This window comes from Narcine bancroftii, chromosome 2 (genome assembly GCF_036971445.1).
Source record: "Narcine bancroftii isolate sNarBan1 chromosome 2, sNarBan1.hap1, whole genome shotgun sequence".
Classification (NCBI taxonomy): Eukaryota; Metazoa; Chordata; class Chondrichthyes; order Torpediniformes; family Narcinidae; genus Narcine; species Narcine bancroftii.
Window position 1 is genome coordinate 70,571,582 of NC_091470.1, and position 70,306 is coordinate 70,641,887.

Here is a 70,306-nt window from a genome sequence, read left to right on the forward strand (position 1 = left end):
TTTCATGCTTGAGTCATGAACCTGGTCATCTTAGAAACATCCCTTCCTTTCTCGTGGGAATTTCTATTCCCCAATGTGATTTTAAACACTCTTGAAATGCTTGTACAGGAAGCATGTTTGGAGAATGCAAGTCGCTGAGTCCTAGCCATCTTATTAGTATTTGTTCAGGTGAACAGACTTCAAATAGACCTATTATGGTGGTAATGGTGTCAATCAACAGGTAAGGGGCCTTTCTCCTCCCCCATAGATAATCCATTATTTGTAAAGATGCAATCAAACATTAGATTCATCCTTTTATTTCTGTCTGTGATTACACCTGTCACCACAAAACATACAACAGCAGGCTTTTCACAACCAAAGTCCCAAAGGAAAAGACAAACTGGTTTTCAAAGTAGTTTTGTAGCATTCATTTGGGATGCATTTCATTCAGTGAGCAGTAAGAAAAGGGTTAGTTTTAAATAACAAAGCAATGAAGTTTCAGTAAACTTTAGTTAAATTTAATGACATTACAGAAAGGGACAAAGATATAAATAAATCACAAAAATTCTCAAGACAAGTCCCTTTTCCCCCACCCAATCTTAATCTCCATTGCTGTGGCTTGCCACATTTTCATGATCACTCTTAATCTTCCCCTCTCTATCTCCAAATTAGCAATCCTCAGCACACGCCTGGGCCTGCCTTACATGAGGCAAAATCACCTTGCCTTGCATCCAGGTATAGAGTTTCACTGGGAACCTAAACTGAATTTTAAAAAATTCCACTGATTGGTCCTTTTTCTTTTCTCTCTCTCTGCAGACGAGGCTGGACCTCACTGTTTCAACATGTTTATTTTATTTCCAAATTTTGGTTTTATAGCATGACAACTTTGGATCTGCCCCGTTGCAGACATTTCCTCTCCACTCTTTGCAACAGTCACATTTGCTTTCGAACTTTTCTGGATCTGATGAAGGGACCTCCACCCAAATGCCTGCCTCCCCCAATTTTCCCTGCTCCCCCCATTTAAACCAGATGAATTCTTCCAGCATTTTGCATTTCAAACATCTGCAGGGTTTTGCTCTAGCTTTATTAAGATGAAAATAATTATTTGGAAGATAAACCATCAAAGTATTGGTAAAATTCAAGGAAAAATTGGTGTGTGATCAGCACATATAAGATCAGGCAAAGAAAAAGATGTCAATCCCAAAATTGGAGCCCCTTGGATAGCTTGGAACACACAGGATAAGCAAAAGAAACTCTTGTCAGATACTGAGAACCCAATGTGAATTTCAATACTTTGCTCAGCCTTGATGTCAGGCTGACTGGACTAAAATTATTCAGACAGTCCCTTTCCCCTTTGTAAACAATGGAATAACCTCAGCAGTCCTTCAGTCTGTAGCCAGAGGACAGGAAAATGAAGGTTTCAGACTGATTTATCCCTGGCTTCTCTTAACCACCAGAGAGTTCATTCAAGCCTAGAAATTTAGCCGATAAAGGATTTAACATCCTTCACTGATTTATCTGATCTCATCTGATTTAATATTTCACAATCCTCCTTCACTACAGTCTCCACGCTCCCCCTTATGTAAAGGCTGATGTCAACCAAACGCACAGCCTCTTCCACACATAGAACATTGCTTTGACCTCAAATTGGCCACATTCTGTCCCTACTGGTTATTTAAGGTCAAGTTTATTTGTCATCCAATTGTACCAGTATATAAAACAGCTTTGAGCTTTTCATATCTTTATTTCTCACTTTATTGTTTCTCCCTTGCTATGTTCTTTCTATTCCCAAATTATTTTAAATGCCACCTTCCAAGGTCTCCAAGGCTTTCCAAAACTGCTTGACCCTTGGCTTTTGATTCAAGATGCCCTTTTTTGCCTTTTAACAGCCACATGTTTCTCAATATCCACAGAGGACCAGATCTGACAGTTCATCACAATTTGCCTGAAACCAAGTTCAACCCATCCATTTCAAACTATTTCAAATAACTGTTGAATTGACACTGATTTATCATCGACATTAGAACAATTTTGCCAAATTATTTCTGTCAAGTAAATTCCAGTTGAGAAATTTTAATCCTGGACTTTTGCTTCCAAAACTAAGCCAAACCTCATTAAATGATGATCACTGTCTAAGTATTCTCCCACTAAAACATAGAGTCCTACAGCACATTCCACAAGTCCAGCTTGTCCATGCCAAATAATGTGCCCTCCTATTCCTAATCCCATTTACCCACAGTAGGCCAGTACCTTTCCAAGACCTTCCCATCCATGTAGTTATCCAAGTGTTTCTTAAAGGAAGCTAACTTACCTGCCTCCACCATTTTGGAAGCTCATGCTATATGCCCACCATCCTCTGAGTGAAGATCCATTCCATCATGTTCCTTCTAACCCACCCCCTCACCTCAGAGTTGTGCCCGCTCATCTTAGATTCTTCTACTCTAGATAACAGACAGTCACTATTGACAATGACTTTTCCACTCATGATTTTATGGACCTTAGTAAGATCCTTGCTCAACCTCCTAGGCTCTGAGGGAAACAGGCCCAGTTTTTCCAGTCTCTCACGATAACCTAATTTCGTAAACCTCTTCTTTATCCTTTCCAATCATATAATGTCCTTCCTATAGCTCAGTGACCAAAACTACATAATGTCCCAATCGTGGCCTTACCAATTTCTTGCACAACTTAACTATGACATCCCAACACTTGTGTCAAAGGTCCTCACCGATGAAGATATGTCTCAAATCATCTCTTCACTACTTTGCCAACCTGCGCTGTCATCTTTAAAGAGTTATGTATTTCTATCTCTAGGACTTCATAACAATCTTTAGAGTCCTGATGTTAACAGTGCAAGTCTTGACCTGGTTCAAAATGCTGCAATTCTCAAATTTGAACTGCATTTGCCGTACATTATCCCAGTTCCCCATCCGATCTAGATGATGCTGTAAACCCAGGTAACTTTCTTCACTGTAGCACACACTTTCTTGTTGTCCGAAAACATATCCAATTGGCCACAAATGTCAGTGTCTAAATTATTTATGTAGATCACAAAAAGCAAGGGACCTTTGACCAAAACCTGAGGCCCTCCACTGATCATGGTCCTCCAGCATGAAAAACTGACCACTCTCTGACACTGATCATTTATCCATTTTGCTAGTTGGCCTCCTATCCTATATGCTTTCCCCTTCCATCCCAACCTACTACGTGGGACCTTATAAAACACTTTACTAAAATGCAATACAAAGAACATCAACTGACTTGCACTCATCTACCTCTTTGTTACCTCTTCAAAAAATTCTAAGTTCATGAGAAATGATTTCCCATGCATAAATCTATGCTGGCTCTCCTTAATTTTCCCTTGACTATCCAAATGTTGACAGATTCTCTCTGTTAGAATCCTCTCCAGCAGTTTCAGGCAAATAAGTCTATCATGACCCAGATGATCTTTCTTTCCCTTTTCAAGTAACAGCACCACATTTGCCATCCCCTCAGTCCTGCAGAACTTCATTGGTCTTCAAAAATGTGTTTAAAATGTCTGTCAAGGCCCCAACAAATTCCTTCCTGCCTTCGAAATGTGGAGATTTACCCACCTTGATGTGATCTGCTAACACCTTTTCACCATTGATGCAAACATGCCATAGTCTATCTTCAGTTACCTCCCTCAGTTCCTAGCCTTGCTCATCCTGCTGCAGAATAAACACATTCACAAAGTATTCATTTAAGGTTTTCTCACCTCTCTGGCTCTACACCGTATATTTTAAGTTTAGACATACAGCACGGTAACAGGCCTTTTCAGCCAACGAGGCTGTGCCACCCCTGGTATGTTTTGAACAATGGGAGGAAACTGGAGCCCTCACAGATATGGGGAGAATGTACAAACTCCTTACAGACAGCGAAGGATTAGAACCTTGGTCGCGGGTGCTATAACAGATTTTTGCGCTGAACATTCTTTCCCTCGTGACCCTTTTATTCTGAATATACTTAAAATCTTTTTCAATTCCCCTTACACTCTCTGCCAAAGCCATCACAAAACTGCTTTTAGCCCTCCTTATTTCCCCCTTCACTCTGCTCCGACATTTCCTTGTATTCTTCAAGGGACTCCCTCGAACCTATTTGCCTCATTTTTCTTTCACCTCTATTTCTCTATATCTTTGCATCAGGCTTCCTTTACCTTTCAACACACAGGGCCCTTGTTTTAACCTCCCAGCAAACATTTGTTGTTTGTGAAAAATAATATACAAATATGTAGATGGATGGATTAGTAAATTTGTAGACAACACAAAAATTTAGACTAGTGGATAGACTAGTGGTCACAAGATATTAGAGAAACACAGGAGACTCGGGGAGGGGGGGTTATTTTGTGTAGTTTTCTGATGTAATATTGTAATCATACCATTTTAATTTTTTATTTATTTTTCTTTAAATGTAATTCTCTATTGTATTCCTGTTATAAAATTTTAAATAAAGTCTTTAAAAAAAAAAAGAAACACAGGAGACTGCAGATGCTGGAATCTGAAGCCTGGAGTAAAACAACAGGTCAAGAAGCACCAGAGGGAGAAAAAGAATGGTCAACTTTCAAGCCAACTCTCTTCAAGGTTTATCAAGATAAATCTGCCATTCACTTCTCAGAATCAAAATTTATTGTCATGAACAGGTCATGACGTTTGTTGTTTTCTTTTCTTTGGCTTGGCTTCGCGGACGAAGATTTATGGAGGGGGTAAAAAGTCCACGTCAGCTGCAGGCTCGTTTGTGGCTGACCAGTCCGATGCGGGACAGGCAGACACGATTGCAGCGGTTGCAAGGGAAAATTGGTTGGTTGGGGTTGGGTGTTGGGTTTTTCCTCCTTTGCCTTTTGTCAGTGAGGTGGGCTCTGCGGTCTTCTTCAAAGGAGGCTGCTGCCCGCCAAACTGTGAGGCGCCAAGATGCACGGTTTGAGGCGTTATCAGCCCACTGGCGGTGGTCAATGTGGCAGGCACCAAGAGATTTCTTTAGGCAGTCCTTGTACCTTTTCTTTGGTGCACCTCTGTCACGGTGGCCAGTGGAGAGCTCGCCATATAATACGATCTTGGGAAGGCGATGGTCCTCCATTCTGGAGACGTGACCCATCCAGCGCAGCTGGATCTTCAGCAGCGTGGACTTGATGCTGTCGACCTCTCCCATCTCGAGTACCTCGACGTTAGGGGTGTGAGCGCTCCAATGGATGTTGAGGATGGAGCGGAGACAACGCTGGTGGAAGCGTTCTAGGAGCCGTAGGTGGTGTCGGTAAAGGACCCATGATTCGGAGCCGAACAGGAGTGTGGGTATGACAACGGCTCTGTATACGCTTATCTTTGTGAGGTTTTTCAGTTGGTTGTTTTTCCAGACTCTTTTGTGTAGTCTTCCAAAGGCGCTATTTGCCTTGGCGAGTCTGTTGTCTATCTCATTGTCGATCCTTGCATCTGATGAAATGGTGCAGCCGAGATAGGTAAACTGGTTGACCGTTTTGAGTTTTGTGTGCCCGATGGAGATGTGGGGGGGCTGGTAGTCATGGTGGGGAGCTGGCTGATGGAGGACCTCAGTTTTCTTCAGGCTGACTTCCAGGCCAAACATTTTGGCAGTTTCCGCAAAGCAGGACGTCAAGCGCTGAAGAGCTGGCTCTGAATGGGCAACTAAAGCGGCATCATCTGCAAAGAGTAGTTCACGGACAAGTTTCTCTTGTGTCTTGGTGTGAGCTTGCAGGCGCCTCAGATTGAAGAGACTGCCATCCGTGCGGTACCGGATGTAAACAGCGTCTTCATTGTTGGGGTCTTTCATGGCTTGGTTCAGCATCATGCTGAAGAAGATTGAAAAGAGGGTTGGTGCGAGAACACAGCCTTGCTTCACGCCATTGTTAATGGAGAAGGGTTCAGAGAGCTCATTGCTGTATCTGACCCGACCTTGTTGGTTTTCGTGCAGTTGGATAATCATGTTGAGGAACTTTGGGGGACATCCGATGCGCTCTAGTATTTGCCAAAGCCCTTTCCTGCTCACGGTGTCGAAGGCTTTGGTGAGGTCAACAAAGGTGATGTAGAGTCCTTTGTTTTGTTCTCTGCACTTTTCTTGGAGCTGTCTGAGGGCAAAGACCATGTCAGTGGTTCCTCTGTTTGCGCGAAAGCCGCACTGTGATTCTGGGAGAATATTCTCGGCGACACTAGGTATTATTCTATTTAGTAGAATCCTAGCGAAGATTTTGCCTGCAATGGAGAGCAACGTGATTCCCCTGTAGTTTGAGCAGTCTGATTTCTCGCCTTTGTTTTTGTACAGGGTGATGATGGTGGCATCACGAAGATCCTGAGGCAGTTTACCTTGGTCCCAACAAAGCTTGAAAAACTCATGCAGTTTGGCATGCAGAGTTTTGCCGCCAGCCTTCCAGACTTCTGGGGGGATTCCATCCATACCTGCTGCTTTGCCACTTTTCAGTTGTTCGATTGCCTTATATGTCTCATCCAGGGTGGGAACCTCATCCAGCTCTAGCCTTAGGGGCTGTTAAGGGAGCTGGAGCAGGGCGGAATCTTGGACTGAGCGGTTGGTACTGAAAAGAGATTGGAAGTGTTCTGACCATCGGTTGAGGATGGAGATCTTGTCGCTGAGGAGGACTTTGCCGTCTGAGCTGCGCAGCGGGCTTTGGACTTGGGGTGAGGGGCCGTACACAGCCTTTAGAGCCTCGTAGAAACCCCTGAAGTCGCCAATGTCCGCGCTGAGCTGTGTTCGTTTGGCGAGGCTAGTCCACCACTCATTTTGGATCTCCCGGAGTTTGCGCTGAAGATGGCTGCATGCGCGACGGAAGGCTTGTTTTTTCTCTGGACAGGACGGCTTTGTAAGGTGAGCCTGGTGGGCAGCTCGCTTCTTTGCCAGCAGCTCCTGGATTTCCTGGCTGTTTTCGTCAAACCAGTCCTTGTTTTTCCTGGAGGAGAAGCCCAGTACCTCTTCAGTGGATTGCAGTATGGTAGTCTTCAACTGATCCCAGAGGGTTTCAGGGGACGGGTCCGTGAGGCGGGTTGCAACGTCGAGCTTTGCTTTGAGGTTTGCCTGGAAGTTTCCTCTCGCTTCGTCTGACTGCAGTTTTCCAACATTGAACCTCTTTCTGGGGGCTTTATTGTTCCTGGGCTTTGGCTTGAAGTGAAGGTTGAGCTTGCAGCGAACCAGCCGGTGGTCAGTGTGGCATTCCGCGCTAGGCATGACCCTGGTGTGGAGCACATCTTGTTTGTCACTTTCTCGCACCAGGATGTAGTCCAGGAGGTGCCAGTGTTTGGATCGGGGATGCATCCAGGTGGTCTTAAGGCTGTCCCTCTGCTGAAAAAGGGTGTTTGTAATGACAAGCCGCTGTTCTGCGCAGAGCTCCAACAGGAGGCGCCCATTGTCGTTGCACTTGCCGACGCCATGCTTGCCCAGGATTCCTGGCCAGGTTTCTGAGTTTTGCAGCAGCTATAAATTACATTTTTTATAAATAAATAAATTAGTCCAAAAAGGAGAGACAGTGAGGTAGTGCCTTTTTCTTGTGCATTCATAAATCTGTTAGTGGAGGGGAAGAAGCTGTTTTTCTACCATTGGGTACTCATCTTCACGCTCCTGTACCTCCTTCCTGACGGTAGCAGTGTGAAGAGGGCATGGCCTGGGTGGTGAGGGTCCTTGAGGATAGAGGCTGCTTTCTTGTGGCACTTTTATTTCTACCACCTCCATAGCTCCCTGACAAAGTAAGCATACAGCATACTTGCTTTGAATCCGTCAAGGTATTGAATTTAAATAGAATCATTACGGCACAGTTAGTGGAGCGGTTGGCGCAGCACTATTACACAGCCAGCAACCCAGGTTTGAATCACTATCATCTGACAGTGTGTTTTCTTTCAGGTTCTCTAGTTTCTTCCCACATTCCAAAGTCATTTGGGGTTAGAAGTTTAATTGATAACATGGGTGTATTTGGGCAGCACCAGGGCTCATGGGCCAGAAGGCCTGTTCGCGTGGTATTTCTCTGAATTAAATTTTAAAAATTAAAAACAACAGAGCCATGCTCTTGCTATAGAATTCTTGGACTCGACAACATTTGAGATATTGTGAGTATCTCTGGTTATAGCATGACGGGAACGATGTGAAGACATTGGAAAGAGTGCATTGGATTGGAGAGTATTAGCTTTCAGGAGTGGCTGGACAAATGTGTTGTTTTCTCTCAAGCATTCTGGCCTGAAAGACGACCTGATTGAAGTTTATAGAGGACAAAGGTGGAAGGTGAAAGGGAGCAAATTTAAAGATATGCAAGGCAAGTTGTTTTTTTAAAAATATAGAAAAAGACAGGGTAGATTCCTGGAATGCACTAACAGAGAAGGTGGTGGAAACAGACACCACAGCAACATTTAATTTCAAAAGGCACTTGAACAGGCAAAGGATGAAAGAATATGGATATGTTTAAATTGCCGTGATCAGCACAGAAGTAATTGGATTAAGGACCCATTCCTGTTCTCTATTGTTCCATATCCAACTTTCTAAACAGACAATAAACTATGGCCATTAGATTTTTTAAAAAATCACACAGAAATGGTACAAGTGAATTTTAACGTGGAATGGAGGCTAGACACAAAGTTAATAAAATTGGCAAGGCTTCCCCAGCAGCAGAAAGTAACGTCGTCATCAATGAAATGCAGGAAAAGTTGGGAGATGGCGCTAGAGTAGGTACAGAACAAAGTATTTCCCAATTAGCCAACAAAAAACAGATATAGCAGGAACCCATGAGCTATAAGGACCAAGGTCTTGTACTTGCGAGAAGAACATGCATCATTTACCATTATTTAATGCTAAATAGCAAGAGTAAGAGAGAATCAGGGGACTCTTGCACCATCTATTCACTATCTACTTGGACACATTTAAATTGTGTGCTGGCCATCTCCTGAGGTTTGCTCCCCTCACTGTCCCCAGCTTCTTGATGTACAACCTCAAAATGCACACCTTGAGGGCTTCAGCTTAAGACATTTTCAGCCAATGTAGTTACACAGGACCAAGGAAAGGCACAAGATGCTTATTCATTGGAGCCGAAGTATCTTGTTATGCCCCAGTTTAAGATACTGAAAGATACTAATTCTCCCAAGTCTGTTCTCTTTACGAAGTGATTGAATTAAGGAGAAATTGTGGACACGTATTTCTACTGAGAAAATGTTGGAGGCAGAATTCCTGAAGGATTTGAAATGCTTTTGAAAAAGCACAGGACATCCAAGAGCCAAACAGAAATGAGCATGAGGTTGGATAATTCTTTAACAGACAGCGTGACAATGATGGGACAAATGACCGCCAGTATTGCCAATTCTTATAACCTTATGAGTCTCTCAAATATTGTTCTAGATTTATGAAGGTAAAAGTACATTAGCTTCCTGAAACAGCGATTCTTTTCATTTAAGATTGGTATCTAAATCTGTTCTCTATTCTCAACTCATTTTAACAGCTGTTCTTTGCAAGCAAAAACAACCAACAAAGGGCCTTTGTAAAACTGGAAGGTTTTTGGAAGAACATGTTTTCTATTAGTATAGCTCTCATTTTACTGGTAGGTCATTATTATTGATGCTGTATCAGCAAATGGCACTCCCCCCTCCTCCCACCATCATTAGTGGAGACCAACACATTTTTTAAAACCTTTAATTGAGAAAGGGTGGTATTATGACCCTCAATTAAAAATATTTCAACAGTGAAAGAACAAAGTATTGGGATGATCAAAAGTGTCTCTGTGAGTACATTTTAAGTGCTGCACAGTGTCAAGTCCTGCTCAGACATTACTGGTAACTACGTTTCACATTATACCTCAAATGGTGAGGGAAACTATTTTAACTTTTTTAAGTCAATACCACAGAGCAGAAGAGAAAGGACATTACTTCAGAATTAATTTCACAAGGCAAAATCAGAAAAACAAAATTGACTTTCTGCTTCATTTAAATCACTTCTGTGATATATATTTGGCTTGGCTTCGCGGACGAAGATTTATGGAGGGGTAATGTCCACGTCAGCTGCAGGCTCGTTCGTGGCTGACAAGTCCGATGCGGGACAGGCAGACACGGTTGCAGCGGTTGCAAAGGAAAATTGGTGGGTTGGGGTTGGGTGTTGGGTTTTTCCTCCTTTGTCTTTTGTCAGTGAGGTGGGCTCTGCGGTCTTCTTCAAAGGAGGTTGCTGCCCGCCGAACTGTGAGGCGCCAAGATGCACGGCTTGAGGCGAGATCAGCCCACTGGCGGTGGTCAATGTGGCAAGCACCAAGAGATTTCTTTAGGCAGTCCTTGTACCTCTTCTTTAGTGCACCTCTGTCACGGTGGCCAGTGGAGAGCTCGCCATATAATACGAGCTTGGGAAGGCGATGGTCCTCCATTCTGGAGACGTGACCTACCCAGCACAGTTTGATCTTCAGCAGCGTGGATTCGATGCTCTCGGCCTCTGCCATCTCGAGTACTTCGATGTTAGGGATGAAGTCGCTCCAGTGAATGTTGAGGATGGAGCGGAGACAACGCTGGTGGAAGCGTTCTAGGAGCCGTAGGTGATCCCATGATTTGGAGCCGAACAGGAGTGTGGGTATGACAACGGCTCTGTATACGCTAATCTTTGTGAAGTTTTTCAGTTGGTTGTTTTTCCAGACTCTTTTGTGTAGTCTTTCAAAAGCGCTATTTGCCATGGCGAGTCTGTTGTCTATCTCGTTGTCGATCCTTGCATCCGATGAAATGGTGCAGCCGAGATAGGTAAACTGGTTGACCGTTTTGAGTTTTGTGTGCCCGATGGAGATGTGGGGGGGCTGGTAGTCATGGTGGGGAGCTGGCTGATGGAGGACGTCAGTTTTCTTCAGGCTGACTTCCAGGCCAAACATTTTGGCAGTTTCTGCAAAACAGGACGTCAAGCGCTGAAGAGCTGGCTCTGAATGGACAACTAAAGCAGCATCGTCTGCAAAGAGTAGTTCGCGGACAAGTTGCTCTTGTGTCTTGGTGTGAGCTTGCAGGCGCCTCAGATTGAAGAGACTGCCATCCGTGTGGTACCGGATGTAAACAACGTCTTCATTGTTGAGGTCTTTCATGGCTTCGTTCAGCATCATGCTGAAGAAGATTGAAAAGAGGGTTGGTGCGAGAACGCAGCCTTGCTTCACGCCATTGTTAATGGAGAAGGGTTCAGAGAGCTCATTGCTGTATCTGACCTGACCTTGTTGGTTTTCATGCAGTTGGATAACCATGTTGAGGAACTTTGGCGGGCATCCGAGGCGCTCTAGTATTTGCCAAAGCCCTTTCCTGCTCACGGTGTCGAAGGCTTTGGTGAGGTCAACAAAGGTGATGTTGAGTCCTTTGTTTTGTTCTCTGCACTTTTCTTGGAGCTGTCTGAGGGCAAAGACCATGTCAGTAGTTCCTCTGTTTGCGCGAAAGCCGCACTGTGATTCTGGGAGAACATTCTCGGCGACACTAGGTATTATTCTATTTAGGAGAATCCTAGCGAAGATTTTGCCTGCAATGGAGAGCAGCGTGATTCCCCTGTAGTTTGAGTAGTCTGATTTCTGGCCTTTGTTTTTGTAAAGGGTGATGATGATGGCATCACGAAGGTCCCAGCAGAGCTTGAAAAACTCATGCAGTTTGGCATGCAGAGTTTTGCCGCCAGCCTTCCAGACCTCTGCGGGGATTCCATCCATACCTGCAGCTTTGCCACTTTTCAGTTGTTCAATTGCCTTATATGTCTCTTCCCAGGTGAGGACCTCATCCAGCTCTAGCCTTAGGGGCTGTTGAAGGAGCTGGAGCAGGGCAGATTCTTGGACTGAGAGGTTGACACTGAAAAGAGATTGGAAGTGTTCTGACCATCGGTTGAGGATGGAGATCTTGTCGCTGAGGAGGACTTTGCCGTCTGAGCTGTGCAGCGGGCTTTGGACTTGGGGTGAGGGGCCATACACAGCCTTTAGAGCCTTGTAAAAACCCCTGAAGTCGCCAATGTCTGCGCTGAGCTGGGTTCGTTTGACGAGGCTAGTCCACCACTCATTTTGGATCTCCCGGAGTTTGCTCTGAACATGGCTGCATGCGTGACGGAAGGCTCGTTTCTTCTCTGGCCAGGATGGCTTTGTAAGGTGAGCTTAGTGGGCAGTTCGCTTCTTTGTCAGCAGCTCCTGGATTTCCTGGTTGTTTTCGTCGAACCAGTCCTTGTTTTTCCTGGAGGAGAAGCCCAGTACCTCTTCAGTGGATTGCAGTATGGTAGTCTTCAGCTGATCCCAGAGGGTTTCAGGGGATGAGTCCGTGAGGCGGATTGCATCCGCGAGCTTTGCTTTGAGGTTTGCCTGGAAGTTTCCTCTCACTTCATCTGACTGCAAGTTTCCAACATTGAATCTCTTTCTGGGGCTTTCTGTTCCTGGACTTTGGCTTGAAGTGAAGGTTGAGCTTGCAGCGAACAAGCCGGTGGTCAGTGTGGCATTCCGCACTGGGCATGACCCTGGTGTGGAGCACATCTCGTTTGTCTCTTTCTCGCACCAGGACGTAGTCCAGGAGGTGCCAATGTTTGGATCGGGGATGCATCCAGGTAGTCTTCAGGCTGTCCCTCTGCTGAAAAAGGGTGTTTGTAATGACAAGCCGCTGTTCTGCATAGAGCTCCAACAGGAGGCGCCCGTTGTCGATGCACTTGCCGACACCATGCTTGCCCAGGATTCCTGGCCAGGTTTCTGAGTCTTTGCCAACGCGAGCGTTGAAGTCGCCAAGGATGACAACCTTGTCGGCCTAGGGGTGCGTTGAATAAGGTTGCGCAGATCAGTGTAGAACTTGTCCTTTTCTGCGGTTCCGCCTGAAGGGTTGGAGCATAGACATTGATGAGGGTGATCTAATGCTTGTTTTGAGGGGGGAGTTGCATGGACATGATCCGGTCCGAGTGGCCTGTCGGGAGGTTTTCGAGTTTGGAGGCAATGGAGTTCTTGACCATGAAGCCTACACCAGATAGGCTTCGTTCGTCCAAAGGCTTGCCAGACCAGTAGAGTGTGTAGACTGCGCCACGTTCTTGGAGGCTGCCTATATCTGCAAGGCGGACTTCACTGAGACCGGCTATGTCGATGTCAAGTCTGAGGAGTTCATGTGCGATGAGGGCAGACCGACGTTCAGGTCGGTGGCTGTCAGCCTTGTCTAGCATGGTTCTGATGTTCCAGCATGCTAGCTTGAGTTTGTGAGCATGCTATGATCATTGTAATGGCCTGACATTGCATCAGTATTCTCTGTCACAGTGCACTGTGGCAGTGTAGATTTTTGCAGACCAACCTCCCCATTTAGAACAATCCCCAGCCATATTTTCTCATCTACTTGCACGCGTGTATCAGAAGTTAAGCTGAAATAAAGAGGCAGACAAAGAAATATCTGGGCTCGATAGGGATGAAGTGTGAAGTGGACCACACACTGGCCAAGTTATGATCAAGCTGCACCTGGGATAATTTACTTTACACCTCTTAGCAGCAAGCTCCATGCAGCAGACTTGCATCCCTGGAGCCACATCAGACAATGTCCATTTTAACAATATATTTCAGCTGTCTTAGCCATGATTTCATACAAAGAAACTGGCTGAGAGTATAACCTACTTGTGAGAGTTGAGCAGAATATCTGGGTGAAAATTCCAGAACAGAAGGAGAAAGTAGAAAGATAAAGTCTTTCAGGTGAGATTCAAAGCCATGACCCCTATATCCTCTTAGGTGGATGTAAAAGATACCATGACACAAAGTAAAAATAAAGTAGGAGATTTTCCCAGCGTCCAAATGGTAATTTCTCAACCAATATCATTCTAAAAGATGATCTGGCCATTATCACATCACTGTCTATGGCAGGGGTGTCAAACTCAAATTCACAGAGGGCCAAAATTAAAAACTTGGACTAAGTCGTAGGCCAAACTAAATATTTATTGAAAATTTTCAACAATATCTGCATGTTTTCTCTTCTTTCAACATATGTAATGTTAAACTTTTTCTTATTAAAATAAATATTTAATAATCGTTTGGGTTAAACTCTTTCCAGAAGAAACATTAATAAATGAGAAATAAAATATTCAATAACTAATATTTCTCTATAGCCTTTAAGCTCCTTTTAAATGTATTTTTTTCACAAGCCAACAAGTCAAAAAAATAACAACTTGCTTCAATGACAAACAGGTTTGTCTTTTAAAATGATGAACATATAGTTTGCCTCCCACCTGTGTTGAAAGGTCCTGTTTTCTGTCTTTGGTTTGGCCATTTTTCGTAAGGGGTTTATTACATGTGAGTTAGGCGACAGGTCTCAGATGTTAATGAAAGTAAAGAGAGGAGGTGGGGGCGATTAGCGGGCTGACGGGCCGGCGCCAACGCATTTGCAAAGCATTCTGGGATTTGTATTATTAGCTGTGCATGCACTATACTGGCACGGCAGCCTGCGGGCCAGCTCTAATACATATTTGATATGATCTTGTGGGCCAAATATAATTATATCACAGGCCAAATTTGGTCCGCGGGCCTGAGTTTGACATGTGTGGTCTATGGGACCATGCTGTGCAAAACTGGTCACTGCATTTCCTGAACAAGTGGCTCCATTTAGACAGTCTTCATCATTAACAAATAGCATGCCTTACAATAACTATACACCTGAGCACACCGGTAAATGCGAGGCATTTCTAGCTCCCACTCTGAAGAAGATGCTGTGTATGAGTGGCAGGGGTGGGGGTGGGGGGGTGAAATCCTGTCAGCCCCATTTTCTCATCGACTTAAAGTTCAACTAAAAGGCCTAAAACCGGGGTTAAAATTATCAGAACATTTCCAACATTTTCTGTGGCCAAACTGAAAAAGAGTTATTTTAAACAAATGTGCAGTTCTGATCACCAAGCTATGGGAAGAAAGCAACATATCAGGAGGGGATGCATAGGAGGTTCTCAAGAACGCTGGATACGAGGAACCAAAGAAATACAATTGTCATACTTCTTATTTCCTTCAAACTTGCTCCACCATTCACTAAGATCATGGGTGATGTTGTACGTCAGTGCCATCATCCTGCACGAACCCTTAGCATCTAAAAAATCTATCATTCTCTATCCTGAATAAACTCAGCAACCTCTACATCCCTTGGGTAAAGGGATTTTTTCCATCTTTGCCCTGAATGGCAAACCCTCATTTTGAGCCTGCTATGTCCATTGCTTCAAAAATAAAAGGTATAGTATTTTTAGATAAATCAAAGCACCATTCAATCCAATTTATACAGACTGAAAAGAACATTAACTAGCATCTTGAATTAAAACACAAATGTCTAAAGATACACCGGTTGAAGTAAAAATACAATGCTGGGGGCAAAATGTAGGCAGGTCCCTGAACAAAATGTTGTGGGGGGAGGGACAGGGAGCAGCACAGTCCCAAAGGCAGGAGGTAAAGGGAGGGAAGGCACAACAGCAAACAGGGGGAGGGCAGCTGGCTCTGTGAATGAAGTTGATGAATTCATCACGGGTGCATGAGGCAGCACCAATGTAGTCATCAATATAGTGGAGGAAGAACTGAGGGGTTTTGCCCTTGTAGGCTTGCAGCATGGATTGCCCCACAAAGCCCACAAACAGGCAGGCATAACTGGGGCCCATGCGGGTGTCCATGGCGACTCCTTTGATTTGGAGAAAGTGGGAAGAGTCAAAGGAGAAGTTGTTAAGAGTGAGAACAAGTTCTGCGAGGCGGAGGAGTGTGACTGGTTAGGTCTCTTGTCAAGAAAGTAAGCAAGCTAGGATTCAGCTAAGCACACATTTCTGCTCTCAATTACTAGCATAATATAGTTCTTGGATTGTAATTCATCGACTCTTAAATTAGAATGCAGTAAAATGTGGATCACTGCAAGGCTTCATTATTCTCACCTGCTCGGAATTTCTCATTAGTGAATATCAAGTACAGCCTCTCCCCTACTTACAACCTATGTAACTTAAAACCATCATACATATGACCAATAAAATACTGTACAAATTTTTAAAAATAAAGAAAATATATGTAAGTATAAAAATTGTGCTTGGTCGTACATCCACCAGTGCTAATGTCTGTGTGCGTACAATAGTGACCACTGAATAAACATTGAACCAAGATCTGCTTAGAGACAGCAGTGGGTTCTTTCAGTAAAATTTCTAACTCAACAAAATCATTGATTTAGTGCCGACTGATCAAGAGTTTAAAAATGTCAATGACAAAACAAAGGGCAATATATCAAGAGATTGAAGTATTAGTCCTCAATGACTATTAAGCTTTTCTAAAAATCGTAATTTTCCTCACTAACACAATATTGAGAGACCAACATGGGGATCCTACACAAAGAAAGGCATAATAATGACATAGTAATTTTCATAAACTCATTGCATCATTGCCTGAGTATTAAATATCTGCTTACATGCTCAGACTCTGAGTGGGGCAGAATAAGCATTCATAAAAAACTAGAAAACCTGCCACTCTTCTCTTTATTTATTTAACAAAGGTTCTCTGTCACACCCTTACTAAACTAAACTCAGCAAAAGGACAGCTGTTTGCAGGGAGGTGACAGAAGTAATCAACATAAAGCAAAATGCTGTCATTTGATGAAGAATGGAACTCACTTATGCAAAAGGAAACCTTCCCCAACCTTCATTGCTCCAAACCATTCTAGCAGTTCACAATGCCCCCCTGAGTAATTGCCACAGCTACAATTATTATGGCACGTGACTTAAAGAATAAAACTTACACATCTCATTATTGAATGAAAAAGAGTCTGCAGTGTTCACATGTTCATAGCGTTGCCTAATCTCCCCTAAAAGCTGTGCAATGCAAACATTTCAGTGAGACACAGCACTGAAAACTGAGCTCGTGATCATGACTTGTCAAGCTGCACATGACGCAATTCCAGAACAGAGACATATGGCACATGCTGAGAGCATGGATCCTCACACCTTCTTCACAGTGTCAATTAAATTATAGCCTCAGCAGACACCCAACTGAAACATGCAGAATGCAGCCAGTCAGACAAGACATTCCAGTCAGTATTGAAGTAGAGTATCTAAGTACAAGTCTGCCTCAATGTAACATTTCCTTGGAATTAAATGTCACCTTAACTTGTGGGCTCAGGCTCTGAGCAGAATTGGACACCAAACATTCATAAAACTGGAAAATGAGTGAAACATGAAAATCTGCAGACGCTGTGATTGTAGTGAAAACACAAATGCTGGAGGAACTCAGCAGTTTTCATAGCACCCAGAGGAGGTAAAGATGTATTACCGACATTTTGGGCCTGAGCCCTTCCACCTTCAAGAAGTGCTCTGGTCTGAAACATCGGTAATACATCTTTACCTCCTATGGAGGCTGCAAGACCGCTATGTTCCTCCAGCATTTTTGTTTTTCCATTTTTAATAAAACTGGAAATGTTTCTGGAGTATGAGAGCACAAGAGAATTAGTGGAGCATGTAGGTTATGAAGCGAACTTTCTACAAGCCATGGGAATACAATTCCCAGCTTCAGAAACACCCAAATGAGCAGGATGAGCATGCATGTACCTTGAGAATCATCAGTCTGTCAAGTGCAATGTTGTGAAATGGAGCAATCATGTCAAGCATAGCCTCAATTTTCTTTTGGTTGAATGTACCTACCAAGCACCTTATGATCAATGGTAATCTAATCCTACTTTCTTCACTCTAACCCAATTTCCCTTCTTTAGAAATAATCTGTTCTCCAGCCAAAATCTATGTACAGTGGTTGTCAATAATTCCCAGAGAATCAAATTGCTGCTTTGACCAAGATAAAATCATTAAAATGTTTTCACAACTGCACTGAGGATTGAATGGATTCCCATTCAAGGGATTAATTGTCTACAATTAGTGAGATCACCATTCACACGCCCAACGCTAGATTCACGTAACAGACACTCTATTCGGAACTCCATCGTAAGAGATTACCAGATGGACAGAGGGATTTATTCAAGGAGGTGACCTGCTAATTCTCCATACCCGTGGTCCATGTCTGGGCAAAGTGAAGGAGGTCACATTGAGATCCTCGAGTCAATGCATGGGAAGCATATAGAAGCCCTGTGTAAAGGGAGAAGTAGTAGAACACCTCACAAATGCACCATCTATGCCCCCAATCAGGCACCCTCCAATTCCTTTGTAGAAGCTTAGAGTTTCCACCTGGGCTTCAGCAGCCACACCAGGAATCACAAACCCAGAATGGAAGCAAACACCTTCCTCAAACTCAAGCAGCTGCCAAAAAAAAATAAAGACCAGCCTATAATCATCTACATGCTAAAAAAATCTAATATTGAGGAACAATTCCCATAAACAGAATGATGTCTTTTTTTTTGAAGACTTTATTTAAAATTTTATAACAAGAATACAATAGAGAATTACATTTAAAGAAAAATTTAAAATTAAAATGGTATGATTACAATATTATATCAGAAAACTACACAAAATAACCTCCCCCCCCCGTTAATCGTAACACAATATTAGTAATCTAACTTAAAATTAGTCCAACCCTCCCCCCAAAATAAAGAATGAAGAATTAATAAAATTAACATTATATATGGAAAATAAATACCCACTTACAAAAAACGAGATAAAACTTAACCTAAAAAAAATTCTAACAACAAAATTTTTTCTTATCAATACTAAAATATCACTTAAACATATATTTAAATCAAACTTAAATGCATATAATTAGCAAACGGAGTCCACTTTAACTTATAAAAAGACATCTTCTCCTGAATTGAAAAAGATATCCTTTCCATAGTCAAACAAAACTTCATTTCCAAATACCACTTATCTAAAGTTAGTATATTTTTATCTTTCCAAGTAAGTGCTATACATTTCTTAGCCACGACTAAAGCTAAATAGATAAAGGAAATCTGATAATCCTCTAAACCTAAATTAATTAATGATTGCATGTTCCCTAATAAAAATATATCGGGATCTAATACAAGATGGATATTATATAAACTGTTAAAAATAGATTGAATACCTTTCCAAAACTGTTGCAATCGATCACAAAGCCAAACAGTATGCAAAAAAGTATTGGCCATCTGATCACATCGAAAACAAGAATCCAACTTACTAAGACCAAATTTTTTAAAATTTCTCCGGCGTTAAATATAGCTGATGAATAAAATTATAATTAATCATCTCTAGTCTAGCGTTAATTAATTTCCAAATACTATTCTGACAAATTTCCATCCAAGCTTCTTCAGCTATTTTATGTCCTAAATCTTTTTCCCATTTCAACTTATTTTTATTCCAGTCTTTTTTACTATCAATTTCTTGTAAAATACAATACAAAAGAATGATGTCTGTGGTGATATGTAATTACACCACTAGGTCACCAGGGGTCATCCCAGTAACCTTGTCTAGAAAGCAGTCCAGAGCTACAATCTAGCCTTCCAGGTTCGTCTTGCAGAGAGACAAGACCTCTTAGTGTACATATTAGTTTATTAAACCTGTCTTATACTTGCACTGCTTTTGTGGTTATTGTCATTATAATGTCAAGAGAAATCTCCTTACTCAGACGCAATGACATAAATACATGGGGCTACCATATCGATCTGTTGTACTGATTGGAGCATCACCTCTGCAAACAGCTTTATCTCTGGTGTCAAACTACTGCTGCTTATTTTATCTCCCCCAAATAATTCATTCCTTAAATACCCTAGTAACCTGCCACCCCAACTTTTCCAGGTGATCACATTCCTTTCATCCAGACACTACCCTCATTTTTAACCAAATGAGTCACATAGCTTGAGTTTGAGGAAGGCGTTTGCTTCCATTCTGGGTTTGTGATTCCTGGTGTGGCTGCTGAAGCCCAGGTGGAAACTCTAAGCTTCTACAAAGGAAATGGAGGGTGCCTGATTGGGGGCATAGATGGTGCATTTGTGAGGTGTTCTTTACGAATCCACATTATCCATGATTACATGCATTTTTATCAATGTTTGATAATTTCATCCTGAAATGTCATCCTCAAACTTTTATTGGTTAAAATGCTCCAGATATCCAAATCTTTTGTGAATTTGATATTACACCCACTGTATTGAACAGGAAGGGAAAGCCAGAGGTGTACAATCCAGTCTTCATTGGGGGAGCAGAGATGAAGAGGGTGAGCAAATTTAAGTTCTTGGGAGTCACTGCCTCGGAGGATCTTTCCTGGACCCAACACACCAATAGTGTCATTCGGTAATGACACCAGAAACCCTGCCAAATTTCTACAGATGTGTGGTGGAAAATGTGCTGACCGGCTGCATCATGGTCTAGTATGGAAACACCAATACCCCTGAGTGTAAAGTCCCCCGCAAAAGGTAGTGGACACAGCCCTGGACAAAACCCTCCCCCCTATTGTGCACATCTACAGGGAGCGCTGCCGTTGGAGGACAGCAGCAATCATCAAATCCCTTCACCATCCAGCATGCACTGTGCTCTTGCTGCTGCCATTAGGAAAGAGGTATAGGAGCCACAAGACCCACACTACCAGGGTCAGGAACAGCTGCTACCCCTCCAACATTGGACTCTTCAACAACAACTCAATCAGAGAGTCATTTAAGGACTCTGACTTGTGCACTTTATTGATTTTCTTTCTGTTCTCTCTATATTGCACAGTTTGTTTACAGTTCTTTGTTTGTTTACATGTTTTATGCTGTGTAGAGTTTATTTTTTGCACTACCAATTTGTGGTAATTCTGTGCGCTCACAGGAAAAAGGAATCTGAGGGTTGTACGTGATGTCATGTATGTACTCTGACAATTAATCTAAAATCTGTCACCTCGCTCATCTGATTGAGAATTTGTAAAGTCAGCCATGGCTCTTGCTGAGCTGCATTAGAGTAAATGCACTTAATATTCTAATCACTTGGGCACTAGATGAATTAAATATGACTTGGAATGGATAATCGCACCACAGGAGCTATTTTTCAACATAATACATTTATGATCAAGAAAATGCAGAAGTACAAGTGAAAACCATTTTATTTTGTAAAAAAAGAAACTGGAGGGGTTCAGCAGGTCAGACAGTGTCTATGGAGCACGATGATCGATCGTTTTTGGGCAGGATCCTTTATTGAGGCTAAAGTGGTAGGGGAGCTATCATCCACAAATGGTGGATGATAGGGTCTTGAACAGAAGGTAGGTGAGGTGGATGGACAGCTAGGGGAATCCATGGGATGGGGCTGGAGGTGCTAGTGAGAACGGGGAGCAGGTAAAGGAGAGATGGAAATAGTGGAACTGGAAAGGGTGAGGGGTTACCAAAAATTTGAAAACTATATTTTCTTGCCATTGGGTTTAAGGGTGGAAAATAATCCATTGTCCCTCACTCAGAGCCCATTTTCTTTACTTCTATCATTTTTTTTCCCCCAGCCTTTTAACATGCAATTCTATGTTTAATAAAGTGCAAGGAATCTCAGCTTCCTCTAAACTCACTTCAAGAAGACAGACTGACAATAGAACTTTGGATGAAGGAAAAAATTGGGATGAGTAAGTGGGTATTTGTTTTCCATATATAATGTTAATTTTATTATTCCTTTGCAAAGGAATAAAATACAACATTCTGGAGAAGGAGCAGTTGGTGCAAGGTTATGTATAATCTCAAGGGGAACCTGGACATGAATAAAGGAACAAGACCAGTGAGTTGGTTAAACTGCCAGTTTTTAAACTTTGTGAAAAGCTACATATTACTGAGTCCAGAACACGTATTAAAAGAATAAAGAAAATAGTTACTTATCTATAGTTCCATGATGATTTATGCATTTCGTTCAAAAATAGTTTATCAAAGGAACGCTCCTGTCATATAGCCAAGATCTTGTATTGACTGAAACAGAGGCATGATTTTTATATTCCTCACCCAAAAGGCAACTATAAATGAATGAATCATTGATCAACCTTAAGTTCCACAGACATCTTGTCTGGCACTGTCAATGTATAAAGTGAAAAGATTTTCAAAAATAGGCAAAAATCATTCTTTTAATGGGACAGAAACAGGAGAGCTCCAATCAGGCTTATGAGGGTAGCCATGACCTTTGTACCTGCCTCCCCCTTTCCTGCCTTCTGAAGAACCCCTCCCTACAAATTAACTGCTTATGTATGTGCCTTCCTCTTGGTGTCAGAAACTGCCCATCCAAACTTCTCCACGGTTGACCAGCGACTGCCTTCAGCCTGATGCGAGTGGGCAGCGTCCAGCCTGAAACCAATCATTGCGTTCTGCACCAACTTCATCTTCTGTTCATTCAAAATCCGGTCAAGTCAATATTTTACAGTCAGGAATGACCTTAGAGGGCTTTATTTCTACCTTGCATTCTGGTCCACAAGCACCAACTGTGCAAAGGGTAAATAGAACTAACACAAAGGAAAATTTTGCACTTATTTTTTGTCATGGAACATAACTTCAAATCCATGGCTTGTAGAATGACATAATCAGCAGTTGGAATCAATTCAGGCAGTTTACACTTTGAAATAAGAGTTTCATAAATGGACTAATTTGAAGCAGTTTTTAAAATAACATTATTACAAACCTAATTTCTGTTGCTTAAATCATACCACCATCTTTGAAAGTACCTCAGATCAGGAACAGTAGAGTTGGAAAAAACATCTAAATTTTGGAATAAAACAGGGAAAATGAAGTATTTTAAGACCCTTCATTATCTTTCATTTTAATACTTCAATTACAAATTATTGTGTATTTTGGCCCAGAAAAAAATTGGACCTAAACTGGATGATTAAAAAAAAAAGACATCTAATTTCTACATCTGCCAAAGATGACTGACATCAGAATGGAAAGCATTACATGAAATGTCAGAGGCTATTTTCCCCCAAATGTTTAATTGCTAATTTCACAAATATTATTTTGCCCTGATGAATTACTTAGATTAAAAAAAACTAGTTTGTCTTTGCCATTGGTAATAGTAACACTTAACAGGATTTATTGGTCTATATACACACTACTCGAAGTGACATGGACAAATAGGCAAAAGCAGACCATTTATCTAAAAGTAGCTGCTCGTACCCAGCTCATTCAAATAGATCGCAGTGGGAAAGTTTTCATTCCAGCACTTTACCTTTTGATTTGTGAAGATATTACAAGGACATCAAGAATTTCTCACAGTTCCTCTGTTGGTAATGGGAAAGCACCAGTTTCCCTGGGCCAAATTGATTAGATTTTCAAGATTGTACACAAAGTCAATGAAAATAAAATAACCAAGGAAGAAAAAAGCTCAAACACTGGAAAATTATATCATGAGGGAAATGTGCACCTACCAAATAGACAACCAAGAGTTCAAAATTTGGTGTAGATATTGTGCATCCATTGGCTCAGTTAAATCAATGCCAATGAATTGGCTCCTATTACCTACATCCATATGAGATGAGATGCTGTCAAGATGAGCACTTCGGGATCCCAGCCCATTATGGCCTGCCAAATGCAATTTTTTGTGGAGAAATGTGGCTGCTAGCTTCCCCACCAAAAGGCCCTGGAGTCACAGAGAAAAATGCTGCTGTCAAGTATAATTATTTCAGCATCACTGCACACGGTGCAATTCAGAAGGTGGTTGTTACATTAGAAAATACCCAAAAATGCTGGAGAAACTCAGCAGGTCATGCAGCATCCATGGGAAATGAAAGGCAGTTAACAAAAAGCAGGCCCAACATGATGCTGCATAACCTGCTGAGTTTCTCCTTGTATATTTCACAAGACCGAAGCATCTGCAGATTTTCTTGTTCATCTTACATTAGGAAAGTCATTTTGATCCATCACAACACCTTTTTGATGCTCCATCTGATGACAGCATCATGCAATTTATTTTCACTGCTTCAGCTCAAATCCAGTGGAACATATTACTCACCCAATTTTCATGAAATTAGTAACATCTGAATGGGTCATCTTGTTTTCCCTATTTATATAGTCAAAAAAAAACCTACCCCACAGTGTGAAAAGACCCTTCCCAAAGTACTTCAAGAGGACTTTGATGCATTTATGCAAATTATTTCAATTAGATATTCTAATTAATGACTTTTGCTTTAAACTGTTCTCCTGACTTATTTTTAATTATTGACTATGTTCTGAGATCAAAATGTCCAGGATCCAATGAATCAAATTAGAGATAGAGGGGAAGAAATGGAAAAAACACCAGGTAAAACGCCTAATGCTAATGAAGGAAATGACAATGAAATATCAGCTGACACCAAAAGAAATGGGAACAGGAATATTGTTGGATTAATGTTAAGCCATTCAAGAAAACCATATTCAGCTCCATCTTCCTGCCTGGTTCCATAATCCTCAACTTTCTTTTGAGCAAAAACAAAAACGCCTTAGCCTTGGATATAGTCAATATATGCTAGAAATTATATTTCTTTGAGAGGAAATTTTCTCGCTCACCTCAATCTTATTTGAATATACATCATGGCAGAGTACAGACTCTTCAGCCCATGATGTGGCTCTGACCTACATACACCGTCTATTTTTCTAACAACAGCATACCTATTTAATAATCTTTTTAACATCCCTATTGAAGCACCCTCACCAACACCTGGCAATGCATTCCAGACACCCACCACTCTGTGTAAAAAAAAAACCTTTGGCCTTGTGGTGCGCTGAGGAAGCAGCAAGCAAGCACAAAACTTGAAAGACTGTACAACAGGCTTAATTCCAGTAAAAGTCTGAACACCAGTTCATGCCTTGGAGGCTTCCTGTGTGACTGGCTCAGGAGGGGCCGGCTCAGCTCTATATTCGGGTCGGCTTATTGACAGCCAGCCAGGTGGAGTCAGCCCCTTAGGTGGTCTACCCGCAGGGACAGAGATCACCCCCTGCAGTAGGCTGGTGGTCGTATCACCATAGGCCTCTCCCCTAAACTTCTGTCCCCTGGTATTTGCTGCTCTTGCCCCAGAAAAAAGGTGCTGGCTAAGCCCCTAATATTCTCAAATATTTTGTCACCTCTTGTCCTTTGTCACTAAGATAAGGTAACCCTTGATTCTGAAACTATGTTTCCTTGTTCTAACTTCAAAACCAAATGAAAACATCATCTCAGTATCTCTCTTGTTAAAGCTCCTTCAGAACTTTATTTGTATCATTCTTCTGAGCTTCATTGGATGTAGGCCTAACTGGTCAACCTTTTCTCAGAAGGCAACCCCTTCATCCCAGGAATCAATCAAAGGAAACTCTCCCGAACTGTCTGCAATGCAGGCAGATCTCTCTGTAAATAAAGCCAAAACTGTATGTAGTACTCCAGGTGTGGTCTAACCAATCCCTGAACAGTTACAGGAAGACTTTCCTACTTTTATACTCCATTATCTTTCCAACAAAAGCCAAAATTCCATTTTCTTAATCACTTGTTGTACCTGCACGCTAACACTGATTCATCACTTGCAACAAATCCAAATGCTGATTGAGCAATGATATAGAATGTGGAAATGGCCTTTCACAAGATCAACACCAATGTGGGTGAAGATGAACATGACTAAGTTTTTTTTATTTATTCCTTTTTCAGAACGTGGGTGTGACAGACAAGGCCACCTTTTATTGCCCATCCCTCATTGGTGATGATCTGGTTTTTTGAACCCACTGTAGTACATAGGCAGAAAAAAAAGGGCAATCAGCCCTTGAAACCTGCTCCATAATTCAGCACGGTGAAGAAATTGTTCCTGATCTCAATTCCAAACAGCCTGCCCTCTACCCCATGGCTGTGGACGTGAACTCTGGACATCCCTTCTATTAGAACCATCCTCCCTACAAATAGTCCATACAGTCCTATTAGAATTTTGTGGTTTCTACTATGAGATCCACTCTCATTCTTCTGTACTCCAGGCCAGATATCCCCAACTGATCCAGTCTTTTCCCAGATAAGGCAACAAAAACTGCATATGAAATATCATACTGGGCACCATCAAACCCCAAAAGAGGAGCAATAACACTTCATTGCTACTATACACAAAGTGACTTCCTAAATGCTTGCTTTCACGTGAAAGATTCCAACAGTGCTATTGAATGGGGTAGGGGGGAGGGGTGCTCAAGATTTAATTTTTTTTAATTAATTTTTTTAAGACATACAGTACGGTAACAGGCCATTTCAGCCCACGAGTCTGTGCTGCCCAATTTACAACTAATTAACCTATACCCCCCCCCCCCCCAGGATGCTTCGAACAGTGGGAGGAAACTGGAGCCCATGGGGAAAACCCACGCAGTCACAGGGAGAACATACAAACTCCTTACAGACAGTACAGGGTTCAAATCCCAGTCCCAATCGCTAGCACTGTAAAGGCTTTGCGCTAACCACTACGCCAACCATACCGCCCTCATTAGACCTAGTTATGATGAGAAACCAGTGGTACAAGTCCAAATCAAGGTGGTGAGTAAGTTGAAGGGGAACCTGCCGATGTGTTGATTCCATGCGCCTGCTGCCCTTATTGTTCTTCGGCTTGAATGACCAAACAAAATGAGGAATCCACAATGAATGCTGACCTTGCCTTCATTGCTCCCACAACATAAAGGTACAAAAATACCTCGAAACCGTGAACAAGGGATACATTTCCTTCTGCAAAGGCTCACTGAATTAATTAACCTCTCCATTCTTGGTATGGTTTGAAACCCCCACAAAATAATGCTCATAGAAACAACACTGAGAAAGACCCTTTGAGTCCGCCCCTACCTTCAAGCACCCACATTTACTCTAATCCCACCTAACCCATTTTATTCTCCCTACATTCCTATCAACTCCTCCAAGATTTACCATTCAGGAGGCAAGAATTGAGCCCAGCTAATCAGAGCCGTGAGGCAGCTGTACGGCATTGTGTTGCCCTCTCATGAAAACCCAAGCAAAAAACCTTAAATAGCTTCAGTGGTTAGTTGGGAAATGGCTTTAGGAATCATGGAGACATATCTCTTTACTTAAAAAAAAACAAACATAACTTTAAAATATTTTTAAAGGATACATTTGGAAAAGAGCCGCAAGAAGAGAAATTTCACCACACTGAAGTATCCTAGAGACAAAAGCAAGGAAATTTAAGAACTGTGTAAACAATTTTAGAAAACAAGCAGGTGAAAATTTGATCAAAGATCTCTCATTTATTTCAACAGACCTGCATGCATTGAGAAATCAAAATCTTAGTTGGTGTCTTGAACTGAGATAGTGGTGACAGGGATTCAATCACAGTTTATTCCGAACAGATAAGTGTTCAGTACCTGTTTCATGTCACTCTTCAGGGATGTGTTAACAGTCTGATTTTTATCAGTTATTAAAATGGCTTTTCTTGATATTTGACTGTTTGATATTATCTGTATGCATGATGTTACAGATGCTATTCATTTTAAACAGCACATAAAGACAACAATAGAACAGTTATGAAGCAATAAAACACAAAGAGTAAAGTAAAAAAAATCTTCATCAAGTTATCTGTTCATTACCAATTGAGGCTGTTAACCCTGTACTCATTGCAATAGTGCTTTCCTTTCGCTTGCAGAAATTCTAAATCCACTTGAGGCATTTTACTCGTCTTTTGATCAAAAAGTGTGGGAAAAAGTTGATGACAAAAAAGATCGCATGTTTTAGGATTCTTTGCATCAATAATATTGCATCAAATTATTTAATTTGCAACTTGAATGGCTTTCTGATATAAATAACAGCAACTTCATCCCCACCTTAGACACCAAATTGCATCTTTTAAAATCTTTATCCTCCACTTCCATCTACTTTCTTACAGGGGTTTGAGTCACACGTGCAGCCTCCAATAAGAGAACATAGTAAAGTGGCATAGGTGTGCATGCACTTCATTGAGACACGCACACTTACTTATCTTTCCCTCAATCTCATTTAACCAATCTATTAACCAAGATATGGGTACTATTTGCAATTTTGAGATTCATACACTATTTAAGGCTGGGCTCTTGGTTAATATCTATGCAGATGGATCTGCTGAAGCAACTTAAAGATTAAATCCTGTCCTGGGATACATAGTTAAGAGTTTTCCTCTACCTTACTGTCCAGTGTTAATCATTTACTAGTCTTAACCATATAACCATATAACCATTTATGGAGCGGAAACAGGCCACGTTGGTCTTTTGAGTCCACACTGGTTCATTGATTTTGTGCGTGATAAGTATAATTGGGAAGGGCTTGCATATTGTTTGAAGTTTAATTGACATTTCAATTTACTCTGATCATTTGTAGCTTGTGTTTGGTAACTTACCATTTTCCAATTATTTAGGTTAAGTAAAAAAAATCACTCTTTCAGTTATTGAAACCAACAAAAGTTTTCAGTGCCATGGTGACCATCTCCAGCATTTTGAATTCTCTTCAAAGCTCTTCAATGAGATGGCACATTATTCGGAAAAATGCTGCAGGACTGAAAAGTTTTAATTTTGAAGGAAATTTGGATGAGTTTTCTTTGAAACAGAGAGAGACTTGAATAAATGACTCCAATAATTTAAAAAAAAGTACCTACAGTATATCCTAAGGTACAAAAGTCAAAGTCCAGGAGTATAGATTTAATATAACTAGTAGGATGAGAAGAGAGATCATGAAAATCTTTTCCATCCAGATGGTGCAGGAGTTTGGAAATCACTGTCTGAAGGGTAGCCAATGCAGGGGGTCCATTAATTTAAATCCAGATGGACATGATAAGCTAAATGGGGCAGCATGGTTAGTGTAGCAGTCAATTCAATGATGTTACAGCGCCAGACATTGGTGTTCAAATCCAGCGCTGTCTTTGAGGAGTGCAGCATGTCGAATGACTCAAAGTCTTGTTAACTCAAACCAAGGGTTTAATCAGCAAAAGGATGAAGCATATTACAGCAAGGTTGACCAGTCCAGACTGACCTGGGTGTGGTTAGGAGCAGCCCTTTATGACCTGCCAGTAGGCGTGGCTATGGATCTCAGCCAATCACAACAGCTATAAGCAAATATATACAAATATACATTGGTGATAGCATTCTGTACTATCACAAGGAGTTTGTACGTTCTCCCTGTGCCTGCATAGGTTTTCTCCAGGTGCTCAGTTCTCCACCCACCTTTCAAAAAAAACACTGGGGTTGTAAGTCAATTGGGTGCAATTGAGCAGCACAGGTTTGTGGACCAAAAGGATCTGTTACTTGCCGTATGTCTAAATTTAATTTAAATTTAAAAATGTAAACAGCCTCCTGCAGCAGATATTTCTTATGATTCAATGTTAAACAACACATTTGTTGTTAGGAAGTAGCTTGTACTTTAACTCTTCATGATACAAGAATATTCACCTCATATTTTGGCTATCGCACTTGCTGACACTCCAAGAGAAAAGGGAGGTGGTTTCACTCTTGTTGATGAATATTATCTTTGATGCACAAATGTTACTTGCTATTTATTAGCCCAAGCCCTAATGCTAAGTTTTGATGGATGCTAGCATGGACTGCTTCATTTGCTATTAAGTTGCAAATGGAATTGAACATTCAATTTGAAACACTCATTAGGAGCTTAACTTAAATAGAGCACAAAGAATTATTAAGGAGCTTTTCTGTCCATCACGTAGCATCTTTGACCCATTACCATCAAGAAGGAAGGATAGGAGTATGAAGATCAGCATTACCAGGCTGGGAAATAGTTTATTTCCACAGGCTGTGAGATTGATGAAGTTTCATGTAACCAAGAAAATTATTTCAAAATATTTATACACATAGAAGTATTTAAGATTATGAAAGGGATAGACAGAGTGGATGTGGATAGACTATTTCCGTTAAGAAGAGGAAAGATTAAAACAAGAGGACATGAGTTAAGAATTAAGGGGCAGAGGTTTAGAGGTAACATGAGGGGGAACTTCTTTACTCAGAGAGTGGTAGCCGTGTGGAATGAGCTTCCGGGAGAAATAGTGGCAGCGGAGTCAATTGTATTATTTAAGAAAAGGTTGGACAGGTATATGGATGAGAAGAAGATGGAGGGTTATGGGCATTGTGCAGGGAGGTGGGACTAGAAAGGGGTGTTTGGTTCGGTGCGGACTAGAAGGGCCTAATGGCCTGTTTCCGTGCTGTAATTGTTATGTTATGTTATTTTAAATCTTTGATATTATGTCTGGTCCAGAGAAATTGTGTTTCATCTGGTTGAACATGCACAGTCAGATAAGAATAAACTTGAACTTAAATATTGTGATACGTCAGCAAAAATCCCTACTTCTGACCTTCATGATGGGACTGCAACCATCATCCTTTCTAGAAGGTACTGCTCCAATCAGCAGAGTATTTTCTTCTTGAAGCCCATTGATTTAGTTTTACCGAGGCTCATTGTGGTCACACTTGGTCAAATTCTGCCTTGACATGAACTCAGCTCTGGCATTTTACTGTCTGGTCCATGTTTGACTAAGTTTGGGAGAAGGTCTAGTCCAAGTAATCTTGGCAAGTTGGGCATCAATGATTAAATACCACGAGGTAACAATATCAGTGACAGCTTCCATTGCCACGTTGATGATCAAGTAGACCAATTCAACAGTCATGAGGTAGGTTGTCTTTGCAGTCTCCATAAACTCCTGAGGCGTTGACATGCTTTCTTCATGATGACATTGTTTATGAAGGCATATTTGATAGATGTTTACAAAATTATGAGAGATATAAACAGAGCAAGTGCAAGTAGGCTCTTTCCACTTAGATTAGGAGAGATAAATACAAGAGGTCATGGCTCAGGGGAAAGATTTAGGGGGAACTTCTCTCAGAGAGTGGTAGGAGTGTGGAACAAGCTGCCATGTGACATTCTAAATACAGACTCACTCTTGAGTTTTAAGAATAAATTGGATAGAAACAATGAGGTTTGGAGGATTATGAAATGGGTTCAGGTCAGTGGGGCTAGCAGAGTGATGTTTTGGCATGAAGGGCCAAATGGCCAGTTTTCTGTGCGCTGGATGGGTCACGTCTCCAGAATGGAGGACCATCGCCTTCCCAAGATCGTATTATATGGCGAGCTCTCCACTGGCCACCGTGACAGAGGTGCACCAAAGAAAAGGTACAAGGACTGCCTAAAGAAATCTCTTGGTGCCTGCCACATTGACCACCGCCAGTGGGCTGATAACGCCTCAAACCGTGCATCTTGGCGCCTCACAGTTTGGCGGGCAGCAGCCTCCTTTGAAGAAGACCGCAGAGCCCACCTCACTGACAAAAGGCAAAGGAGGAAAAACCCAACACCCAACCCCAACCAACCAATTTTCCCTTGCAACCGCTGCAATCGTGTCTGCCTGTCCCGCATCGGACTGGTCAGCCACAAACGAGCCTGCAGCTGACGTGGACTTTTTACCCCCTCCATAAATCTTCGTCCGCGAAGCCAAGCCAAAGAAAAAAAGTATTCTAGTAGTCTGCAACCGTGTCTGCCTGTCCCGCATCGGACTTGTCAGCCACAAACGAGCCTGCAGCTGACGTGGACATTTACCCCCTCCATAAATCTTCGTCCGCGAAACCAAGCCAAAGAAGAAAGAAAGAAGTATTCTATAGTTCTAAGCTTTCAGATCAGGATGCACCTGAGAAATTTCCAGCATTGTAATGCCAGTTTTAACTGCATCCAAAAATCTCAAATATTGTTTTACCACTAACTTTTTATGCAGTCTCAATTTTTTGCTGGTTCTCAGTCAGGAGGAAAGAAACAGTGGTGTTCCTCATGCTTATACTAAGGATCAAATTTTGCAGTTAATGGAATTGTTCTGCAGTCACCCAAATCAGCATCCAGTAATCTCATCTGATGACAGGCATGTTACAACCTTCAAAGCAATATCCCCATTATCCAGAATTCAAGCAACTGGAAAAAAAACCCCAAATATAATTAGGTTAAAAAAAAATGGAAGTTTAACATTGGCGGTTAATTCACCAATCATGGATGAGATGGGAGGTAAGGACCTGGATGTAATGGCTATTTCTAAAGAGGTAATACTTAGAAAACTTGAGGGTCTAAGGATCGATGTCTCCTGGTCCTGATGGAATGCATCCCAGAATACTGAAAGCAAAGGCAGAAGTTATAGTTGAGGCTTCGGTGATAATTTACAAAAGTGGTCTGGACTCAGGGCAGGTCTCGGTGGATTGGAAGATGGCAAATGTCATGCCACTATTTTAAAAAAAAGGATGTTAGCAAAGGCAGAGAACTATAGACCGGTTAGTTTAACATCCGTAAATGGGAAAAATGCTTGAAGCTTATCATTAATGAAGAAATAGCGAGGCATCTGGAGCAAAATGGATCCATCAGGAACACACAGCATGAATTCCCAGAGGGTGGTGAATGTGTTGAATTCACTGCCCGTTGAAGAAGTGGAGGCTACCTCACTACATATATTTAAGACAAGGTTGGATATATTTTTACAAAATTCGGGAATTAAGGGATATGGGGGTTAAAGGCAAGTAGGTGGAGATGAGCCAATCATATTAGCCACGATCTCATTGAATGGCAGAGCAGGCTTGATGGGCTGGATGATCGACTCCTACTTTTCTTCAGCAATCTCAAGCAACTGGAAAATACACTTATCCAGGATCTACCAATCCCCATAGGTGCTGGATTCTGGAGGTTTTTCTGTATTTAGTTAACATCTAATTTCTGATAAACCCTCATCTCACCCCACCAAAAGTTGTTGCTCTTTCTTCCAGTTTGCCTTTATGATTTTGTTCTACATGGTACCATTGCAATGGTCCTCACTAGTTCAGACATTCCCTCTGTTCTCTTTCCCAGACTCCTTTCTGCAACTTACAACGTGGCCTTCTCATTTTTCCATGAAGGGGAAACAAAGAACATTGACTGTTTCTCACTCCACTGATATTGTCTGACCATCTAGGGTTTTAGATTTCCAGCATGTCCAGTTTAATGCTTGGAAGGTTTTATTACCTTGAGCAGAAGCCAAGACTCTCTAAATATCGAGCTCATATGGGCATCACCAGCAATTTTTGTTTTTACAGTCTATGGTTGCTAGGTTACTTCAGTGGCAGTTGCTCCAAACTCCGGTACATACGTCATCCCTGAAGTGTGAAACAGTTGAAGACCATTTGACTGCCTCACCATTCTTATTGATGACATTTTTAAAGTTTAAGTCATAATGAACTTTAAACAAGATTTTTTTTATAAAAAAAAGTCAATAGTTATTGACTTCAATCAAACCGATTTTTCTTCTAAACTGCAATTTGCAGTGTATGATCTTTTAATTATGCTTAGGCAATACTAGCATATCAGTGAACACAAAACTATTACAGAACCAGTGACCTGGGTTCGAATCCACCACTGTAATAGAGTTTAGAACAAAACAGCACAATACAGGTTCTTTAGCCCTCAATGTTGTGTCAACACATATATTCCTTCCAAAAAAAAAGTACTAAACCCTCCCTACCCCTTAACTCAGTTTTTATTTTATACACGTGTCTAAGAGTCTCTTAAATGCCCTTAATGTTTCAGCCTCCAATACCATTCCCAGCAAGGCATTCCAGGCACCCACAACTCTCTGCATAAAAAGATTTACCCCTGATCTTCTCCCTGAACATCCCTCCCTTAACTTTGTACATATGTCTTCTGGTGTTTGCTGATCCTGGCCTGGGAAACAGGTGCTGGCTGTCCACCCTATCTATGCTTCTCATAATCTTGTAGATCTCTATCAAGTCTCCTCTCATCCTTCTACACTCCAAAGGAAAAAGTCCCAGTTCTGCTAATCTTCCCTCATAAGACTTGCTTCTTAATCCAAGCTACATCCTGGTAAATCTCCTCTGCACCCTCCGCATGGCTTCCACATCCTTCCTATAATGAGGTGACCAGAACAGAACACAATGCTCTAAGTGTGCTCTAAGTTGTAGAGTTGTGACATGACCTCCCTACTCCTGAATTCGATCCCCCTACTAATAAAGCCCAGCATCCCATAAGCCTTCTTAGCTATCCTATCAACCTGTGCAGTGACCTTGAGGAATGTATGGATTTGAACCAATGTCACTATGTTCATCCACACTCTTGTTACTGTACTTAGCCTTCTGGTTTGTCCTTCCAAAATGCATCATCTCTCACTTATCCAAATTGAACTCAATCTGCCAAATTTCTGCCCAACTCTGCATCCTGTCTATATCATCTTGTAACCTTCAACAACATTTAGCTCCTCCGCAACTCCTCCAACCTTCATGTCATCCACAAACTTACTGGCCCATCCTTCTGCCTCTTCATCCAAGTCATTCATAAAAATCACAAAGAGCAGGGTCCCAGAACAGATCTTTGCAGCTCTCCACAAGTCACATACCTCCAGACAGAATACTTTCCTTCCACTACTACTCTTTGCTTTCTCCATACAAGCCAATTTGTTTTAATCCACACAACCAAGGTTCCACTGATCCCATGCCTCCTGACTTTCTGGATGAGTCTCTCATGAGACCTTGCCAATTGCCTCGCTAAGATCCACGTAGACCACATCTACTTCCTACACATCAATTTATTTTGATAACTCCTCAAAAAACTCAATTAGACTCGTGAGGCACTACTCTCCTTTCACAAAGCCATGCTTTGAGTAGACTGTACTTCTCCAAAGGCTCATAGATCCTATCCTTAAGAATACTCTCCATTAGTTTGCACATCACTGACACAAGACTCTCCAGTCTAAAAATTCCCAGGATTTTCCTTATAACTTGTTAAACAAGACATTCACCATTCTCCAATCCTACAGCACCTCCCCTGTGGCCAAAGACTCAAAGATCATAGCCACTGCTCTAGCTACCTCTTCCCTCACTTCCCACAGTAGCCTGGACTATATTGTGTCTGGCCCTGGGACTTTTCAATCTTGATGTTTTGAAGACTCTTCCACTTCTTTAATCTCCACATTGTCCAGCACACAGGCCTGTTCAATTTCAACCTCACTGCAATCAAGGTCCTTTTTCTCTTGTGAATACTGACACAAAGTATTCATTTAGGACCTGCCATACCTCCTCTGCCTCCAGGCAAGTTTCCTCCTTTATCCTTTCGCAACCCCAGCTTCATTCTCAACATTATTCTGTTGTTCACACACACACACAGAATCCCTTGGGGTTCTACCCTTAATCCTACATGCCAAGGCCTTCTCATGTCCCCTTTGAGCTCTCAAGTTCTTTCTCAAGCTCCGTCCTGGCTACCATATACTTCTCATGAGCCCTTGCTGTTTCCTGCTTCTTATATCTAATGTATGCTTCCTTCTCTTGACTAGTTGCCTGACCTGTTTCATCAGCCATGGTTCCCTTTTCCTACCATCGTTTCCTTGTCCCAGTGAGTCAAGCCTATCCTAAACCCTATACAAGTGGCCCCTAAACTTCCTCCACATTACTTCTGCATTTTCGCCCTTAAACATCTGTTAGCAGATGGTACCTGGAATAAACTCTCCTGAGAGTGAGAAACCCGTCATGCAGTAGTTATGATCTCACAAGTTAGGATAATCTGCACACCATTGCTAGCACCCAAAGAGTGGAGATCCTCACAGAAATTATTTTAAATACTAAAGAATGAGTTTGCATATTCTACTTATGATTGTGGGTTTCCTATCACTTTCCAATATATGGGGGCGATAGGTTGATTGGCCACATGGGAATAATTGGGTGGCAGGGATACGCAAGCCAGAAGGGCCTGTTACCCTGCTGAATCTCTACATTAACATAAAATTAAGTCACCAATGAGATGTGAACATCCTAGTCCCCGTGAAGCACCGTGCACATGTTGACTTGCTGTCTGGAGGTGACTCTTCTGTCTTTGAATCAACACATGCAGCCTTGCATGGATAATCTTAACAGCTGATGGTAATGACATCTGCCCCAAGAAAAATAACCATTTCAGATGTGTCACTGATGCAGTCACTTGTCACTCAGCATCACTTCACTTGCATTGACAAACATCTGTGGTAAACTGCATTAGGTTATCTTCCACCTCCAGATGCATTTAAATATCCTTTATAAATTATATGAGACCATTTTAATGAATGAGAAATGTTCTAAACATATCCAAAATTGTGAACAAAACAAGCTCCTGCCTTTCAAAACTAAAGTGTGCCCAAAATTCTGAAAAGATGCATTATTATTGGGACATTTCATTTACCATTTTAACAAAATCCAAAAGTACGTGTCCTTCACTAGTTATCAGCAACAAGGACCATTTTAAGCAATAAAATTATTTTGTACTAAATGCCAAATTCAGAACCAAAACAACAAAAAAAAACAATTTAGATTAGAACCAAAAGAATTTACTCAATTTTCAGACTGACTGTTAATATGCATTCAGTTACCTTGTTTTGACAAACATATTTGTTCTGTCAAATCTTTCTTTTAAGTATGCAGTCAAAATTCTTACTCACTAACCTGAAGACCTTGGTCTACGTGCCTGCATAATTTCCCAAGTATTATTGACTAGGGAAGATATTGCAGAAGCATGACATTTGTAGTCAATGTCAAACTGCCTGAAAGGTAACACCTGCCACTTCAAATTACATACAAGAGCTCACTCAAGATCATTGTTGAGGACTAAATCCATCCAAACATTTGACAAGTATAAAAGCTTTTTGAATACAGCAAAATCGATTCAAATTCTTTGTGAAAATGACAGTCTTTTACAGCATTTTCCATGCTTATTTTTCCCATTGTTGAGATAGCATCTTTAAGGTAGTAACTTTTTTTTCCAACAGAAAAAAAAAATCAGTACTGTATTAACAGCAATCACCACACACTACAAAATAACTGCAGTAATGAAAAACTTTCCCAAGTGTTATTGCAAATGAACCTATTAACTTGACAGTTTGTGCTGATCTATGTGCCTGCTCAGGTATGTTTCTGTTTCTCAGACATCCTCTCAATTAGTACTAATTTGAGTCCGAAAATTCTGGAGATGTACTTTCTTCTCATGTAGCAGAATGCGTTACATTTTTCTTTGCACATATACCACCTAATCAACAGAACCAGAAAGAAATTTATCAGCTAATGCTTTGTAAGAAAGCAGATGACACATTAAATAAATTGGATATTCTTTCTTTGGCTTGGCTTCGCGGACGAAGATTTATGGAGGGGTATGCCCACGTCTGCTGCAGGCTCGTTGGTGACTGACAAGTCCGATGCGGGACAGGCAGGCATGATTGCAGCGGTTGCAAGGGAAAATTGGTTAGTTGGGGTTGGGTATTGGGTTTTTGCTCCTTTGTCTTTTGTCAGTGAGGTGGGCTCTGCGGTCTTCTTCAAAGGAGGTTGCTGCCCTCCGAACTGTGAGGCACGGTTGGAGGTGATATCAGCCCACTGGCGGTGGTCAATGTGGCAGGCACCAAGAGATTTCTTTAAGCAGTCCTTGTACCTCTTCTTCGGTGCACCTCTGTCTCGGTGGCCAATGGAGAGCTCGCCATATAACACGATCTTGGGAAGGTGATGGTCCTCCATTCTGGAGACGTGACCCACCAGCGCAGTTGGGTCTTCAGCAGCGTGGATTCAATGCTTGCGGACTCTGCCAGCTCGAGTACTTCGATGTTGGTGATGAAGTCACTCCAATGAATGTTGAGGATGGAGCAGAGACAGCGCTGATGGAAGCGTTCTAGGAGCCATAGGTGACGCCAGTAGAGGACCCATGATTTGGAGCCGAACAGGAGAGTGGGTATGACAACAGCTCTGTACATGCTGATCTTTGTGTGTTTCTTCAGGTGGTTGTTTTTCCAGACTCTTTTGTGTCATCTTTCAAAGGCGCTATTTGCCTTGGCGAGTCTGTCGTCTATCTCTTTGTCGATCCTTGCATCAGACGAAATGGTGCAGCTGAGGTAGGTAAACTGGTTGACTGTTTTGAGTTCTGTGTGCCCGACGGAGATGTGGGGGGGCTGGTAGTCATGGTGGGGAGCTGGCTGATGGAGGACCTCAGTTTTCTTCAGGCTGACTTCCAGGACAAACATTTTGGCAGTTTCCGCAAAACAGAACGTCATGCACTGGAGAGCTGGCTCTGAATGGGCAACTAAAGCAGCATCGTCTGCAAAGAGTAGTTCATGAACAAGTTGCTCTTGTGTCTTGGTGTGAACTTTCAGGTGCCTCAGATTGAAGAGACTGCCATCCGTGCAGTACCGGATGTAAACAGCATCTTTTTTAAAAAATATGGAACGCTTCACAAATTTGCGTGTCATCCTTGCGCAGGGGCTATGCTAATCTTCTCTGTATCGTTCCAATTTTTTAGTATATGTGCTGCCGAAGCGAGCACAACAGCATCTTCATTGTTGAGGTGTTTCATGGCTTGTTTCAGCATCATGCTGAAGAAGTAAAGAGGGTTGGTGCGAGGACACAGCCTTGCTTCACGCCGTTGTCAATGGAGAAGGGTTCGGAGAGCTCATTGCTGTATCTGACCCGACCTTGTTGGTTTTCGTGCAGTTGGATAACCATGTTGAGGAACTTGGGGGGGGGGGGGCATTCGAGGCGCTCTAGTATTTGCCAAAGCCCTTTCCTGCTCACGGTGTTGAAGGCTTTGGTGAGGTCAACAAAGGTGATGTAGAGTCCTTTGTTTTGTTCTCTGCACTTTTCTTGGACCTGTCTGAGGGCAAAGACCATGTCAGTAGTTCCTCGGTTTGCGCGAAAGCCACACTGTGATTCTGGGAGGACATTTTCGGTGACACTAGGTATTAGTCCATGATAATTTGATACAGAAAAAGATTTCAAAATGTACTTGATGTGTTCCACGCAAGAGAACAAGAAACCTTAGAATTGCCATTAAATTTACTTAGCAGCTCTTACTAATGACACATTAAATAAATCGGATATACTACTTATATTTATAAAGTTATGCTTGTATTTTACTTTAAGTTAAATGGATTTATACACAAAAGACTATATTTGGTGGAAGAAACATCAGCTAGAATTAATTAGTCATTATTTGCACATCAACTTATTTTTATATTCACATCATATCCAAGTTCTAGTGCAGTAACTTAGGGAAATATCTGCGACTTCTGACATCAGCATGTTTCATTCAAGGTCCACAAGAACTAAGAAAATAGAGTTAAATGGATTTATACACAGAAGGCTAAAGTTGGTCAAAAATACATGGACTAACATGCTAGAGAAACATCAAACAGGACTTTAGGTTATAAGATCAAATCCTGGAAGTATAAAATGATTTTTGTTTAAATTACACCTGGAAATATTTATCATTTAGATGTTCAGACCAAGATTGGTAGAAATTACAACTGTCGGTAAAAGGACAAACTGGGCATTTCTAGATCCAGAATATGATGGGATTATGACAAGACATCAGGAATAGCAGTGGCATTGCATCATTTAAAATTTTTTTTCCCCAGAGTATTATAACTATTTCCTAATTTCTCCTCAATTGATGTTGGTTTCTAAGATCTTTAGAAGCAGAAGCGTGCCATTCAGCCTATTGATTCTGCTCCATCATACTGATAAACCCAAATACAGCTCAGCTTTTGGAATACAATATTACATCAAATAACAATTAAAATGAAAGCATAAGCTTAGCTTCATTTGAAACATTTATTTTAAGAACAGGTACATTTCTGTAGTAATATACACAAAATATCTCCATTTCATTCATTATGGCAAATGGTTGTGAAATAAAGAGCTACCCAGCCCCATTCCATATTTCAGCACTAGGTCTGTAGGTCAGCTTTTCAAGTACATTTTACATGTAACAGCAATTTCCATATGTACCAATAGCCAGTAGCTCACTGTGGAAATTCAGTGCATACGCAAAAGGCAAAAATGACAGCTTCACATTGAAACTAACTAGACAAATATCGAGCCAAACCAGCAACATTGAGAGATGACCTGCAAAGTAGATTCTAAGGGTGGAACTAAAGTAGAAGGAAGTAATCTGAGAAAGGAATTTCAAATCCAAACTCAAGCACCACCATCAATGGGGATGCGGAGAGGAATGCAGATTGAGTTTTGTGAGGCTTCAATAGTTTACATCATTGATGAGGGAGTGATTTGGACCAAATCACAAGAATCACAAAATCTTTAAGATTTGGTGGACAAGAAATTGGCATTTTTGCCCTGCAGGCCAAGTAGTAGAATTTGAATAGGATGGTGTGAAATGGGTGGACAGTTTCAGATGATCTTTAGAAGGCAAGGATAGCATAGGAATCTGAAGCTTACACAAAAATATTTTAAGATTTTAGCAGGTGGACGAGTGCAGGGTGGGAAGATTGATTAGAAGTAGAAGTGTAGAATTTTTAAGTCTTGGTATCAATGTGAATCAGATTCCAAATCATCTTGCTTAGTTTGAGTGGCGAGCCACTAATTCTGAGAGGCAGAGTATGCAACAGGGCTTAAGAAAAGCAAAACTTTGTTTTCTGCTTTACTCTCCCTGAAAGAACTAACTGTAACTCTCGAGGGCAAGTTATTCCATCCCAGCCAAATTACACATAAATCAGTGCCACACAAGCACTTTCTTTTTAAAAAAAAATATTTTATTTTTAAAAAATCCATACATGTAAATTAATAAACCAAAAATTTAAAAACTTATTGTTTGTGTAAAGAACATTTCATTAATTACATGATGGTTATAACCCCTCCCCTTCCTTCCCTCCCCCAAATAATATATAGAAATAAAAAAAAGTAACATAAAACAAGAAAGATAGTATAATGGATTGCTCAGAGAATCACTTCCCAACACAGTGGACTTCAAAGTTTATATGATCAATTTAGGGAAGAATGTTGGCACAGGTCTTTATTTATACCTAAAATTTGCAATATACTGGCTCTAAATTCGCAAAAATAAAATCCCAATTTATTTCTCAAAATATATGATTTTCTCTAAAGGGACACAACTTTGAATTTCTGCATTCCATCTTCCCATACCTAAATGTAAATTCAATTTCCAAGTCACTACAAGATATTTCCTTGCTACTGCTAATGCTATTTTAATAAATTAGGTCTTGTTCCTTCTATATTCCCCAATAGGAATAAATCTGGGTTTAGTGGAAATACATTGCCTGTAACTTGTTCTATAAAATTCCCTAAATCCACCCAAAAAGGTCTTGCCTTGGCCCATGACTAAGTTGAATGCAAGAAAGTATCCATCTCTTCACCATACCTAAAACATTGATCTAACAAATCTAATTTCATTCTATTCAATGTTTATGCCATCAAATACAACAGATGTAAAAATTATATTGAACTAATCTACATCTTACATTAATAGTATTTGTCAAACAATCTCAACAGAGATCTGTCCATCTTTGCTTATCAATTGTAATATTCAAATCTAACTCCCATTTCAGTTTAGATTTATGCACTCCCTGTTTAACAGTTACTGTTTGCAAAAAAGATACATTGCAGAAGTAAATTTCTTAGTATTTTTTCTCCTAATAAGTTTCCACCTCACTACAGGAGGATAACTGCATCTTTGGACCTAACTTTTCCCTTAAATATCCTTTCAGTTGAAAATAAAAAAAAATGAGTATTACCATATTTATTTCTCAATAGCTCAAATGACATCAATTGACCTTGTTTATAACCATCATCAATAGCACTTTCAACATAAAAAGTGTGCAAATAATTTGCTTCACACTGATGAAAAGGATATTAGAAGAACATTTGGATTGCAGTACGACCATTCCACAGCTTAGGGGTAAAGTCAGGAATCCAATATTCAACATTCCACAAACCTTTATCCATGCTAAATTTGCTGTAGTTTCTAATTACATAACACAATTGGAACTGAAAATATTATTTACAAAATACAAAACTTTAGTAAAGAACTAGCACAGAATAGAAAGATTCATCTAATTTGCAATCAAAGCAGTTCTGAAAAGTAATATGAAAATTCAAATTATTTATTAAATATATATGCTATTTAGAACCATGTTAAATTCATTACATTTGTAATGAGAATTTCTTACTGATTTTATGTTGTATACAGTTTGATAATGCAATACTCCAGTGCCATCTAGAGAAATATCGGCACATTGTTCTTATATGCAATACATTACCAAGCAGTTATTAAAAAAAAATAAGATTTGCACAATGGAACAAGTGTTAACTTAATTCTTATTAACAAGTAATTAATGAGTCATTTACTTGCATCTCAACATTTTTTTTTAAATATATACACATAATATCCGAGATCTGGTCAGTAACTTTGGGAAATGAGATTCCCACTTTTCAAACAACTAATTTCAGCCCTCAAATTAAAAATCCTGCCCAGTTCCTTGTGTAACTTCTGACACCACCATGCTTCATTCCACAAGAACTAGAGAAACACCATCCCTCTTACCACTAGAGATATTGCAGCCCTCTGAGTTTAATATTAAATGTATTCATTAAATTTCAATTCGATTTTCAACTGGAGATACTCTTGACTCATTCTCTTCTCATGCTCCTGGAATGATTCAGCTTTGCTATTTTACTTATTTCTACATGATTCTCTTCCATTCCTTTCCTGCTCTTACTTCATTTCTCTCTCACAGCTTGCTTCCAAATGTGTTTAATAGCTCTTCAGCAATTTAAAACATCAAGAAAGGTAACCTGTAAGGTGCTCAAAGAACATTCATCCATTTCTCACATTACCCACGTGCTGATCCATAATTCATGCTGGAAACGTCAGTTCTCTCCAAGGAAGAAGGATCCTTAGGCATAACTGATAAAGTTAAATATTCAGTGGATTCTAAAGATAGAGTTCATATTTCCCATCATAAAACAGTGGGCAAATTGCTGTTCTCATACTGCTATTGGATTTTAAGCTGCAGAAGCAATACAGTAAAGCACATGAATGAATTGGCTGTCATTGCAGTAAAAGTTGTGCATTTGTGGATCTGTTTTTACTTAAACTTAAGATTTATCCTGTTTACTTTGTTAATTAAATTAGGTTCCTTCATGGCCAAAGTATTTCAGTACAGCAACTATTGCAGTGAGTAATGTAACTATCAGAATTCTGAATCTCCATCTCACTGAGGGTAGAGGGAGGAGTAATTGGGCAGGCTAATTAAATGTAATATCTACAAGTTTATTTGTGGTCTAAATTTAAGGTTTTACAATGTTTTCAAATCAAATTTGAAAAGAGCAAGGCAAAACAATTTATTGGAAGAAGTAACTATATGAATTTGTGACAATTGCCACACAAACAGCTCTAGAGAAAAAAAGCAAGTCAATTAAACATTATCTTTTGTGTTTGATGTCCACAATGTTCAATTTTGCTAGGGCAAAAACTTTCACATTCCCTTTTTAAACATCAGTTCCCCCTTCCACTTAAAATGAGCCAGAAATACTGGAAACCCATGATGTGGCTGGTTATGTTCTCAAACTTGGTCATCAGTAGACATTAGAATTGGTTATTCCAGTTACATACTAAGAAAAAAAATGGTTTGTATACATCTTTGGCAGCTAAACTCAACTGACATGGCCATAAGTACAGGCATACAAAAGCAAAGTTTCAGTGTAAAATTCAGTAATAAAATTCACTTTCATGTACATGTGCAAAGTCCAGAAAACTGGCAATATTACTTTTGCATTTAAAGCCTGATCTACAAAGCACTAACTTTTACTTACAAGCAGGATTTTTATGGTACAGTTGAAAGATTTAAACCAAAATTAAATACAACAAAGTTAAAATGGGAGATTTCAAGAGGTGATGCTACCTGTACTGAAAATATTTTCGTAATACTGTAAACTAATTTCTCTTATTACAAAATAAATCCTCACTATTAAATGAAAATCTACATCCCCCTTAAATCGCAAGTTTTGTTTTACAACTATTAAATGTTCCAACGAGAAGTATTTGAGGTACTTAAAGGAGAAACATTTGGTTTTTATATATTCCTTTCATTCTGATAAAATGGCTGAATTTGTTACAGAATAAAAAATCTCTCATTTTACCCATGAAGTGTTCAGTACAAACTTTCAGTCTTCCAAAAACTTGTGGCCATTAATCACAACTGATCCCAAATACTGGCAAAGAGTAAACTGTTCCAAATCCATAGGAACCCCAGGGTAGTAATGAGATTTCCAAGAGGGTAATATAACCAATGTCCACCATCATCATGACTTCCAGCAAGTAACAGCACAACAAAGATGACATTGACCTATGCATCTCAACATAAATTTTTTAAAAACAAATTAAGCCAAATGTAAAAACTCCTGCCACCTCAAAACAGTAGAAAAAAAGCAAACAGAAAAATGGAATTTAAACCAGTAATGATTAATTTCATTCAATTGCTAGATTATAATATCATGACTAGATCAGCCTGCTTTACTACATTTAAGAGTTGATATCCTTACAAATGAATTACTTTGGTTTAATATGCTATCCAAACATTAACATTGTGGTAAAGACTTAAATAATGTCATACTTTGGTTCAGGAGACAAATTCTGATGCAGCAAAGACAAATGAGCAGAAAAAGGAAACCTAGATGCAAGACAAATGGAAAGAGAATTTTGTATTCATCTTAAGCCGAATTTGTAAATGTGTTGAGAAATATCTCAATTAAAAGAAAACACTGGTTTTCCTATAGAAATAAAGATCAATCCAAGTGGCAACTAAAATATATAATTTTCTACAGCATACACAATTTTGCTGTAATTGGCTGCAGAAAATTAGTTGTTATATTCACATGTATTATTTTCAAATTAATATTTTGCAAAGTTTAGAACAGTGGTTTTCAAACTTTTTCTATGCCATAGGTGCTCTATGATTAGTAAGGGATTACTTAAAGTGGGATGTGAGTAAAAAGAAAAACTTTGAAAACCACTGTTTTAATCGTACCTCATTGACTCGTTATGTGCACAGATTCATCACTCCAAAGGAAATGGACCAATGACAAATTTTCTCAAGCAAAATATTTCAGTAACAATTGGGTCTAGAGCAGCGGTTCTCAACCTTTCCTTCCCATTCACATCCCATCTTAAGCAATCCCTCACTAATCACAGAGCACCTATGGCATAGGGATTATTTAAAGTGATATGAGAGTAGAAAGAGAAAGTTTGAAAACCACTGGTTTAGAAGAATGGAACTTTCAGAACTTGGGCCACGGTTACCAAATATTTTTTAAATAAATGTACACTTCAAATCTTCCATTAAAACAGGACAAAATACGCTTTGACATTTTTCATCATATAACTGGAAATTTGGAAGACTTAACGGTTCAATATAAAAGCTTCATAACTTTAAAGCCCACAAGAACAAAAGTAAATTGAGTACAACAGTGCTACCCAATATTGGTGACCTTCAATGTATAGTAATCTTCTCCCATCAATACATTACTAAACAGTTCAATGCCTTTGGGAAGGATCATAGCGTTAGTCACCAATTACTTCATTCTGTCCTAGAATCAGGTATCATCCGTTCTGCTGGTGTATTCCAAATTACGTTGTCTCACAGTGTCCAGTAAATGATCCCCATTGTTTTTCACCAGATACTTCTCAAATATTTTACTGCTCTTCCTTGCTTGAGAAGACAGATCATCTTCATTTTCTTCATCATCATCGTCCTGAAACTGTCCAGGCTTCGATAACTTGATTTCTGGCAACATTTAATTTTTAAGAAATTAAAAAAAACACCACAGTACACCATTTATTTCATTAAATTACCATGAAAATTTCTTAAAACAAATTACATTCTTATTATAAACTTAAAACTGGTCATACAAGTCATGTCAAGATCATAAAATGTTTAGCTTGTCAGGAAAGCTCTGAGAAAGGTCCAAGATGGCACCATTCAACCCTATTGGTAGATTTAATAGTAAGTGGACATAAAGGATGGTCTGCCCCTGCCACAGCAGATGTGGTGAGAAGGAGTTAATGGTCAATGCTGTTGCAAATGAAGCAGCAATAGGCTTTCAGAGAATGTACAGTAACCACCTGTGTACTTGTTCCAATAAAAATTCCAACAGGAAAGCAGAAAAACAAGGGGTTGATGTCAAGATCGGAGGGCAAAAGCCTACGAGAAAATGAACACAAATGACAGAAAATAGAGGGCAAAGGGCCTTAAACTGCTAGGGATGAACACATTAGCTCAAGATAAATCATCTAACATTAGAGAATCTTATACACCATTAGAATGAACCCATAAACAATAGTATCTGAAAAGTAATCATTTGTGAAAACTTCCTTTACTTAGGTGAATTTTCAAAAACCTGTACTTGAAGCCTGCAGATATTGTGAACGTTCTTAGAAGAAAGTAGATGGACTCACCTTGAGAGCAATGAGGCTGATGTCTATAGCGTCGGGATGGTAATACATAGTCTGCCACAAAAACCAGGATCTGAAACAAACAGATAATTATTTGAATTAAATTCAATCTAAAGGAAACATTATTTTTGTATTTTGATGAACTAATTTAATGTAATTTTTAAATAATGTTTCATTTACAATGCAGACACTTGCATAACTCCAATTAACAATGTGGTTAAAAAAAAAACTTTGTCATAAATTAATCTATAAAAGCTATCTTTAGAAACCTTACCAATCCAAGCACAAGACCAGAAAACAGAGTCACCAAAGCAAAAATGCTATATGATCCCCAAACAGGTATGCCAACATCTTCAGTGAAGTAATTATGGCAATGCTGGAAAAACAAACAATTTAAATACAATTCAGATACAGCCATAATCCACCAAGAAGATAATGAAATCAGGAACTGGAAACATACACATACTTTATTTGAAATTAGATTCAAAACAATAAGAAAAACATAGCACAACTCAATAAATTATCCTACTTGAGACTAAATTGCATGTGCAAAAGCACTATTTTTGAGGTACCCCCAAGCAGATTCTGAAATAACAAATGGGTGTTAGAAACAACATATAATCTTTTCCAAATACCAGGGAGTTCATCAAAACATTGTTCCGAAAACACACATCTACTCTTTCCCATCATTTCAAATGAAACCTCAAGGGCTGGTTAATGGGACATCTTTCTTTCTTTGGCTTGGCTTCGCGGACGAAGATTTATGGAGGGGGTAAAAAGTCCACGTCAGCTGCAGGCTCGTTTGTGGCTGACAAGTCCGATGCGGGACAGGCAGACACGGTTGCAGCGGTAAATTGGTTGGTTGGGGTTGGGTGTTGGGTTTTTCCTCCTTTGCAAAGAAATAAAAATATACCCAAGTGGGACATTATAGACAACTACAGTCAAAAGTGAAACTACAGATAACTAGAATGCTTTCTTATGCTCTCCAGAGATTTGTACTGGGTTCTCAACTTTTCACTAAATCAAAAATATGCATCAAAAAAATTTCAACCCAATTTGCACAAAACATTAAATTAGGAATGTTCAGTAAGAGGTAAGATGAAAGTAATGTTACAGGAACATGGACACACTGAGTGGGTTAAAGAGTGACGTACCAACTTACAAGTATTAGACATCTACTTATTTTAGATGCCATTTTGTTTTCTCCAGTCATAAACAATGGGAATGGCAGCCAAGATAGAAGAATATGGGCTGTCAGGGAAGACAGCAGCATCCCTGACAACTTCATTTGCAAGAAGTGCATCCAGCTGCAGCTGGAGTCTGGTCCTGTAACTAAGAAGGGAATGGAGGAGAAGAGATGAGCTGTTATGATAGGGGATTCCATAGTTAGGAGACGAGATAGGAGGTTCTGTGGAAGAGATCGAGTATCCCACATGGTATGTTGTCTCCCTGGTATCAGGGTTCAAGATATCTCAGATCGAGTTCATAAGATTCTCAGGAGGGAAGGTGAGCAGCCAGATATCGTGGTCCATACAAGGATCAATGACATTGGTAGGAAGGGTAAGGAGGTCCTGCAAGGAGAGTTTAGGGAGCTATGCACTGATTTGAAGGGCAGGACCTCCAGGGTTATGATCTCAGGATTATTATCCATGCCATCTGTTTGAGGTTAGAACGCAGAGGATAATGCAGCTGAACACATGGCTAAAGACATGGTGCAGGAGGGAAGGCTCTCTTCCAACAGGATGGTTTGCATCCTAACTGGATGGGGACTAGTGCTGCTCCAGTGGGTTTCAACTAAATTTGCAGGGGGATTGGAACCAGAGTGCAAAGCAGATAGAGGAGTAGAAGATGGAAAAGACGTGAAAACTGCATGCAACGTTAGATGTCAACAGGTTGAACGTGGTGGAAATGTTCTCAGGTGCATCTATTTCAATGCAAGGAGTATTGTATGAAAGGCAGACGATCTTAGAGCGTGGAGTGGCTCGTGGAATTAAGACATTGTGGTCATTAGTGAAACTTGATTGCAGGAGGGGCAGGACTACTAACTCAATGTTCTGGGGTTCTGTTGCTTTAGATACAATAGAATTGTGTGGGGGGGGGGGGGGGTTGTGGACGAAAAGGGGAGGAGTGCCATTGCTCTTCAGGGAAATATCACAGCTATGCTGAGGCAGGACAGACCAGAAGGTTTATCTACTGATCCTGTATGAGTGGAGCTTAGAAACACGAAAGGTATGACCACACTCATGGGGTTTTATTATAGACTGCCCAATAGTCAACAAGAATTGGAGAAGTAAACCTGTAGAGATAGCAGACAGCTGCAGGAAACACAAGGTTATGATAGTAGGAGATTTTAATTTTCAATATATTGACTGGGACTCCCATACTGTAAGGGGGCTGGATAGCTTGGAGTTTGTCAAATGTATTCAGGAACATTTTTCTAAATCAATATATAGCGGTATCAACTAGAGAGAGTGCAATAATAAATCTCTAAATCTCCTATTAGGGAATTAGACAGGACAGGCAACAGAGGTACGTGTAGGGGAACATTTTGAGTGCAGTGATCACAATACCATCTATTTCAAGTTAATTATAGAGAAGGATAGTTCTGGGACTCAAAATGAGATTCTAAATTGGAGAAAGGAAAATGTTGATGAAATGAGAAATTATCTAGAATGCGTGGAATGTGGCAAGTAATTTTCAGGCAAGGATGTGCAAAGTAAGTGAGGGATCTACAAAGGTGACATTTTGAGAGTACAGAGTTTGTATGTTCCTGTCAGGATTAAAGGCAAGGTTACCAGGCATAGAGAAACTTGATTTTCGAAGGATATTGGGGATCTGGTTCAGTACTTGCTCAGGAAATTGGAAGAGAGTCGTGGGAAAACAAGCAACGAGGGTTGTGGATCCTATACAGATTAAAGAGGAGGACAAGCTTGTTTTAATGCAAATTGCAGGAGCTCTAGCAGAAATATTTAAAATATCCTTAGCCATGTGTGTGATGCTGAAGGATACCTCACGTTGTTGTTGTTTAAAAAAGGCTCTAAAAGTAACTCTGGAAATTATAGGCGAGTGAGCCTGATATCAGTAGCAGATAAATTATTGGTAGGTGTTCTAAGAGATCGGATATATAATTACTATATTTAGATAGCTAGAAATTGATTGGTGATGTTTAACGTGGCTTCTTAGACTGGAGACTTGTGACTAATGGTGTGCCTCAGGGATCAGTGCTGGGACCATTGTTATATGTCAACTATATTATTAATCTATATGATAATTTGCTAAATTGGATCAGCAAGTTTACAGATTGGAGGCAGCGAAGAAGGTTTTCAAAGCTTGCAGAGGGATCTGGACCAATTGGGAAAAGGCTGAAAAATGGAATTCAATGCAGACAAGAGCGAGGTGCTGCATTTTAGAAGGACAAACCAAGAAAATGGTCGGGCACTGAGGAGTGCAGTAGAACAGAAGGATCTGGGAAAATAGGTACATAATTCCCTGAAAGTAGCATCACAGGTGGATAGGCTTGTAAAGAGAGCTTTTGGCATATTGGCCTTCATAAATTAAAGTATTGAGCATAGGAGTTGGGATGCTATGGTAAACTATATCAGACACTGGTGAGGCCAAAGTTGGAGTATTGCATGCAGTTTTGGTCACCTAACTACAGGAAAGGTATCAAAAAGATAGAAAGAATGCAGGGAAGATTTACTAGGATGTTGCCCAGACTTCAGGAACTGAATTACAGGGAAAGGTTAAACAGGTTAGGACATTATTCCCTGGAGCATAGAAGAATGAAGAGTGATTTGATAGAGGGGGACAGACAGAGTAAATGTAGATAGGCTTTTTCCACTGAGTGAGGGTGGGATACAAACCAGAGGACATGGGTTAAGAGTGAAAGAGGAAGATTTAGGGGGAAATGTGAGGGAAACATCTTCACAATGAGAATGGAAAAACTCGCCCGTTGTGGTGGCGAATGCAGGCTAAATTTTAACATTTAAGAAGAATTTGGACAGATACATGGATGGGAGAGGTACAGAGAGCTAATGGAATGGGTGCAGGTCAGTGGAAGTTGGCAAAGTAAATGATTCAAAACAGAAAAAAGGGTCGAAGGGACCAGTTTTTGTGCTGCAAAATTCTTTGGTTCTATTGAAATACAAGTTCATTCACTTCTACCTATTAAAAATCAGAACGCTTTCTAACTGGCAAAGACTATGTACTGCAGAGAAATTTAAAAAATTCAAAGTCAAAGCTAATATGCAGATTGGAAGGGCAACTAAAGAGATTAACAGAATATTAGACTTTTGTACTCAAAAGGAGTAGAAAATATGGTAGAAAATTGACCATTGTATTCACTGGTAACAAAGCAGAAATAATAAAAACCACCACAGAAAAAGTACATATATATTATATGGAAAGTGATCTTCCATGTAGTCTTGTTGGTATGCAAGGTTGAAGCACCAGAAGCTGTAGAAAAGCGATGCTAGTTAACTGTAGCTTAATTTTTTATCCTCAGTTGCCTAGTTTTTTTTACTGGGCAAAGTTAATTTATATGCAAGCAGTTTCATCCATCTAGAATCAAGTAATCAAAAACTCAACCAATTCAAAATTAAAATTAAAATGCGAACAACAAACCTTGGTTTTCGAACACCTATTAGAATGATTTAATGGCAGTTCAAGCTACAAATTAAATTGATCTGACATTTCTATTGAAACTAAAATAATGTAAAAAATAATTAAAACTCCTCAACAGTGTTACTTTGCCCATTGATTATACACATAATACTCAACACCCTTTAAAGAAGCAAGATCCAAATAAGCAACAGATTACAGAGCATTACACCATTATTACTGAAAAATGGAATTTGATAACTTACACGAATCCACATAGACAACTGGAATAAAGCCGACATGCTGGTCATCCTGCAATGATATTGCAACATCAATAATACTCATTTAGTATTGTGACGGGCCCAGAGGACCCCAAAACCCAGCAGCAATGAGAACTCACCAGGACAAATGATTACTTAATCAAAAGTAATTTTTAATTTTTTTTAAACATAAAAACAGGATTAAACTTTAACTTATTACTATTAACAACCCCCTTTCTAATTCTAAGTGCACATGTGTACAAGTTCAGAAAAGTTCTTTGATTCACAGTCCAATGTCACTTCTCACTCCTCCAAGTTCACTGGTATCAGACAATTCTTATATTGTGCACAGAATTTAACATTTATGAATTTGCACCAAGTTCTGATACTTAAAGGTAATCGGGAAGGTTCTTGTTGGTTTCAGAGAGAGATCCATTGCTTGTTGGACACAAACTGATTTACTTCCATCAGTCACTTCAGTGTCTTGCCAAAGGCAGGGTTTTCCAAATGATTACCTTTTCTTCAGGTCACCAAAGAGTTCCTTCTGTTTCCCCTATTTCAGGTTAAACACTCAAGCCAGCCATTTCCTCTTGTAAGGACCACAAGGGTTTGCAACAGGCTGAAACTGGAACTCAGCCAGTCTTCAAAACGGTCTTCAAAATGCTGCAGCCTCCAAAAACCAATGGAGAAACAGATTCTCTCTCTTAGAAAAAGCCTGTTTGGTCTCCTCTCTCTGCTTGCAAAACCATATGACCTTCTTAGAAGAGCAAACTGCAACAAGACAAACTGTAGCACCAGACCCAAACCCCCTCATCTGTTGCTTTCAAAACAATAATCCATTACTCCACAGAATGTCCAATTAACACCTACTTGTGAAGTCTTTTGAGGTCGGGTTCTTCTATTTGCACCTCTTTATGAAAACCTCTAGCAGAGCAATTTTTATTGTCTTTACAAAGGCCCTGGACCTGGAGTGTCTGGTTTGAGCAAAGCTCTTGCATTTTAAATAAGATCTGTTTTGTGAAGTGTTTATTTGTGACCTACACACACCCACAATCTATCTCCTTCAAAAACATAATCGGTCACAGTATCAAAGATCTCCTTACATGCAAATGCTCTTACGCTACTGCTGCCTTGTTTATTAACAGAATTTATTATGTTACATGTTTATGAAATGGTCAGTCAACAAATTGATTTTAGACGAATATTTGAAAACAATTCAAGGGCTTCTCTGTGCTCTGAAAGTCTAAAATGATTCAATCAAATATTGTTGTCAAATTTCAAATGGAACACCTTCTGGAAGAAGGCATCTCCCACCTACTTTCATTTAATAATGAATGCCCCATCTGATAAATGAGTGAACACAAAAGTATGGCAGTATTTTAGAGAACACAGACTTAAGAGCACATTATTTTCAAGACAAGTGCTATCATTATCCTGTATCGCGGCCACCGGAATCATATCCACTACTTCAGATTACATTCAAACTTTGTATCTTTTTTTATATAAAGGCTGTTTAGTGTACTGAAATCCAGACAGCTTCTCCCTATTACTCCAATGTAATACTTTTTCTTGGGGTTCATTATTATCACTTAAATAATAAATACCACCTCCTGATCTTTCTACAATGAACTCCTCCTGGTTTCTTTGACAATGCTTTTTGCTGATAATTAACCACTTGTTTGAAAGTGGATAATTAAAGAAAAAACAAAACTTTGAAGTTAATTATATTTCCCCTTTCAATTTTCATTACTTAATTTCATAACCTGACAAAACAAATCATTTTCTAGTTTGTGCTTTTAAGCATTTAAAGACTTTCAGAATCAATTTGACAATTCTTATCATGAATTTTAATGGGCTCAAAAAGCAAGGGGAAAACCAAGTAGGCCTTCAAATCTGTGTTTTAATGACTCCTGAAACATTACATGTTTAAGGAAAGAAAATAAACTATTGAAAACAAGTTGTCTCAAAATCAATGACACCAGATGATAATAGATAAAAAGTTTTAACTTCAGGTCAAATTCTTAAATTATTATTGTATAAACTAATTCACAATGAAAATTAAGACAATTAATGCAAGAAAAAAAATACAACTTCACTGTTAAAAAGCAAAACAATTATGTAATGAAATTATGCATAAACTTACAAAAAGGAGGAAGGCTGCAACCAAGAATACATTGGTTCTATGGCTTCCCATTTCTTTCCATCTATGAAGTCAATAAAGTCATTCTTCAATCTTGGACCTTGATACTTTCTAAATTCTCCATCCTTACAACTGAAATAAAAAGCATCACAATACACTACATGGATAGTTTTATGGTTTTGCAAAATAAATACAATTCTGAGTTATCTAAATCACAAATTTCTCTCAAATTAGCAATAAATAAACAACCTTCGAATTGTAAGCAATATATTCATTATGCAAAAAAATGCAAAATAATTTTTATTTCAACCTACCAAGCAAAAGTGATGTAATGGAGGCAAGGAAGAACTAAATAGTTGATTAAAACTGGGCACAGTGCCTTGTAATTGAAAAAAATTCTCAAATTGTAATGTGAAATAGCACAACTTTTTTATAAAAAAAGTTTAAATTATTGATGGTGATCCAGAACATAGCACCACTAGTTAATCAATGGAAACTTTTAGGTTAGTTTTGCCATAATAGGTAAATGGTCAGAATAAATTAGGAGTTTGTCATTTTTTTTTAAAACTGCTGACTGGTGGGATATATAGTGGAATGTCCTTCCTGTCACAAACAAATGTTGATTGTTAACTTCACAGCTATTGGACTCCCTCACTTGACTTTGCACCTCTCAAACTTGGAGCTCCATTCCTGAAACGACTTGATTCTTGAGACCATCCAATCCAATTGATGTTGAGTGTCATCTTTCGTTTATATGTTCCCCAAACTGACATATTCATTATTTTGTCTTTCACACAAGATTCATTAAGCAAAGGAAATCAGAAAAACACTGGGTACTATAAAGCTTCTGCACAAAATTTATATTCTAGCCCAAGTTTATTACTCCATTGAGTTAAATATCAAATACAGTTTAAAATATATTTATTATATCTTAATGGTACAAGTATTCTTTAATCAATCTACAATTGACTTCCTACATCTGCTTTGCAAGCTCTGATATTGTTAAACTACTAGACACACTTGTGACAAAGCACAAGAAATAGGAATACAAGATTAATACCACTATCCTTTATCTTGTGATCTTGCATTAACTCCATTACACTTGATGCCTTGATTCAAAATACATATTCAACTTTCTTGAATACACCCAGTGACTGAGCACCTCATTCACTTGGAGTTCAGACCTAACTTTGAGTTGAGGGAAAACTATTGATGAAAATCTCTGAAGTCTTCAAGGTCAGCATATATAGGGAAGAAATGCTTAAAGGAATTTCCACTTCAGATTCAATATATCAAAACACTTAACACTTGGAAAAATGTTTAAAACAAGCAAACAAGTTTTAAACCTAGTTAAAAGAATAACATTTACTGATACTTACTGATATATTGTGGGGAGAGCTGTAATAATGAATCGTCCACTCAGACCTGTTTTTTTTTAAGAAGACAAACACTTGTCAGCAAAAATGCAATTTTTAAACCAAATGTAGGCACAGTTTAATTCTTTTGAATATACAACTAAACTTCATCTCCTGATAAAGCATTGCTAATTTTTAGCAGGCTTTACCTAGGATTTCCCTAATGCTTACAATTCAAAAGGCAAAATGACAGATTCCTTCAAAAATTTATAAGTCACAGGGAACTGTGAACCGGGAACCGGTCCACACCTACAGTGAAGCACTTGTTACTCTATCCCTTGTTTGAAAATTCTGCCCGCATTCCCACCAACTCCTTCCAGACTGTAACCATACTAGAGGCAGTTTTACAGAGGCCAATTCACCTATAAATCTACTTTATTTTTAAAAAGGTGGTTTCACATCCCAAGGAAGCACACGCAGTCAAAGGAAGAACATGCAGAGCAATGCAGTTGGTTTTGTGCATGTGGACTGTCAAAAGTTGCTTGATATAACATGGGGATGAGTCAACATACAGGATGGAGATTGAAAATTTGGTTGAATGTTGCACCAATAACAACCTTACTCCATGTCACCAAAAATAAGGAGCAGATTGTTGACTTCAGGAAAGCCAGAGGTAGATCATTGGTGGAGAGGGTGAACACATTTAAGTTCACTATCTCGGAAGATCTTTCCTGGACCCAACATATCAATGACATAGTGAAGAAAACACATGAGCGCCTCTACTTTCCCAGGAGTTTGCAGAAAGTTGGTACGACATCAGAAACCCTGGCAAACTTCTAGAGAGGTGTGGTGGAAAGTGTGCTGATCGGCTACATTATGGTCTGGTATGGGAACACCAATACCCCTGAGCGTAAAGCCCTCCAAAAGGTGTGGACACAGACCAGGTCATTACAAAGCAAAACCCTCCCCATTATTGAGTACATTTACAGGTAACACTGCCGTCAGAGGGTAGCAGCAATTATCAAAAATCCACACTACCCAGCACAAACTCTGTTCTTGCTGCTAGATTCAGGAAAGAGGTATAAGTGCCACAAGACCCACACCACCAGGTTCAGCAACAGCTGCTACCCCTCTACCATCAGACTCTTCAACAACAAACTCAATCAGGGACTAATTTAAGGACTCTTACTTGTGCACTTTATTGATTCTCTTTGCTCTCCCCATATTACAATATGTTTATATTCATTAATGGTTTACAGTTCTTTTGATTATTTACATATTTATGCTGAGAAGTTTATTTTTTAGTAATTATGCCACACCCGCAGGAAAAAGGAATCTCATGGTTGCATGTGATGTCATGTATGTACTCTTCTTCCGGGGAATTTGGCAGTTATAAAAGTTAATTTCTCCAGAAGTAAATCTAAATTTATTAAAATTGCATTGTCAATAGCCAGAAAATGTATAGCAATAACATGGAAACCTGATTCCCTACTTCACATTGATCATTGTAACATGGAAGTACAAAGTTGTATTCACCATGAGAAGATAACTTATACTCTTAGAAATAGACATAGTATGTTCGTCGAAATTTGGATTACTTAAATGCCCAGATTGTATAATTTATTTTGATATTGGTCGATTAGTTTACTCCTTATTAGAAATTTAATACTTTTAAAATGATGTGACGTTGAGATGTTGAACCTTATTCAATGTATTATTATTATATTAATTGAGTTATATATTCTGTATTTTCTAAAATCTTAAAATATTTTTAAAAATTAATTGGCTTTGATGCAAGAAACTGTAGTCACTTTTGTACTGGACAAAGGTATACAGTTGCAAACCCTTGTCCACGGTTTCTACAAGAATCACTGCTTGATAAGCATTACAAGTATTCTTTTCTTGTGCAGAAGCAACTTTTAAAAATGTTGATGTCACAAAACATTAAGAATGCTACAGGACTTCAATATGACACAAATAGGCTGTGGGCGACTTGCGCTCGGGGTCCTTCTTGGGGTGCGAGCTACTGGAGACTGGCTGATGGGAACCAGCTATTAGAGCTGGGATTCAAGAGGGTGCAGAGGGCAAGAAGGTCTCCCAAAGGGCCTTGGGTGCTGAAGGCTTCGAATTCTTATCAGAGGTTTGGATCTGGTGCTCGGGGTCTGTGCAGCTGCAGAAACGCTAGAGCCTAATCCAAACCCCAACTCTGAAGGGTATTTCTTTTGCCTCTCTTTCTCTTGTATTTCAAGGGGCACCAGGCGATACCCATGGTGAATCTTTGCTTTACGGCTGGCAGAAGAAAACTTTGTGTAATGTTACATGACAAAAAAATTAATCTTGAATACAGCATGCAAGTAGTAGGTGAAGTTTAATGAAGAGAAAAGCAGCAACAAGAGAGGGAAAAATAAGAGGCAATAGAATGCAAGGGGACAATTCTGACAGGTGTGCAAATAAAGATGCAAGAGTATATGTGGACAAATCTCTTTAGTGTCACTAAGGAGAGCTTTAATACAACAATAATTTAGCCATATCCTTTCAAAACAGTGGCCAACTACAATCGGAGCATTGTGTCCAATTTTACCACTGCATTTTAAAGTGGAAGGTTCCAGATCTTGAAAATAATTAAACAAAGGACTACAATAGTAACTGTTAACAGGTACACTAGAATACCAAATTCTGTCAACCTCCAGAAACAAATACAGTTCCCACTAACACCTCAGTCACATCTCCCAAACACGATCACAACTACACACACTTTGCTCTCAAAAGTTGAAAAACAATCTTTCTAATTTATGTGAATCCCTAAAATCTGCAGATACTGTGATTATAGTGAAAACACAGAAATGCTGGAGGCCTTGCAGCCACCATAACCGACATTTCGGGCCTTCTTCAAGAAATGAAGGGCTCAAGTCCAGAACGTAGGTTACAAATCTTTATCTCCTTTAGTAGCTGTGAGGCCCGTCGAGTTCCTCCAGCATTTCTGTGTTTGCACTCTTTCCAATTTATTAACAGCTTTGCTAAACAGGCTTAATCTGAAGGAACGCATTTTTCCCCTCAGCAAAATTCTGCAAAGAAAAAAAATCAAAGAGAAGATACCTGGCTGCTCAGTTACATCCACTTTGGCAACATTAACATCCAGATCATCACTCCATTCTGCAAACGCATTCCATTCCGACTGGAGTTGCTGGCAGGCAGGACACCAGGGAGCATAGCTAGAGATTTTACAAGACACTGCACGTTATCAATCTTCTGTAATATATATTTTTATTTCAAAAACGCTGCTTAGCAAATCATGTTAATTTTATAAACTTCCACCCAAATTTTCCAAAAGTTTATATCTGTTGTGATAACTTCAAGGTGACGCCGGAGCTGCTCAGTCACTTAATGACCCTACCGCTCCTGTCACTGGTCCTGGCCCCGACCCTGACCCTGACATGCCAGAGTCTTATGCTTTTATCTCCTTGGATATATCAGCCATCGAGTTCTTCGCAGGTCGAGACACATCCTCTATAACAGGCGGTCCAAGGCCGCGTCTTGACACCGCCTCGCTGCACGAGTAACGGAGCCTTAATACTTACAACTCCACCATCCACTCGCCTTCCAGAATCTCCCTCCAGTTGTGGTCAGTAATGACTTTGACCACACTTCTCCTCTCAGCCTGCAGAAGCGGCACTAACCGCAAGACAGCGAGCACGGTAAACGTGAGCATCCACCGCCTAAAGGCCCCAACTTCTAACGCCGCCATTTTTCCCCCCGATTGCTCGCAGCTGCGCATGTCACGGACGCCTTCGCGAACACTCAACACAACTGGGCGGGGGGATCACGAGGGAGATTGGATAACCAGGTCACGGGGATTGGACAGAGGGTGAGGGGTGAGGGGTCGGCGGGAGAGGTGCATCGGGGATTGGTCGGAGGGAGAGGTGCATCGGGGATTGGTCGGAGGGAGAGGTGCATCGGGGATTGGTCCGAGGGAGAGGTGCATCGGGGATTGGTCGGTGGGAGAGGTGCATCGGGGATTGGTCGGAGGGAGAGGTGCATCGGGGATTGGACGGAGGAAGAGGTGCATCGGGGATTGGACGGAGGGAGAGGTGCATCGGGGATTGGTCCGAGGGAGAGGTGCATCGGGGATTGGTCGGAGGGAGAGGTGCATCGGGGATTGGACGGAGGGAGAGGTGCATCGGGGATTGGTCGGAGGGAGAGGTGCATCGGGGATTGGACGGAGAGAGAGGTGCATCGGGGATTGGACGGAGGGAGAGGTGCATCGGGGATTGGTCGGAGGGAGAGGTGCATCGGGGATTGGACGGAGGGAGAGGTGCATCGGGGATTGGTCGGAGGGAGAGGTGCATCGGGGATTGGTCGGAGGGAGAGGTGCATCGGGGATTGGACGGAGAGAGAGGTGCATCGGGGATTGGACGGAGGGAGAGGTGCATCGGGGATTGGTCGGAGGGAGAGGTGCATCGGGGATTGGTCGGAGGGAGAGGTGCATCGGGGATTGGACGGAGAGAGAGGTGCATCGGGGATTGGACGGAGGGAGAGGTGCATCGGGGATTGGTCGGAGGGAGAGGTGCATCGGGGATTGGACGGAGGGAGAGGTGCATCGGGGATTGGTCGGAGGGAGAGGTGCATCGGGGATTGGTCGGAGGGAGAGGTGCATCGGGGATTGGTCGGAGGGAGAGGTGCATCGGGGATTGGTCGGAGGGAGAGGTGCATCGGGGATTGGACGGAGGGAGAGGTGCATCGGGGATTGGTCGGAGGGAGAGGTGCATCGGGGATTGGACGGAGGGAGAGGTGCATCGGGGATTGGTCGGAGGGAGAGGTGCATCGGGGATTGGTCGGAGGGAGAGGTGCATCGGGGATTGGACGGAGGGAGAGGTGCATCGGGGATTGGTCGGAGGGAGAGGTGCATCGGGGATTGGTCGGAGGGAGAGGTGCATCGGGGATTGGACGGAGGAAGAGGCGCATCGGGGATTGGACGGAGGGAGAGGTGCATCGGGGATTGGTCCGAGGGGTCGGGGCGGCGGGGATTGGACAGAGTTCACAACCTAAAACATTTATACAAATTAAACTATTAACCATTAATTTAAAAAAAAACACACAGGGAGATTTCGAGAATTGGAAAGAACTACCGTTAACTTCAATAGGAAGAGTAAACTGTATTAAGATGAATGAGGGCAATATCTATTCCAAATGTTACCAATATCCGAGACAAAACTGAAGAAAATAGTAAGGAAACTTTTATGGAAAGGTAAGAAATCAAGAATAGCGCTAGAAAAATTAACATGGAGTTACAAACAAGGAGGGTTACAGCTACCAAACTTCAAAAAGTACTACAGGGCAACGCAGTTAAGGTACTTATCAGATTTTTATCATAGAGGAGAAAAACCGGACTGGTCTAAGATAGAATTAGACAAATTGGGAGAAAATATCCCAGAACACATACTTTACAAATGGGATGAAAAATTGGTGCAATACAACAATTTACCAGTACTACATCACGTAATTAAATTATGGAAAAGAATACACCTGGAAGAAAAAAAGATAAATGATCAAATGCCAAAAATGTTATTGACACAAAACCCATTAATCCCCTTTACAATAGATCATTTATTTTTCAAGGAATGGGATAGAAAAGGAATCAAGAAAATAGAAGATTGCTTTTTGGGAAATAATTTATTAACATTTGAGCAATTAAAAGATAAATATGGAATAACTCAAGGTACAATGTTTACATATTACCAATTGAAAACTTATTTAAAAGATAAAAAGGAAAAGCTTGAGATTACCAGAAAGTAGCAACTACGAATATTTAATCACAGACACAATGATAATTTTAAAAATTTTTACCAACATGTACATCAAATTGCAATACAAGGAAGAGGATGAAACAAAGTATAAACTGAAACAAAGTTGAGAAAAAGATTTAAACATAGAGATTAACGAATGAAACATGGGAGAAGTTGTGTATAGGAACAATGAGGAACATGATAAATACTAGATTATGTATGATACAATATAACTGGCATCATAGATTATACATTACCCCTCAGAAATTAAAAGAGTGCTACCCAACAGCTTTAGATGCTTTCATTGTAAACAAGAGACTAGATCAACATTATATGCAATATGGGCATGTTCAAAAGTAAAAACTTTCTGGGAAGATCTAAACCTAATATTAAACAAAATCACAAAAAATATACCAAAAAATTTTCTGTTAAATAATATAAGAGACAAAAAATTAAGACTAAAATTAGACAGAGCCCAAATAAAATTTATTATGATAGCGGTAGCAGTAGCAAAAATATGTATTATAACCTGGAAAATGGAAACAAGCCTTAAAATACAACAGTGGTATACAGAAATAAACAAGTGTATTCCATTAGAAAAAAATTACATACAATCTGAAAGACAAGTGTACATTATTCAAACAAATTTAGGAACCAAACATAAAATATGTTGGAGAATGTCGACCACAAACCTCCATCTCGTAAAACAACATAATTATGAGCACAATAAGATTGAAATATGTGAAAGTGGATGATACAACTTTTTTCTTTTTTGCTTTTTGCTATTTCTTTGTTTTATGTGTTTTATTATTTATTGATTTTTGAAGGGAATTGGGGAAGGTCAGAGTTCACAACCTAAAACATGAAAGGGGGGAAAAGAAATGTCACTATGTATATATTGATGATCATCATTTGTGGATGTTGTTATTGATATGACTCATAGTGCAAGAAATAATTTTAAAAAGACAGAGTTCACAGGGATTGGTAAGGGGCAAATAAAAGGAGTAGAAAAGGGGGGAGTGGCCAGCGAGGAGCGGCGCAGTGAATGAGTTGCCCAGTGAAGGAGTGGGGACTTTGGTTCGAGGGACTTCGGTGAGCAGGGGCTAAGAAGGAGCATATTAGTAAGAAAGGAGGAAATGGAGTCAGTTGGGGTAGTTAAGTGCTCCAATTGTGGGATGTGGGAAGTCAGAGACTGCACAGTTGTTCCTGATGACTACACCTGCAAAAGGTGCATCCAATTGCATATAATGAGTGACCGTGTTAGGGAGCTTGAGCTGCAATTGGATGAACTGAGGATCATAAGGGAAGCAGAGGCAGTGATAGAGAGGAGTTACAGGGAGACAGTCACCCCTAGAAGGCAGGAGTCAGGGAATTGGGTGACTGTGAGGAAAGGAGGGAGAGCACCAGTGCAGAGTACCCCTGTGGAAGTGCCCCTCAGCAACATGTATTCGGCTTTGGATACTGTTGGGGGGAACAGCCTATCAGGGATGAGTCGTGGGGGTCAGGTATCTGGCACAGGGGCTGCCCCTGAGGTTCAGAAGGGAAAGAAGGATAAGAATAGGATTCTTGTAGTTGGGGACTCATTAGTCAGAGGGACAGATAGGAGATTTGTGGGAAGAGATAGGGGATCCAGGTTGGTATGTTGCCTCCCTGGTGCCACGGTCAGGGATATCTCTGATCGAGTACATAGCATTCTGCAAGGGGAAGGAGAACAGCCAGAAGTCGTGGTCCATGTGGGGACCAATGACTTAGTTAGAAGTGGGGATGAGGTCCTGAAACAGGATTATGTAGAATTAGGTACGAAGTTAAAAAACAGGACCTCCAAGGTAGTAATCTCTGGATTGCTGCCCGTGCCACGAGCTAGTGAGGGTAGAAATAGGAGGATGTGGAGGATGAATGCGTGGCTAAAGAGATGGTGCAGGAGGCAAGGGATAAGATTTCTGGATCATTGGGATCTCTTCTGGGGAAGGTCGGACCTGTACAAGAGGGACGGACTCCACTTGAACTGGAGGGGGACCAATGTGCTGGCAAGTAGATTTGCTAGAGCTGTGGGGATAGGTTTAAACTAGTTTGGCAGGGAGGTGGGGAACAGAGGGTGAGAGCAGTGTCCAGGGAGTATGGCCACCTAGCTAGGAATAAAAAAGATAAGAAAGGTAGGATGGAGATTAGGGTAGAATGTAAAAAAGAGAATATATGTGAGGGTCATTCTCTGAGATGCATATATTTTAATGCAAGAAGCATAGTGAACAAGGTAGATGAGCTGAGAGCATGGATAGATACTTGGGGGTCACGATATAGTGGCAATTAGTGAGACCTGGCTACAGGAGGGGCAGGACTGGCAACTTAATGTTCCGGGATACATTTGTTTTAGATGTGATAGATCAGGGGGTAAAAAAGGAGGAGGAGTTGCTCTGCTTGTTAGGGAGGACATTACTGCCGTGAGGTGGCAGGATGGTATGGAGGGATCGACCAGTGAGGCTGTTTGGGTGGAATTGAGGGGTGGAGGAGGCAAGAGGGTGCTAATAGGGGTGTATTACAGACCAAATGGGCCAAGGGAATTAGAGGAACAAATTTGTAGGGAGATAACGTATATGTGTGAAAATCATAGGGTAGTGATCATGGGAAATTTTAACTTCCCACACATTGATTGGGATACCCATAGGGTTAGACGGCTGGATGGGCTGGAGTCCATTAAATGTGTTCAGGATTGTTTTCTAAATCAGTTAGTAGAAGAACCGACTCGGGATAGTGTAATACTGGATCTCCTGTTAGGGAATGAGCTAGGTCACGTAGCGGACATTAATGTTGGAGAAGCAATTGGGTCTAGTGACCATAATTCTGTTAGTTTTAGGGTAGTTTTAAGGAAGAGCAAGGAAAGGCCTAAAGCTGAGGTTCTGGATTGGAAAAGAGCAAATTTCGTAGCAATAAGAAGGGATTTGGGGAGTATTGAGTGGGACAGGATATTTTCAGCTAAGGATGTTAATGAAAAATGGAGGATATTCAAAAAAGAAATTTTGAGGGTACAGAGTAGTTATGTCCCAGTGTGGATCAAAGGAAAGGCTGGAAGTCATAGGGAGGCTTAGTTTTCGAGGAATATTGGAAATTTGGTTAGGAGAAAAAGGGAGGTGTACAAGAGGTATAAAGAGCAGGGAGCTGAGAAGTTGAAGGAGGACTACAAGGAGTGTAGAAGGAATCTTAAGAAAGAAATTAGAAAGGCCAAAAAAAGGCATGAAGAGGCTTTGGCTGACAGAGTAGAAATAAATCCAAAGGGTTTCTATAAGTACATTAAAAGTAAAAGATTAGTGAGAGATAAAATTGGACCCCTTGTAGATAGCGAGGGTAGGCTGAGTGAGAAGTCTGAGGAAATGGGGGAAATTTTGAATGATTTCTTTGCCTCGGTATTCACTAGGGAAAAAAATGTTGAACCATTTGAAGTAAAGAAAAATAGTGGGGAGGTCATGAAGCATATAAGGATAACCGAGGAGGTAGTGATGGCTGTGTTAAAAAAGATAAAGGTGGATAAATCTCCCAGACCGGACAAAATATTCCCTAGGACACTCAGGGAGGCTAGTGGACAGTTAGTGGGGCCATTAACAGAGATATTTAGGATATCACTGGCCACGGGGGTGGTACCAAAGGATTAAAGGGTGGTGCATGTGGTTCCTCTGTTTAAGAAAGGGTCCAAATGCAAATCTGGGAATTATAGGCCTGTAAGTCTGACGTCTGTGGTGGGCAAGTTGATGGAAAGTGTTCTGAGGGATGCTATTTACAAATTTTTGGATGTACAAGGATTGATAGGGAGTAATCAGCATGGTTTTGTCAGGGGTAGATCATGCTTGAAAAACCTGATTGAGTTCTTCGAGGGGGTTACAAAAAAGGTTGATGAAGGGAAAGCTGTGGATGTTGTCTATTTAGACTTTAGTAAAGCTTTTGACAAAGTTCCCCACAGGAGGTTAGGAAAAAAGGTGGAGGCATTAGGTATAAATAAGGAGGTAGTGAAATGGATTCAGCAGTGGTTGGATGGAAGGTGTCAGAGAGTAGTGGTAGACAATTGTTAGTCCAAGTGGAGGCCGGTGACTAGTGGAGTTCCTCAGGGTTCGGTCCTGGGTCCACTATTATTTGTTATATATATTAACGATCTGGATGTAGGGGTAGAGAATTGGATAAGCAAGTTTGCGGATGACACAAAGATTGGTGGTGTTGTGGACAGTGAGGTAGATTACCGTAGATTAAAAGGTGATTTAGGAAGGCTGGAGGTGTGGGCTGAGAAATGATTGATGGAATTTAATACAGATAAATGTGAGGTGCTGCATTTTGGAAAGGCAAATTTAAATAGGTCATATACATTGAACGGTAGACAATTGAGGAGTGCAGAGCAACAAAGGGATTTAGGAGTTATGGTAAATTATACCCTCAAGGCTGATACTCAGGTAGATGGTGTGGTGAAGAAGGCATTTGGAATGTTGGCCTTCATAAATCGGAGTATTGAATTCAAGAGTAGGGAGGTTATGATGAAATTGTACAAGGCATTGGTGAGGCCAAATTTGGAGTACTGTGTACAATTTTGGACACCAAATTATAGGAAAGATATAAACAAAATAAAGAGAGTGCAGAGAAGGTTCACGAGAATGTTGACAGGATTTCAGGGTCTGAGTTCCAGGGAAAGGTTGTGCAGACTGGGGCTTTTTTCTCTGGAGCGTAGAAGATTGAGAGGGGACTTGACAGAGGTGTTTAAGATTTTAAAAGGGACAGACAGAGTAAATGTGGATAGGCTTTTTCATTTAAGAAAGGGGGAGATTCAAACTAGAGGACATGGTTTAAGATTGAAGGGGGAAAATTATAAGGGGAACATGAGGGGAAATTTCTTTACGCAGAGGGTAGTGGGGATGTGGAATGAGCTTCCGGCAGACGTGGTCGAGGCGGGATCATTGGTTACATTTAAGGAAAGACTGGATCGTTACATGGATAGGAGGGGACTAGAGGGGTATGGACCGGGTGCTGGTCAGTGGGACTAGGAGGGTGGGGATTTGCTACGGCATGGACTAGTAGGGCCGAACTGGCCTGTTCTGTGCTGTAAGTAGTTATATGGTTATATATGGATTGATCAGAAATGAAGGACCAGCAGGGATTGGGCCTTGATGGATTGGTGAGTGGGATAGCATAGAATGGATGGTTTAGCAGATTGTGAGGGACAGCATTATTGAGGAGCTGAGATTTGATGAAGGTGATGCTGGAGATGTCTAACAGGGAAGGTACCATTAATGGAGAAAAAAAGAGGCAAAGATTACCTTTGTGATGAAGAATTGTGCAATAGGGAGAGTGGGCATAAAGCATACGACAAAGGGGATTTATCTAAAGAGATAAATGACATTGTTGTTGTCAATCATTTGAATGATTAAATCGAACATTGTAATATCATTTCTGATAAAGCTTGGAAAAAAAAATCTCAGGTAAACACCTTTGGACAACCTAATACAGAAGCTCAATCTTCCTTGATGTTAATGGACAGCTCTAAAGTGTACCCATACACAGCATAAGAGATGTGGATCACAAATAATTTTTAAATTTAAATTTAGACATACAGCTAGTAATAGGCCATTAACCTACATCCCCTGTACGTTTTGAAAGGTGAAAAGAAACTGGAGCCCCAGAGAAAACCCATGCAGACTTCGAGAGAATGTACAAACTCCAGCATGGGATTCAAACCCCAATCCAGTCCAGATCGCTGGTGCTGTAAAGGTGTTGTGCTAACTGCCACCCTGGGAAAATTAAAAATTCTCCATTGTGCAACTGTTGTAGTAGAACTGTTTATTTCAGTGCTTCCCTTACTAACGGATTACTTACAGTGGCATGAGAGTGGAAAAAAAAGGTTGACAACCACTGCCATAGAATTTCAGGAAAGCTACTAGCATGAGTTGATCATTTGCTGACCGGCAAGAAACAGAAAGTGGGAATAAAGGGATCCTATTCTGGTTGACTGACTACCAGGGGTCAGTGTTGCGGCCACTTTTTACATTGCATGATTTGGATTGCAAAATAAATGGTTTTGTGATTACGTTTGCAGATGATTCAAAGATAGGTGGAGGGGCAGGTAGTAAGGAAGAAACGGAGAGGCTGCACAAAAGACAGATAGATTAGGAGAATGGTCAAGGAAGAGGCAAATGAAATTAAAAATTTTGAAAAGTGAACTATCATGTACTTTGGTAGAAGGAATGAAAGGGCAGACTATTATATGGATGGGGAGAAAATTCAAAATGTGGAGGTGCAGAGAGACTTGGGAGTCCTCGTGCAGGATTCCCTAAATGCTAACCTGCAGGTTGAGTTGTTGGCCAAGGTGAATGTAGTGATGGCATTCACATCTGGCGAAACAGGATATAAGAGCAGGGATGTGATGTTGAGGCTTTATAAGGCACTGGTGAAGCTCCACTTGGTTTTAGGCTCTTTATTTAAGAAAGGATGTGCTGGGATTGGAAAAGGTTCAGAAAAGATTTACAAGAATGATTCCTGGAATTAAGCGATAAGCATATGAGGAATATTTGATGATTCTTGGATTATACTCCTTGGGAGTTCCCAATATGAGGGGCACCTCATAGAAGCATTTAGAATGTTGAAAGGTCTGGTCAGAGTAGATGTGGAAAAGTTGTTTCTCCTGGTCAAGGAATCAAGGTCAAGAGGGCACAACTTCAGGATTTGAAGGGAACCCATTTAAAACAGAGTTGCAGAGGAATTTATTTTGCCAGAGTGGTGAACCTCTGGAATTTGCTGCCATGGGTGGCTGTGGAGGCCAGGTCATTGGTAGGTATCTGAATGGAGTATCAAACGTTATTGGGAGAAGGCAGGGAGTGGAGCTGAGTGGGAGAATGGATCAGCTTATGGTGGAATGGCAGAGTGGTCTCAACAGGCTGAATCTCCTACTTGGTGTTATATAAAAGACTGTTTGTTGGAGTCTTTCACAGGTGTATGTGCTGCGCTTCAGATGGACTGTTACATTATAAATCAATCCACTTGTTCAGGTAAATGTAAAAGAAATTGAGACAATACAAAAAGTTGAAATGAAGTTCTACTGATCAACATTTATCCACATAAACAACACATGCTATCTATTTATAAGATGGGGTAGATAACTTGGAGTTTTTAGAATCCAGCAATGAGGGAATAAAAGTTCATTACTAGGAAAATTGATTTTGAGGAAAACCTGTACGTCATTTCAAAGCAAATAGTAAGAGTATTTTTGAGTGTGCAAATAGGATAAAGATGGCTAAGATAAGAGTCCAGACCAGTGAACAAATAGGCCGCTCTGCCCATTCCCATCCATGCTGACATGTGGGAACCAAACCAAGGACAACCAGAGACTACTTTCTTAGATGCCTGAGGAAATTCGGCATGTCCCAAGGTCTCTTCCCAGATTTTTACAGATCCACCATAGATAGTATCCTGTCCAGGTACAACATTTCCCTGTATGGGAAATGCTCTGCTCAAGAATGCAAGAAACTGCTGAATAGAGTAAATGCAATTCAGGGCAATCGACTATTGATTGTACATTAATCCTCCTGAAGACCTCACAGTTTGTGGTATATATCCTAACTCCATTCATACTGTTAAAATGCATCACATCACCTCCATGTGCCATTTATTGAGTTGAATTGTTTAATTGTTTACTAAGATACTTTCAAAATCTTTGTTTTGTGTGTTATTCAAGCATGTCAACTATACTTAATTATAACAGGTAATCAAATGATAAAACAAAAGGGCAGAGTATAGAGTTACAGAAAAGTTCAGTTAAAAGTGCAAGAGCAGCATCATTTTACTAATGAGATATCTATTCTGGAGTCAAATGACAATGGTGAAAAAAAAAACTGTCCATGAATCTGGTTATATATGTTTTCAAACTCATGCATCTTCTGCCCAATAGGAGGGGGATAGTGTGTGACTGGAGTGGGATGAGGATTTTAATATGTTGACTGCTTTCACAAAACAGCAGGAAGAGTAGATGAAATTGTTGGAGAGGAAGGAACAGCCCATTTCACTAATCTGCCAATCTTCATGTTACCTGCAAATTTACAGACCATGTCTCTTCCATCCAAATCCAAATCATCCACAGCAAAGTTCCAGCACTGATCCCTGAGGAACACCACATCTAACCAGTATGCAATCATGAAAACAACCCTCACCAACTTCATTGCTAAGTTTATGTTGGATCAAGTTTGCCAAATTGCCCTAGATCCCACACACTGGTCTTTGGGGTCTGTCTCAAATGTGGAGTCTTGTCAAAAGCCTCATTGAATTGCATGAAAACTAGATTCAACTGGTTACCTCTTCAAAAACTCTGACAAGATTTGCCCTTGAAAAAGTTGTGTCATCACTCTAAGACTTGACCTTGTCATTTGAAGTGATCATTAATCCTGTCACGCAGCATTTTCTCCAGTAACTGGCAGATGTAATTGTGGTGATATGTAATTACACCACTAGGTCACCATGTATATACACCTTGTATATAAAGCAGTCCAGAGCTACAGTCTAGCCTTCCAGGTTCGTCTTGCAGAGAGACAAGACCTCTTAGTGTACATATTAATTTATTAAAGCTGTCTTATACTCGCACTGCTGGTGTGGTTATTGTCAGTACAGTACTGATGACTTTTCCCTGCATACTTCTTAAGAAGGAGGAATCACGTTTGCTCTTCAGTCAACAGATACCTGCCAGCAAGGATTAAAGCATCCCAGTTAAAGCTCCAATGATTTCTTCCCTTGTCTCCATGCTGTCCTGGGGATTTACACAACTTTAAACCTGCTGACGCACCAAACACTTCCTCTCTATTGAGATTTGCATTTAGACCTTCACCTTCCCCTTTGCTAAATTCTCCGATTATAAAGTCAATTTCTTTGATGAATTCTATCAAAACCATTAATTTAGGATCTCTCTTGAATCTTTCGCCTCCATACACAGATTGCCTTTGTCTCCAATAACCCAAACTTTCTCCCTAGTTATTCTTTTACTCTTGATATACAGATAAAATGCCTTCATACAAGCCTTAATCCTATCTGCAATATTTTGTGACCCCTCTTCCAAATTTCTTTTTAAGCACCTCCCTTTAAGAAGGAATATGGTATGCTGGCCTCCAATAATCAGGAGATTGAGTTCAAGAGGCACAAGGTAATGTTGAAGCTCTATAAAACTGGTTAGACAACACTTATTGTGTTCAGTCCTTGTTGCCTCATTACAGGAAGGATGTGAAAGCTTTGGTGAGGGTGCAGCGGAGATTTACCAGGGAGCTGTCTGGATTGGAGAACATGTCTTATGATGAAAGGTTGATAGAACTGGGCTTTTCTCTTTGGAGCAATGAAAGATGAGAGGTGGCTTAATAGAAATGTGTAAGATTATGACAGGCACCTTTTCCCAGGGCAGCATGACAATACCAGAGGACATTTATTTAAGGTGTGGGAAGGAAAGTTTTAGGGAGATGTCAGAGGTGTGTTTTTTCACACAGAGTGGTGGATGCCTGAAAAGCACTGCTTGGGGCAGTGGTGAAGGCTGATCCAATAAAGATGCTTAAAAGTCTCTTGGATATGCACATGAATGTAAGAAAAATGGAGGGATAAAGCCTATGAGGGAAGGAAGCATTAGATTGACCCTGGAGTAGGTTTATATTCATCAGCACAAAATCATGGGCAAAAGAACCGGTACAGTACTGAACTGTCTTATGTTCATGAGGTGATGTCGTGCACTTTGATTAGAAGAAGCAAAAGGTAGATTATTAGCTAAATGGAGAATATACTGCATGTGAGTGAAGTTTGTAGGGATCTAGGCATTCATCTTCATGAATCACAAAGTTAGCACACAGGTCATTATGAATACAGAGTATGTTGGATTTAATTGCAAAGCAGTTGTAATTTAAGAATGGGGGGGGTGTAATTATGGTGGTGCAGGGTGGCCTCCTAGATCCTGTGCATAGTTTTGGTCCCCTTACCTAAAGAAGGACATGGTAGTATTGGAGGCAGTCCAAAGGAGGGTCTAGGATATTTTGGCCCTCATAATTGGCACCCACAACTTGATGCCGGACATTTTGGCGGCCAGAGTTTGGTGCTGGACATATTGGTCTCCCCACCCCACTCACCGACTGCTGGCCGACAGTCCTGCCACATTACCTGAACCTCCTACATTGAAGAAACCCCCTTCCCTGTAAACAAAAG

At 40.5% G+C, this 70,306-nt stretch overlaps 1 protein-coding gene, 1 long non-coding RNA gene and 1 other non-coding gene across 3 annotated transcripts; all 3 read right to left on the reverse strand.

Moving 5' to 3' along the window:
- Positions 1 to 21,871: 21,871 nt before the first annotated feature.
- On the reverse strand, positions 21,872 to 28,710 carry LOC138752370 (uncharacterized). Its single transcript, XR_011350567.1, has 3 exons — positions 28,100 to 28,710; positions 26,846 to 26,893; positions 21,872 to 22,144 (listed from the first exon to the last, which is right to left on the reverse strand). It is a non-coding gene; the product is annotated as an uncharacterized lncRNA (long non-coding RNA).
- Positions 28,711 to 37,931: 9,221 nt separating this feature from the next.
- On the reverse strand, positions 37,932 to 38,040 carry LOC138755956 (U6 spliceosomal RNA). The gene has a single exon (XR_011352652.1). It is a non-coding gene; the product is annotated as a U6 spliceosomal RNA (small nuclear RNA).
- A 1,272-nt stretch (positions 38,041 to 39,312) lies between these two features.
- On the reverse strand, positions 39,313 to 58,144 carry LOC138753713 (thioredoxin-related transmembrane protein 1-like). Its single transcript, XM_069917049.1, has 8 exons — positions 57,914 to 58,144; positions 57,432 to 57,547; positions 54,360 to 54,405; positions 52,984 to 53,112; positions 50,847 to 50,892; positions 46,256 to 46,357; positions 45,985 to 46,054; positions 39,313 to 45,313 (listed from the first exon to the last, which is right to left on the reverse strand). Exons 1-8 carry the CDS (start codon positions 58,108 to 58,110, stop codon positions 45,123 to 45,125), a joined length of 897 nt encoding a protein of 298 aa, XP_069773150.1. The 5' UTR covers positions 58,111 to 58,144; the 3' UTR covers positions 39,313 to 45,122.
- Between the last annotated feature and the right edge of the window lie 12,162 nt (positions 58,145 to 70,306).

Bases quoted from the DNA above. Each gene is read 5' to 3' on its own strand.
- LOC138753713 (XM_069917049.1), bottom strand. From the start codon at position 58,110: ATGCGCAGCTGCGAGCAATCGGGGGGAAAAATGGCGGCGTTAGAAGTT. The intron at 50,893-52,983 runs GTAAGTTTATGC...ATATCATTGCAG, and splicing joins TTGCAGCCTTCCTCCTTTTT to GATGACCAGCATGTCGGCTT. The intron at 45,314-45,984 runs GTGAGTCCATCT...AAATGTTGCCAG, and splicing joins TCAGCCTCATTGCTCTCAAG to AAATCAAGTTATCGAAGCCT.